The sequence below is a fragment of the Podarcis cretensis genome, assembly GCF_951804945.1.
Source record: "Podarcis cretensis genome assembly, chromosome: 2".
Taxonomy (NCBI): Eukaryota; Metazoa; Chordata; class Lepidosauria; order Squamata; family Lacertidae; genus Podarcis; species Podarcis cretensis.
The window spans coordinates 45,424,367-45,496,455 of NC_137171.1; the positions used below are offsets into that span (position 1 = coordinate 45,424,367).

The 72,089-nt window shown below is 42.9% G+C and overlaps 1 protein-coding gene across 1 annotated transcript; it reads left to right on the forward strand.

Annotated features, from left to right (window-relative positions):
* The first annotated feature begins 7,779 nt into the window (after positions 1-7,779).
* Positions 7,780-39,072, forward strand: GABRA6 (gamma-aminobutyric acid type A receptor subunit alpha6). Its single transcript, XM_079964854.1, has 10 exons — positions 7,780-7,936; positions 8,146-8,285; positions 8,822-8,889; positions 12,805-13,025; positions 13,132-13,214; positions 18,430-18,573; positions 19,326-19,478; positions 20,175-20,434; positions 34,538-34,801; positions 38,982-39,072. Exons 1-10 carry the CDS (start codon positions 7,899-7,901, stop codon positions 39,030-39,032), a joined length of 1,422 nt encoding a protein of 473 aa, XP_079820980.1. The 5' UTR covers positions 7,780-7,898; the 3' UTR covers positions 39,033-39,072.
* The last annotated feature ends 33,017 nt before the right edge of the window (positions 39,073-72,089 follow it).

The following is a 72,089-nucleotide window of genomic DNA, read 5'->3' on the forward strand; positions in this document are numbered from 1 at the left end:
TTGAGGATTAAGTTACAACTTTTAGTTATACATCTCAGATTTTATCTGTTCACTTATTATCACATTTATATCCCACTTTTACTCCAAGGAGCTCAAGGTAGCATGCATGGTTCCTTCTTCCGTCCAATGTTATCGTCCCAACAACCCTGTGAGGTAGATTAGGCTGCGAGACAGTGCCGGGCCCAAGGTCACCCAGTCAGCTTCATGGCTGTAATGGGACTCGAACCCAAGTCCTACTGTAGCACTCTAATCACTACGTCACACTTGTAAGTGTGGAGTAAGGAGTACACACTGGGTTTGTGGGTACAGGTCTACATGTTACGTTATATTTCTTAGTCATCCTGTTCACACAAAAGAATTAAAAGGCAACTAGTGAAATAGCTTGTACTGTTTTTATTTGACAATAGAGGTCAATTGGCCAATCTTGGTTTTAGTTTAAAAGGGTTGGACCAAAAGGGAAGGTGTGATTTCAGGAAGAAAGGGAGTGTGATGGCCTGGGATTCGGACTCAGAGATTGAACCTGAGGAATCCCAGCCTGTGCAGGAGTCCCCACCTCCAGAACCAGCTGAGCCAGGGCTGGGGCCTGAGCCTGAAGGGTCCTCACCTGTTCTGGATCCTCAGGTGCAGGCACCAACTGAGTCTGCTCTGGCTCCTGAGATGATGGAGGACCCATTGCTTGCAGGTGCTCCACTCTCAGCCCCATCAGGGGAAGAGGAGGTTGCTTCTGGGTTTGGTAACCCTCCAGCCTCTCCTGAGCTACAGAGGCTCAGGGCAGAGAGGCGGAGGGAACTAAGTTCCTGCAGGAGAAGTGCTCGCCTCCAGGCCAGGAGAGGCGAGTCACCACTGGACCGGGGCCACCCTATGCCTCAGGGCAGATAAAAGCCAGTCAGCCCCAGTCCCAGGTTGCAGGAGCAATGTTGTTGTTAGCCTGTGCCTGCCTGCACCCTGTCCTGCTCTTCTGCCAGAGTTCCTGACCCCACCCGACTCCTTGCCTTGGACCCAACTACAGCTTTGACAGGCAGACTCCATACCGCACCATCGACCTCAGACTGGACTCGGACCTCGCCTCTTGGTTAGCCCCCAGGACCAGCACAGGGAGGGAAGAAGTGACCAATTATCCTTTGTGTGCAAGAGCCCCCAGAAGTCTGGACTGGTCCTGAATTGAGGGAGGTTTCAAAAGTAAAGGATAAATTTAGGTAGAGGTTATCAGTGGCTGTGTTCTACCTTCATAGCAGGAGGCAGGAGGCAAGAGGGGAGAGTGCTTTTGTGCTCAGGATGATGGGAGCTGTAGACCAATTTCTGGAGAACCACTGCCCCACATTCTCAAGACTTGTCACATTTGCATTTTAATGCTAAAATCCCTCAATAGCATGCTAATTAAACAAGTTAGTCACTTCCTAAAATTCAAATGCACAGTAAATTTGAACATAATTTACTATTATGTGTAAATATATTCATAATTCATGAAACCATTACTTTTAATTCCTGAAATCAAACACCGTCTGGCTACTACTGTATTGATTTATTCAGGAAAGAAATGTATCATAACAACATTCAGTTAACACATCCTGTTCCACGGGGAGGGAGGAATTAAGCTTAATTGTTTAAATAAACTAAATTTTAAATAGGCTACTCTGATCTGAACTGTATTTCTGCAGCATATTCAAATCCATACCAAACAAATAAAAACAAGTACAAACAATTTACACCTTAAAAGCGATATAGTTTTCAATATGTCACAACCAGGAATGGATGAATCTGTCAATTTCAGTTTCTCTCAGTTTCTTACTTTTTTCAATCTGAAGATCAGTTCTCCACATTTTCACATCAGTTTGCATTTCCCCCCTTAAAAGTCCTCATGAAAATCAACATCTTTGGGTGAATTTTAATGCAATTTTGCCTAACGTACATGTTTTGTCAATCAATTTCCTCTAATACAGTGGATTTTTGTATGTTTCCTTCACCAATGCAGGTCTTTCTATGCACATTTTGCCCAAGTTACATTTTTGTATACATTACTTGGTTGGAAACCGCACTGCAGAATTTGAAGAAATGCAAATGTTAAAGGCCAGCTATGTTTCACTTTGCATCTTGTTTCAGGAAGTGTGAAGTAAGCTCATGTTTAAGTGCAAATAGAACTAAATTTCTCCTCCACCCCTCATAAACACCCCAAGTCAATATACATAGGACTGCACCGTAAACTCATTGGCTGGAAAATGCCTGCTAGGCCTAGAATAAAGAAAGTGCATTACAAGTCCAATAGTTATGGCTGGAGGGCAGAATTAGTTATCACGGGAAAAGCAACAATACAGCAGGGCCCATTACTTGGTTGCCATGCTGGAGCTATGATGCCATAATCAGCTATGTGGTCTTTGATAAAGGAAACAAAATGGCACGTGTTCTATTGTTGAACAAATGGGGTACCTACAGGATGCAGGAAGGGACGCGGGTGGCGCTGTGGAACCACAGAGCCTAGGACTTGCCAATCAGAAGGTCGGTGGTTCGAATCCCCGTGACGGGGTGAGCTCCTGTTGCTTGGTCCCTGCTCCTGCCAACCTAACAGTTCAAAAGCACGTCAAAGTGTAAGTAGATAAATAGGTACCACTCCGGCGGGAAGGTAAACGACATTTCCATGCACTGCTCTGGTTTGCCAGAAGCGGCTTAGTCATGCTGCCCACGTGACCCAGAAGCTGTACGCCGGCTCCCTCAGCCAATAAAGTGAGATGAGCGCTGCTACCCCAGAGTCGGTCACGACTGGACCTAATGGTCAGGGGTCCCTTTACCTTTACCTTTACAGGATGCAGGACAACAAGAGGTAGGAGTAGCTTGAGGCATTTTGGCACCTGAGGTGTAAAAGCCCTGCTTCTGCACTCTTAGCGAGGGGGCAAGCTCCACAAGGAGTCTCATCCACCAGTTGCATGGTTCTTTGTGTTTGAGCAGCATCCTTTTTCTGTCCACAGAGTTGACTCCTTGTTTTTTCTCAGGGATATGTCAAAGATGCTCAGATTTATAATAAAACGTATAAAGGTAGACGGTCTGGGAAGCCTTGTCGCCTAAAACTAGTTGTCTCAACCTAACACAATCACAAAAGATACTGGTGAGGGTTTTTCAATAAAGTTGTGACCAAATTAAATTGACAGCCAATACATTCTGATCTGTTAAGTGCCTGGACACGGAGGCCTGTTTCATCCTTGGTGTCTGAGAAAAGTAGACTAGGCTCCCCATTTCACTTGCTTTGATTCAAGATTCAAGTACTTTGTTCCCATACTGTAGAAACCAAATTCTACCAACATTGTAGTTGCCTGAGTGCACATCAAGCTGCAGAGCTGCGTAAACAACAGTTATGGAGCTTGAACTATTAAGTCAAATAATACTGATCAAGGTGCAGTCAATTGTGTGTATTATTGATTTCTTGGGAAGCAAGCTGTGCATGAAGAGGTGTGTTACCTGTTCCCCAGTAAAATATATGTATGCAAGTGCATCAGCTCCACAATTACAAACTATAGTCTGATATCTTAATTCATGTCCACTTCCTGGGCCATCTTGAAATCTTCCAGAATTGTGATAGAACACTGTGAGCTGTGCTGGGCTTTTTACATTTTATAGGGAAAGGCTATTTTATTATCTTTGCATAGAAGGTGCAATGGCAGCACCAAATCACATGTTGTAACATCTAAATAGCTTGATAAGAGTCTAAACTTTCAGTCTAAAACTGTTAGGATGAAAGAGATGTTCTAATTTTTAATAATAATGAAAATGTTTAAGTAACCACACCAAAATAGTGACATTAATTGGATATATGCAGTTTTGAAGACTAACTAGACTGGGTACAAATAAAGTATCAATTATAAGGAAGAAGGATCGGCTGTATTAAAAGAAGGAGGGTCTACAATCTCAAAAGTGGTTGCTCTGGAATCTATGATCACTTTGTGTTGTTACGTAGTTGTACTTGACCATCTGTTAACTGTCAAAAAATTGTTGTGTACCCAGGTGATCCCAGCATTCACCTTGGATTTGGCTTCCTTCGACTGAAGATTACTAGAGACTGGTGGCATTCTGTGATACAAATTTTATCTACACATATATACAGGCTGAGGAGGAGAGAGAATGCTCACTGCATTCCATCAGATTTCCAGGAAGTGTCCCATCACCATGGTGTTGGTGACTCACAGACAACAAGTCAGGTCTCTGTCTCTCTTTCCGTCCCAGTTCCAAGACTGCCTGGATATTGTTCTCTCTTAAAATTGCCAAGACACACTGATGGCATTACCTCCATTCAGGAGGGGAGAAAAACATGCCCCTCTTCTGCTCACCTTCCTGATCTCCAGCTATTTAGTTTCTGTGGATTTGGAGTTGTTGTTTTTTTAGCATGAAGACATGTGAAGAAGAATCCCAGCAAGTCCAAAGTTGAGCTACGAGCATGCTCTTAGTAACAAATGAATCTTCACAGACACAAAAAAACATGGATCGCCATCTGTCAATAGTTCCATCAGCATATTTGCTTATGGACTTGAGGATAGAAACAGATTCAAAGCCTTAGAAAGATAATGAAAAATGAGATTGCTTTGACGTTTTGGAATATTGCTATAAACATACACACAGATCCAATTGTCTGGCTGACAGTGGGCCCAAAAGGCACATGCTCTGCCTTTTTAATTGGCTTTAGCAAGAGCTTGCAATATTGTTGAAAGAGGAATCCTGAAGTTCCATCCCTTCAAGACTAGTAGATTTATATAGTTTGCTCTATCCCTATGGCTCAGGGTGAATAACAGTAGTGTTACATTAAAGAAAGGAAGGGAAACTGTTGTGTCCCTGAAGGAACGACAGTCAAAGCTAACTGTCACACAAAAAACTTTGGACGACAATGACAGCAACGAAGCGGTCAGAGGCTGAATTGTACAAAATAGTATAACAGTGCACTGAACTAAAACCCAGTCAGATCAGAAAGAAATATAATTTTCAACACAGTTTAAACATTTCAAAACAACATATAAGTTGCAACATAACAAACCATTCTTGGGTGCAACTAAACTCTCTGTATGTATCCATCTGTGTTTGTTTTTTTAAAACATTTCCCCACTTCTGTGTGACTGTAAGAGCACATTTTTGTGCTACATGCATTTCAATATTTCGAATCTCTTTTTGTTTGTTTTCTAATCTAGCATCTATATTGATTTGTGGTTGTGGAAAGGTGTTTCCTTTGGTTGGATGCTTCACTGAGGTTCTATTGTGTGGACAGGAGGAGTCCCCCCAACCCCAGGCGACCCCTGAGCGGAATAATGACTCAAGACAATGTGCTATGGGATTAAAATTGGCCACAACTTTATTAAGTTTCAGATGTAGGGAGACCTTGGCTCAGGCACTGGGTGTTTATCCTTCCCAGTCCCCCAGCCAGGGATCTGGGAGACATCAGGGTTATCCAGAATGTGTGGGGATTGGGCTGGCTCTGGAGAACATATGTTCAAGCAGTGAGCCTGCCCCCTGTTTTGCTGCCATCGCAGGGGAGAACAATGACAACCTCTCAGCATGGGTCACTGCTTCATGCCCCCCCCTTTAGGAAGGTAGACTAAAGGATTCCGCCCAAGGCCTGAAACTGCCAAAGTTGTGACATTTTGCTACGGGAAAGGCAAAACCTGCCAATGCAGGAAAATTCCTTTCCAGCCCTTCAACAGCGACCCTGATGTAGCAGCACCCGAGTACCTGTGGAAAATAAGTTAACCTGCAAAAGAAGACTTAACTGAGGGAAGTCAGGGTGGGAGAAGCTCTGGAGCCAATTGACGCTTTGCAGGTAAGATTCACCTTCTGTTGTGTGGGCAGGGTGGTCCCTTCCCTTACCTGGCTGATCCCCTGGCAACGCCTTCCCTGGCGGGATTGGGAAATTGGCTGAGGTAGGTGGAGACCTCCAGGTATCCAGCCTGGGGAGGATGAACCCACCCCAAACTACCAGGAGCCGGGGGGGGGGGCTGTGTACAACCACGCAAAAGGCACCCCCCGTTTGATGTGGGGAGTGGTCATTGTGTAAACAGAATGACTGTGAGAGGCTGTGGAGTCCAGGTCTGTGGAATGTCAGGCACTTGTCCAACTACCTGTTTTTCCAGTCTTAGGCAGCTGGCACATGTGGACATGGAGTCAGTCCCCGGGTTCACTGCTTGGTGTCACAAGTTGTACTGGCCCGCATATACAGGGATATGTATGGGAGAGGCATCCCAAGCTGAAAGCATCACCATCTGTTGTTGATGATGGTGGGTCCTAAAAATAACTAGACATTGTGTGGTGATGGCAGTCTTAAACTCTTCCATCGCCTTCTCATAGGGTACTAGGTCCATGTGTTTTTTTTTAAAAAAACCCCTCATATTGTGCCTTTCATAAGAAGCTCAACGTAGGGTACATGGTTTCCCTCCTTCACAACAGCTTTGAGAAGTAGATGAGCTTGGGAGACAGTGACTGGCCCAACATCATCCAGTGAGCTTTATGGCTGAGTTAGGATTTGAACCTGGAGCTCCTCAGTTCCAGCCCCATAGTTTGATCACTACTCCACACTTGGTTGGATGCACAACCAGGTACATTAGGGTGCTAAAGTATGAAAGACATTGGGATCTTATATGTTCATAGGGAATTAAGTGCTTGGTGTTTTTAAAAAGTATTTATTTATTTAAAGCAATTGTGTTTATTTGGTACCATTCCATGCATAATTTTATAAACTCTATCGTGTCACCTCTTACTTGCTTTTCCTAAAAAATCCTGAACACTGCAACCTTTTCTCAAGCCCCTTGGTCATTTTAGTTGCCCTTTTCTGAACCTTTTCCAACTTGGCAATATCCCAAGTGAGTGTAATATCAACGTCCAAGTAGTAATTAATTTATGACCTTTGTTGCCACCAGTTAACCAACTGATTCTTTCCAGAAATATAATGGACAATAACCTTTTTTTCACAGTCCGGTTTAATTGAAGTGCTTGGATTCCAAATGATTTGCTCCCTTCAGCTTAAAAATCGCCTCACTTCAGTTTCACTGGGTTATGGATTGAGCTGGCAGTGATTCTTACCTTTTAACACACCAAATTGCAAGTCACGACAAAGCAGCATTGGCAACAGAGAACAGGATGACATGATGTTAGGCCCAGGTGGAGGTCAGGCAGAAGAGATGAGATTTTTCTTTCTTCCTTTCAAAAATCGATGCATATGTGTTTGAGAGCATGCCTGCACTATTGAGGGAAATGTTAACAAATTTAGTTGAGGCGTTCAAGGCCTGGTCATAAAGGGCAGAAAAGAGCAAACTGGTCAAATGAATTTTACAGGAACCCCCCCCCCCCCCAAAAAAAAAAAAGGTGGGGCAGGAGGGTTCTAATGATGTGCAGGCTGCATAATAATATCTCTGTGAACCATAAAAATAATAAAAGCTGAGGCCATTTCCAACATAATCTCTATCAGCAAGATGCCAGTGCTTTTCCAGATTTCCTAACAGGTCCCTGCTAATTCCATGCCAAAACTAGCAGTGGATTTCTTCCTTTTAATCTCCCCTAATGCCTTATTCGATTATTGTCACTGCTCTCCGACCGGGCACCGTCCCTTCATACTGTAATTCCACAACTGAAGCACTCAGATGAGCCTGAACGGTGGGGGAATATCAGGGACCGACCACACACACACACACACACACACACACACAGGGCGAAGAGGAGCCCCTGGAAGGCGGGGCTGGCAGGGAGAGGAGGGGGGGGGAACCAGCCCATGTCCATCTGCCCATCCACACTCCTCTAGAGCATTAGGTCTACGGGTATACTACTGGTAGTAAGGAAAACGCCGAGTGGGAGGACAAAACTGAAGAAGGAAGATGGGTCCTACTCAGATTTGCTACAGTTGACCAGGTTGGCATCCAGGTCCTGGGCAGAACGCAGGCATGGCTTGGTGGCTTCCTTGGATTTGCTTCATTGCGTGGTAAGTAAAGCAAACTTGGGCGCAGAAGAAGTTGGGGCCAGCCTTGCTCTTCTACACCTTGGGACAGCAAATGGCCGGGAGGGCTGCTTTGCTGTTGATCCAAAGTGAAGCAACTTTTTTGGAGGGAGCGTAGGGGTGGTGGTGGGAGTTGGTTTGGGGCAAGAAGGGAGCCTGTGGGTGACGGCGGGGCTCTGTGCTTGCCCCTGCAGCCTCCACAAGGTGCTGGCGGACGACCCCGCCGCCGACGAGGGCGACCTCTACTCGGAGAACATCTCCCGAATCCTCGACAAGCTCCTGGACGGCTACGACAACCGGCTGCGACCCGGGTTCGGCGGCAGGGGCAGCCCAGGTCCTTACTTGTTTTGTGCACCTTCCCTCTTTCCCCACGGCGTTTGACCTCTCCCGCTGAGCCGCAGCCTGCGAGCCACAGTTGCCTGCAAGGCGGGCTACGACCCTACACGTCCCTTCAAGGGAGCCCCATCCGACACCGCGGCGTTTGGGTTGTGGGACTTGGATTTCCGAGTATGCGCCGCTGGGGTCGCGCTACAAGCGGGGGGAAAACCCGGCTTGCTCCTTACCTTAGGGCCGTTGTGGGGTGGGGGCGTCTTGGGGGGAGATTTCACTGAGGCAAGACCAACCCCGTCCACCTCCCTCCCAGGATCGCATCGCCAAGACACCCCTTCTAAGAAAGTCCTGTTTGGGCATCTGGGGAAGCCAAACAAACCCTATTTTTTGCTAACTACGTGCAAATAAGTTGTTTCCTCCCTTGGTGGAGGGGGAGGGGGAAGCACCCTAAGAATGAATGCCACCCATCTCACTGAACTCTCTCCTTCCTCCCCTCGACGGTGCGCACGCAAACTTTCGCCCCCTGGAACCGCTTCCCAGGAGCCGTGACGGAAGTCAAGACAGACATCTACGTGACCAGCTTTGGTCCTGTGTCAGATGTGGAAATGGTAAGACACCCCCCACCAGCAACTCACCCCCCCCCTTAGCTGTGAGAGGAGCCTTAGTGTCAAAGGAGATCGCCCCCCCCCCCTTCTCCCTCTCTGCCTCTCAAGCCCTTCGGCTGCAAGGGAGCTTGCTCTGCCCCTGTTTTCTAGGATTCATTACGGTGGCATCTGAGTGGACTGTCATTAGAGCAGATTACTCGCTTTAATCTTCTTGACAATCTCTGCCTTGCAGGGACCCGGCCGTGCATTTCCCGTTGGGGCTGCACAGAGAAACGGTTTTGCACGACTGCGATGGGCCAGGCGAGGCAGTTTTAGCATGCATCTTTTTTTTTTTCGAGGGGAGGAGAGCTGTGTGCGCGTGTGTTCAAGCACACTTGCAAATCAAATATTTAGATCATAATGCAAATGTCTGGGTTCACTCCCCCCACTGCTCTCTGGCCTTCCTGGGTGGAAAGCAGGGTTTGTTGGTTAAGAGGGCATCAGAGCTATAAGAAGATTGCGGCCGCTTGCACCACAATGCGGAGAATTATACACAGCAGAGCTCGGAGCAGGGGAAGTAAACTTCGCCAAATGCACGTCAGGCAGGGAGTGCTCCTTTTGCTCGGTGAAAGAGCAGATGGCAACAGGCACTCATTTATGGAACCTGGGGTGGGCTCATCAGTATGTTGTGTGCTTGCCCTTGATAGATGCTGTAAGCTTCCTCCTAGTATTATTAGGGTCCCTGACATTCTGGAGTCTGGCTATGCACACATGACATTTTATTCTAGAATCAATGGAGACCTTGTGCTTGCTTTTTGCATGTACAGTGGTACCTCAGTTTAAGAACAGCCCTGTTAATGAACGATTCGGATTATGAACTCCACAAAACCGAAAGCAGTGTCCCCGTTTGTGAACTTTACCTCGGTCTAAGAATATGGGACGCAGGTGGCGCTGTGGGTTAAAGCCTCAGCGCCTAGGACTTGCCGATCGAAAGGTCGGCGGTTCGAATCCCTGCGGCGGGGTGCGCTCCCGCTGCTCGGTCCCAGCGCCTGCCAACCTAGCAGTTCGAAAGCACCTCCGGGTGCAAGTAGATAAATAGGGACCGCTTACTGGCGGGAAGGTAAACGGTGTTTCCATGTGCGGCTCTGGCTCGCCAGAGCAGCGATGTCACGCTGGCCACGTGACCCGGAAGTGTCTCCGGACAGCGCTGGCCCCTGGCCTCTTAAGTGAGATGGGCGCACAACTCCAGAGTCTGTCAAGACTGGCCCGTACGGGCAGGGGTACCTTTACCTTTACCTTTTAAGAACGGAATCCGAATGGTGGAAGGGCACCGGTGGCAGGAGGCCTCATTAGGGAAAGCGTGCCTCGGTTTAAGAATGGTGTCGGTTTAAAAACAGTAGTCCACACACAGTCTAGATCTGCTGCATATTTTTTTTTGCCCCTGAGAAGCATTATTTGTTCCAAAAATGGAAGCTCGTTGCAGAGTGATTCTGCATTACCAACAGTGTATCCATTTGAAAACAGATATAGGTGGTTCCTGGCAATGGAACCTCACATACACACCTTCCCAATGGCATTGTGGGTGCGTGTATACCAAGACTGCAATCCCTACTTTCTTCTTCATTCACCCGGGGCATGTGCAGGGAGGAAAATACATGGACAACTTAATCAATGATTTTCAAACATGTATTAAGTAACCACACCCAACCTTGGATGGCAGGATCTAGGATCTAAATTGAAAGCAGCATGTTCAAGACAAGCAAGAACTATTCCAAATTGGGGGGGGGGGAGCGCTACATTTTTGTGCTACCAACTCAGTAGTGTGTATGCATCTAGAATCTTCTTAGAATGTTCTTTATTATGTCTGAACAATCAATGATCCAAAGGCTGCAATCGTGCTTGTGGTTCCCCCTAGCATCATTGAGACTTATTGTTGAGTATACAGTGGTACCTCGGGTTAAGTACTTAATTCGTTCCGGAGGTCCGTTCTTAACCTGAAACTGTTCTTAACCTGAAGCACCACTTTAGCTAATGGGGCCTCCTGTTGCTGCCGCGCCGCCGGAGCACAATTTCTGTTCTCATCCTGAAGCAAAGTTCTTAACCTGAAGCACTATTTCTGGGTTAGTGGAGCCTGTAACCTGAAGCGTATGTAACCTGAAGTGTATGTAACCTGAGGTACCACTGTATAGGCGAAAGGCTGGTTGGTAAAATAAGGTGCTTCCAACCTCAATCCTGGGTTTTGTCTGTCCATTCTACCTACCAAGGATTTTTTAAAGTTCTTACAAAATGCATCGCAATGCGCTGAGAAGAGAAGTGAAATACGAGGTACAATCTCACAAATATGGGTGGCATAAATGATTGTTAAAAAATAAAAACAATATACCGTATAATGCCATAAAAGTTGGTGAGGCTTTTGATGAGCAGGGATATGTTATGGGGGAAAAACAGAAGTGAAGCTTTCTATAACCAGTTTATTTACTTAGAAGTGCAGTCTGATGTTCACAGGGAACATGGAGTGGTGTATTCAGACCTAATGCTAAACTTGGTTAAGCGTCATGCGAACAACCTTTGGGCTTGGCTGCTCCTCTCACCTCTTCTGGTGTGGCTTTGAAGAGGATATCTGGAGCTATCACTTTTGCTTCCAGTTAATGGCAATTAGCATAATTTCCAAATTTCAAACTGTGGTTACTGTTAATTATAGTTTAAAGAAATAAACCAGGATCAGAAACCATGGTTTAAAGTTGGCTTTCAGTAAACCATAGTTAAGACTAAACAGAGTTTGCCCAGGTTTGGACGTTAGACTAAACTGTGGCTGTACCAGAGGAGAATGGAGTTGGTGAGCCCAAGGCTTGTTCACGTTAGGTTAAATCATACTTGAGTGTTGTGTCTGAAATCAGCTAGTGAGTACGTCAGTGCCTGCTGGCAACTTGCTCTGGCATTCCTGAATTTGAATGAGAAGCAGCCAAAAACTAGGATTCTTATTTATGTGAACTGGGGTTTTGAAGGCAAAATCTTTATGATCCAACAGCCCTGGTGTTTCCAAGAGGACAAAAGTTAGGTTATAAGTTGCACTGTTACCAGAATAATAAAACACAGTGTTCTGTCCTGAAGGCTCCAATCTCCCTTCCAAGTTCTTCATTATATTGGATTTCTATAGGTGTCTGGTGTGTTTGGGTTGGGGGTTGGATGGGGAAGCTTGGTGGGCTGGGTTAGACCCCCTTGTTAGAGATTTCCCACTACTCATCTACAGTGAACATGGAACTCTTGATCCTACAGCTGCCTGCAGGGGGAAGGGACCTGGTTCAGGAAGTACTATCAGTGTGAAGAGAGGGGACAGAAGAAGGCAGGAACTGATGTTTGAATAGCACAGCAAGCAGAGGGGCACCATTTGTAGCAAATGCCTTGGGCCAGACAGTGTTGACTGTCTTGCTTATACTTCAAACCTCCTGAATCTCTTCCTCTTCTTATACATTTGTTCAAAAACAAATCTATAAAAATCCACTAAATCTCTTCCCACCCACTCCCTTGGCTCTCACTCCATGAAAGCTTTTACCCAACCACAACCCAGTTAAATCCAAACCTCTGCTAAAAAATAAAAAGAAATGTCATCCTCAATCAATACCACATATCTGTTATAAGGCGTTAGTTTCAGGAATTACATTCTGTTTTATGAATACATATCAAGATATCTGTTTTTGTGATAGCAAACTATCCATTATTCACTGATTAATTTGGGGCAATTTATCATGAAATAGGATATGTTTTCCTTTCATAGGCTGGCTCCTTTTTAAGGAATTACTTAAGGATAATAGGATTAAAGTGATTAAGTAGTGAATGGAGTGTGGTTAACATGTGCATGTAAGCCTTCCCACTAAGTAACCATATATTGTTACTAGAGAGGCTGGGTCCTGATTTTCAGCTCACTTGTTTTCTCAATAGGAATATACCATGGATGTTTTCTTTCGGCAAATGTGGATTGATGATAGGTTGAAATTTGGTGGGCCCACTGAAATTCTGAGATTGAACAATTTAATGGTCAGTAAAATATGGACACCAGACACCTTTTTTAGAAACGGGAAGAAGTCCATTGCTCATAATATGACAACTCCAAACAAACTTTTCAGGATAATGCAGAACGGCACCATCCTCTATACCATGAGGTAAGTAGGCACTCTAATGGCATGTACTTTTGTTCTGACATGTATTTCCACCCCCCCCCCCATCTGCTGGTGATTTAACTCAGCTCAATTCTGCTCTCCTTTGTAGACTTACCATTAATGCTGACTGTCCTATGCGTCTGGTAAACTTCCCTATGGATGGACATGCTTGTCCCCTGAAGTTTGGGAGCTGTAAGTATGCAAATAGTTCCTATCTTTCAGTAGAAGCAAAGTCTTAGGCAACATAATATACTGCCTCTTGATATACTGTTTCTTGAAATAGGGTCTTTAGCACAATCTCTTATAATGCTAGTATGTTTCTTAAAAATGGGCCCTTAATGAAATAATTTGCTGCAGTAGGATCTTCTAGGCTAGGCAACCAGGTCGGCTGCTCAAAGCAATGCTTTCTTACAGAGTTCCTGGACTGTGCTTTGCTACCTCAGCTGAACATGGCCTTGGTAGTAACTTGTAATGATTGGTGCGGTAATAATAATAATAATAATAATAATAATAATAATAATAATAATAATAAATAGTCATAAGTTTTCAGTGTCTGTGGTTGTAAGTCTGGGGTGCATCAGAACTGACACTGATCCCCATGGCCACTTTCCTTATTTATTTCTTTAAGAAGCATTTTATATTTAAGGGGCTGAGAAGAATGAAATGCTTATTCCAATCTTAAATTACAACCAGGAGGGCAATTTTAGTCATTGCTGTAAACCTTTTAGAGAAAATCACTTGGTAAAACTTGGCTATCCTCAAGAATGATACCTGCTTGGGTCGGTAGGCTTTAAGATAAGGACTCTTAGGCGTAGAACCTATGTTGTTGTTCAACTCCCATCAGCCCCAGCCAGCATGGCCAATGGTAAGGGAAAATGGAGTTGTAGTCCAGCAGCATCTGGGGAGTCAAAGATTTCACACCCTGTACTAAATCGGTGCCAAGGGAGAAAATGGGCACACACTCATCCCTTTATTCTTTTCCAGCCAAACTATTTGCCTAGGAGTCTGCTGCACAAGGACGAGTTAACAGTGGAAGAGAAACTTGGCCATTGTGCACTGAACTTACCTACCAAAGCTTGTGTGAAGCCTTGTAATTGGAAGCTGGGGATGAAAGATGCCATGTTTCAGATCTCAAGTTTAGAAAAGCTGTCTCATGGAATTTGATTTAGGATGTGAAAACAAGTTTGCCTTGAGTCTCGCTTCAGAGTGCTTTGCCCAAGTTGATGGAAAAATAAAGGATCTTTCCTGAATTTAATTCTTAGTTTCACATCTCCCTCTTCAGTTCTTTGGCAAGGGAAGTGATATTTGTTGCCTAGTCTAGTAGGAATATGGAAGTTCTCAAGGGCTGGTGTGGAAGGAGGGAGAGTACCTAAAGACATGATGAATGAGGCTTCAAGATGCTCTGTGAAGGATACCATGGCTTCCTTTCTTTCAGCCACAGGTTAAAATGTACGGGCAACATTTTTGGGTTGGAGAGATGCTTCAGTGGTTTCTGCATAAACCTGGATATCATCACTATTGCTTAGTTATCATGCATGATAGGAATAGTTACAATTAATGATTTACTGAGGGAGGTGGATGTGTCTTGTTGGAATTGCAGTATAATACTTCCTGAAGTTTCATCTACTTTGAAAATTAGAACACAGGGATGGCATTAGCCTGCTGCAACAAAAACGACAGTGTCTTTTGGCACTTTATAGACTAATAGATTTATTATGGAGTAAGCTATTGTGGACTAGAACTCATCTTATCAAATGCATAAAATGTTGGTCTCAATTGGCAGACAGCTGTCCATTCATCCACCACCCACCCTATAGAGAAAAATATATAAAACATAGGCTTGGATCAGTGCTTAGTTAGTTGCTAAGTTGGTCCCATTGAAATCAATTTCAATGGGACCTCTGTTCAACCAATTTCATTCGGAACTAACACACTGGGGCCAGGTGGCCATGAAATGCAAGAGGTACAAATGGTGACAGTTCTGTGTAAAGAATAAATATATGGAAGATAAGCACAGTGACCATATACAACAAAAGTGAGGAGCAGGGGGAGTGAGATGGTTGATAGCTGTGCCCTTTTTGAGTCTTTTCTCCATCCACCAAGACCTAGGTTGTTCTTTCAGCCACTCTGGTATGGTTACTTAATGCCAAGTTGGTCTTTAAGAAAATATCTGTCACTCACAATTTGGTCATAGAAGAGGGAGCTAAGCTGATGTGTATTACCAAGACCTGGGTGGACTAGTTGGGTGGAATTGGGTGGAATTGGCCTGGTGCAGTTTTATCTACCTGAGTACTTTGGTAAACAGCAGGGCAAGGAGGATGTCCCTGTGGTCCATAAGGATTCTGTCTCACTCACCAGACCGTTCCACTCCTGTGTAGAATTCAAGGGATTGCATCTAGTGTGGGCCCGGGAGGCAAAATAGGGGTGCTGCTGGTGCCTCGCCCACCCCAACTACCACAGCCGCCAAGGAGCATGCTGCAGTGCATGCCGTTGATTTGGTATTTGCGCCAGAACTTAAAGAGGATAGTCTGGAGCAGGGGGCTTGTAGTTTCTTTTTCTTTACATTCTTACTTTGGTTGTCAAACGCCTTGGTACTCATACATTTTAGCTCCCGAAGGCTGAAAATCTGGAAGTAAGTGTGCCGGTTTTCGAATGTTTTTCAGAACCTGAACATCTGACGTGGCTTCTGCTTGAGTGCAGGAAGCTCCTGCAGCCAATCAGAAGCCGCACCTTGGTTTTCGAACAGTTTCAGGAGTCGAATGGACTCCTGGAACAGATAAAGTTTGAGAACCAAGGTTCCACTGTATCTGTTTTCCACTTAACAACAGTCATGTCTAAATGGTGCACAGGAAAGTTAATCCACTGTCATGGTCAGACCATTCCTTGGTGAGGTTTGGTCTGATGGCATCAGTTTCCACTGCAGGGATTGGGGACACATGAAGATGGTCCACTCCCAGAGACTAATGGAATTTGATGGATTCCTGAATACTCTTAGGGATTTTGTGACAGAGGTGGTGATCTTATTGAGCCCTATTGTTGCTGTGGAACGGTGTGGTGAAGCAGGTAATCAATGTGACCGCTCCTATGCACCCTCTCTAGTGGCACGGAGCCCCATCTTCTCCCTTATTTTCAAGGCGGCTTGGGAAAATGAAGCAATTTGGACAAGGCTGGAATGCAAGTAGAGTAAATCTCAGCAGGAAGATGACACAAAGTTTGCTAGAGCACACGATTTTTCCTACCACATGGTGGTGAAGGTGGCAAAGAAGGATCTCTGTTGCATCCTCAGATAGCCATGTGGCAGAATTGTTCTGAGTGGTATGGGAATTTTTCTTTCTTTCAATTTTGTATTAGCAATTGTAACAAAAGAAATAATAATAATAATAATAATAATATTAAAAAACAAAACAAAACCCCCTGCCAGCTGACGTTGAAATTAAAATACTCCACCATAGGGGAATTTTAAAAGATTGATTCCTGTTAATAGAACCCTTAGAAAGCTGCTGTGACAAGTTTCTGAGGTACCTTGAGAATAAAATTGATTGCCCATAGGCTGAAATGGACACCAACATTGAGACAGGTTCCCAATAAAATGGAGACTTGGCTGGTGGCTGGTTCCCAGGCCCAGAAACTGGGCAAGTTACCTGTTTTGCACAGAGCTGCACTTCCTCTGAAGGAACAGACACATATTCTGGGGGATGCTCTGAGAGCCATCACTGTCATTGGAGGCACAAGTGGTCTCTATGGAGAGAAACACATTTTGCTGGCATTGGCTGGTAAGGCAACTGTGGCTTTTCCTGGATAGTCTGGCCAGAATGATCCATGTGCTGGTAACCTCAGGACTGGATTAATGTAATATGTCAGGCTGCCTTTGAAGTTACTTTGGAACAGCCATGGCTAGGATTGCCACCATGAACATATTGCACCAGTCTTGAAAGAGCTCCATGGATGTTTTTCACATGCTGCTGAGCAAAGTTCAAGCTGCTTGCACTGACTGAAGACAGAGAGTCTTCATTCTATAGACCTGCCTATGAGTTAAGATCTACGAAGGAAACTCGCCAAACCATTTCTAGACTTCCCTCCCTTCCCATAAGTGGTTGGTGCTGATTCTGCTGAGTTTTTGGCATCAGCTGAATGCCTTTTTTGCGTTGCTATTTTACATTGCTGGTTGCGTGCTAATTTGGATATTTTCCTGCCTGTTGTTGTTTAAACGTGTACGTGATTTTAATGTCAATGTGATGGTAATGGGATTGCTCTGGTAATGAAGAGCGGGTAAGAGAAATATTATAAATAAATAAAACCGTGATGGGGGAATAATAATGCTGTTGTGACTGGCTGCTGTGCTAATCTGGTGTGCGTTTAAATTTTATGCTGTGCCAGGAAGGGGAACCTTTTTCAGCCTGAGGACTACGTACTGCATTCTGGGCAAGCTGCCAACGGCAGTGAAGCCAGCGGCAGAAGTGGGCAGAACAATTAATGTAAATTTTACCTTTGTAGAATAGGCTAGTTTCTACACCCACTCACATACCCTCATGCATCCCCCATCCAGGCAAACAAGAGGCATTAACTGAGTTCATGCGCAGATTTCAGCCTGGCAAAAACACTCAGGGTGCAAAACAGGGTCAGTGAGGTGTGTGGCCTGGGCAGAGTGCCAGGAGCCAGACAGAGAGGCTTGGAGAGCTGCATTCAGTGGCAGAGCTTCATGCTCTGGCACCGGGGGCAGAGAGGAGGCGGGGGCATGGCTGGCGCACGTCTCAGGAGTGTGACGCACCACCTGCGGGGGCAGGGTGCCCAGTGCGGGTGGGGGAGCAGCCCTGATGGCACCCTGGGGATCGTGCTGCCAGGGGCGGTGCACTCCCCCCGCACTCCTCTTCCTCCGCCAGTGGCTGCATTGTGCCAGGGCCTGCATTGTACCCTTTGCATTTCCCAGCTTTTAGGACCTCCTGTCCACAAGTGTGAAATTTGCACGGAAACTAAAGAGTCGTGCTGGAGAAGCAGAAAACGTTTGCCTTGTTGGCTTTTCCTTCAGCAAATGAAATATGGGGGTGTCCATTTCCCCCTTAAATCTAGACTGTGAGATAAGCCTGGAGCAAATCCCTGAGTCTCTTTAACCAGGAGAGTTTGAAATACCTCTCCTTGCATTTTCAATACTCAGACCCTCTAGCCCAAACAGGGAGTCTGCAGAAGCCAAAGTACAGTATTCTCTGGCCATTCTGAACTAGAGCATGTGATGGTTCAATAACAGCAACGGGAACAGTGCATAGAACATAGATCACACCACACTGTGTGCTTCAGCAGCAGCGTCTACCAAAGAAGAGATTTGCTGCTTATTTTTGCACTAGGAGTTAAGTATAATTAGCACATGACAACCCCCCTCCTCTCTCTCTTTCTCTCTCCCTGCCTGACTCAGATGCCTATCCTAAAAGTGAGATTATTTACACCTGGAAAAAAGGACCATTGTATTCGGTGGAAATTCCACAAGAATCTTCCAGTCTTCTCCAGTATGATCTTATAGGGCAAACAGTCTCTAGTGAAACGATAAAATCCAATACAGGTAAGATCACATCTGCATGCAGAGTGCCAACATTAGAATATGACCACTGAGATTTTCAACATGGTACTTTTTACACGCTCACAGTGTGACTTGTCTATGTGTCCAATGGCACGCTTGCTCCAACTGCTAGTCCTTTGGAGAGTAAATGATAATGAATCTATTGCTGGGAGTTCTGATTGCTCCTCCCAGTTCCAGGCCACATCTCTTTTCTGCCATGCAGAAGGCGGTTATAGGCTGAGGTGCAAAGGCAAGGAAGTGGGTGTGTTATGGGACAATGAATTCACACTTTGCCTCAAAGCTTCCTAGGCAAAACTAGCTAAAATACCATTTTATTTGCAAGGTTTATATACAGCAGGAACACTTGGGAAATACAAGATGTTGTCTTGGGTGTAAAATTCAGCTTCCTGTGCTCTCTTTCATTACCCCCCCCCAAAAAAAATTGTTTAGTCCACGTGGTTGTGAAGTTATGCCTGGAAATTTGTGGACAATGTCTGTTGAAATCTGAGAAGCCTAGCATTTCAAAGGGACGTGGAAAAGGCCTCCCTAATATAAAGTAAAACCAGAATTCATTGAAAAATATGGGGGAAATGCAAAAGGGTAGAATATGTTTGCAAATGCAGCTTTTCCTGATAACAGAATTACTATTTTTTAATGATGAATACACACAGCCCTCCCTATGTGTTTATTTAAGACATTCCAAGATTCTCTAATACATGGACAAAGATAATGCTGATATACTTGTTTCCTAACAGGTGAATACGTAATAATGACTGTTTATTTCCACTTACAAAGGAAGATGGGCTACTTCATGATTCAGATATATACTCCCTGCATCATGACAGTCATCCTCTCTCAGGTGTCTTTCTGGATTAATAAGGAGTCTGTTCCAGCTAGGACAGTTTTTGGTATGCTGGTATTATCATCTCTGCCCGAAACCACTCTGCATCATTCCATTTATCCACCATTTTTCATTGCTTTGTGTGTTTCTCATAGGCGAGTATTCACTTCAGGTACTCTATTTTCATCTGCAAAGGAAAATAGGCTACTATCTCATTCAGACATACATCCCCTGCATTATGACTGTAATCCTGTCCCAAGTTGTGTTTTGGATCAACAAAGAAGCTGTCCCAGCAAGAACTGTGGCTGGTATTCATGCTTTCTTCTCATGACCTTCATTTGCTGTTGCTTCGTTCGTTCAGGGTATTGTACTGCGATAGAGATTAGCATTGTTTTTAATTAAAGAATGTGACAGAGGAAAACTATGTGTTGAGGATTTACCTCGGGTAAGTGCCACTGAATCTTCTGTGTAGTCATGGATCTAACTGAACTCTTGCTGGGGAGATGGTTTCTAATGAACTTCCATAGGATCTCACTGCAAGCCTGTAGCTCTGCGGCTCTAGGAATTGAGTGCCACTGAACGCTTCTCTGCTCCTGCCAGTGGAAATGAATAGTACTTGCTGTGGCTTCTAGCTCAGGCTGTAAATCTGTTTATTGGGTACATGGCAGTTACACAAAGAGAAGTTGGTGTGTGCAGAGCTTGAAAGCCTGAAAAAGGATACATACAGAGGCCTAACAGCTTCCTTGTCACCCTTATTTTGCAGGGATCACCACTGTCCTCACAATGACTACGTTGAGCATCAGCGCCCGCCACTCTTTGCCCAAGGTGTCTTATGCTACTGCCATGGATTGGTTCATTGCTGTGTGCTTTGCCTTTGTCTTCTCTGCACTTATCGAGTTTGCAGCTGTCAACTACTTTACCAATCTTCAGACTCAGAGAGCAATGAAGAAGGCAGCCAGGGCAGCCGCACTAGCAGCCGCGCTCTCAGCAGCTACCGTACCGGTGGAGGACGAGATAGTCTCGGTAATTGCTCACATTTCTGATAATAAGCATCGTATAGGAAGAGACAGCCAAAGTAGTGAATGCCAAACAATTGAACAATATTAAAGTGATCTTAGTCTGGGAGAGATTGCATAATCAAATCGCATCATCAATGCAGGAGCTGAGTAAGTTGTTTCCCCAAACTTTTAAAAGTGAAAGCGCAGGGATTTTTTTTTTTGTGTGTGTGTATTTATATATATGACTGTATTCCATATCCATTTTATCAGAATATTAATTTTCAGCCTATCCAGTTTGCACGGCAGGAAATATTGCCAGGCATATTTCTCCAGCGCTTTCTGTGTCACTGGCATGGAAAGCAATGCAGTATACCCTTCAAGGGGATGTGCACACGCCATATATTCTTGGATCAGTTTGTAACTGGCATTCTTTAAGTGGGTCATTGCGGTGGGGGGGGGGAGAGAGAAAGGGGGGATTAGACTTTACAGAAACTTGGCATCTTCCCATACGCTTGGCTGTCTTGGATGCAGCCCAGCAAAAGTTATGGAATGGCTGGAATCTCGCAGTGCCCAACTCACATGAGATATTAAAGGGCTTTACTTCATAGAAGGAAAAGCTGCTGCGCTGGTAATTTCAAACATCTTGTGTTTCCATCATGATAGAAATGCAATTTAAGAACTGCTTGGCAGATGCAGCAGTGAGAGAGACCCTTCTGGGCAAATTCCCACTCCTCTCTTTGATTCCTCAATGCCTCATGGTTCAGAGATTCCCTAGATGGCCCCAATATACTTCTTAACTTCCTTTCCTGTCTCCTCACTGGGATTCCTACCTTTTTTTTGCCCACCCCTGCACATTTTCATCTGCAACCCAGCACAGAGAAATTAAGCAGGTGAAGCTTTCCCCATCACTTCTTTCTGTGTCAAGGAAAATTTAGCTCCTGAACCTCTATGCAAAGTCACAGGGACAGAGCCATCTCCGCTGCCCTGTTTCCTCCACACGGATCTGGTACAGGAAGAAGAGTGAGGAAGCCTGCAGTCAACTTCACTGAACAGGGAGCCCGCAGTGTAGGGATGGTGAACTTAGCCTAGAACTGATGGGACCCTGAGTTGAAAAATACCTGGAGGGCCACAGGTTCCCAGCCCTACAGTGGTGGCCTGAGAAATTCTTGCCACACAGATGGAAAGGACAATAGCACAATGGTAAAATATATGCTAGCTAAGCAGAAAGTCCTTTGTCTAATCTCTGGCATCTTTCAATAGGGCTGGGAAAGTCCTACAGACAACAATGCGCTAGATCAGGGATATGGGAACAGCTCATTCATTCATTCATTCATTCATTTCTTATTTATTCCATTTGTTTACCACTCTTCACAACACTGAGTGCAGGTAGTCCTTCCAAATGGCCCATGAAGTCATTTCTTGCAAGCCAAACCCACCTATCATTGAGGTGACACCATCTGATGTTACCTGTAAACAGGGGAGGAGCAAGGTGGGGGTGGTGAGGGCGGACTGGCCCGGGTGTCATCAGAGGAGGCATGCAGGAGGCAGGCGGGCAAACAAACAAGCAGCGGGTGGAGGGAAGAAGAGAAGCAGAAGCTCCCTCAACTCAGGACCCAACCCTGTACCCCCCCCAAAAAAAGCTCAACAACTTTGGCCAACCCTGAACAACTCCTGCAATGACAATGGGTAGATCACAGCTAGACTTTTTATACTGTGAGTAGATCGCAGTATAAAAGGGATGTGGGTGGCGCTGTGGGTTAAACCACAGAGCCTAGGACTTGCTGATCAGAAGGTTGGCGGTTCGAATCCCCGTGCCGGGGTGAGCTCCCATTGCTTGGTCCCTGCTCCTGCCAACCTAGCAGTTCAAAAGCACATCAAAGTGCAAGTAGATAAATAGGTACCGCTCCAGCGGGAAAGTAAATGGCGTTTCCGTGTGCTGCTCTGGTTTACCAGAAGCAGCTTAGTCATGCTGGCCACATGACCCAGAACCTGTACGCCTGCTCCCTTGGCCAATAAAGCGAGATGAGTGCCGCAACCCCAGAATCGGCCATGACTGGACCTAATGGTCAGGGGTCCCTTTACCTTTATCTTTAGATCACAGTCTCTTGGGAGTCCAACTAGACTTCAATGTGGGGTGGGGGTGACAAGAAATTTTCTGCACCTGGTACCAGCTGACCTTGCTATGCCACTGCCTGTCAATCATTCCTGCTGATGCAAGTGCTTTCTGTGTCACGGCACATTTCCATGCCTTACTACAGCATCTTCAGTTGATTGTGGCTTCAGTTGTCACTTGTGTCAGTGGCCTGGCTTAGTATGGCTGCTTTCTGTGTTGATATTAGATAGGGCCTCAGGAAGCTGGAAGATGGCATACCTAACCTGTTACAGGTTCCCCCCTTATTTATTTCCTTGGGTAACTTCCTTTAAAGTGGGTTGCTGTGGTGAAGTAAACATAAGGGCTGTTTTACCACATACTGAACTCCATATCGGTTTATGATGCTATTCTATGCTATGATTGGTATATTTTTCCTGGAAGCATTTCCGGACCTTTAAACAATTTTACGTTGGATGGGCAGATGCTTAATGGATACACTTTTCCACACTGCTACTGTTCCATGCCCTGAAAAACATCTGTTGAATTTTATGCAGGTGCCTAAGGTACAGGAGCTCTACCAGGAAAGGGAGAAATGCTCTTTAATAAACTTGTACCTCCTGTTCCATTAACGCCTGCATGGCAGGCAAGCAACTGAGGAGCTGAAGTTTACCCTGTCATTAAAGGTTCTGTTGCTGAACATTTACTAGTTGTACAGCTGTTCAAAGTACAGGAACCCTGAAAGAAAAAAAAAGTCGTCAATGCTTTGACCACATTATGGAGTTGACAGCATAAATCAATTATATTGAATTGATAATAGCCAGATGCATACAGACAGGATAAGTGAAGAATGGGGGAAACCCTCCACAACTTCAGATATTAAAAAGGGAAAGGGACCCCTGATCATTAAGTCCAATCGTGACTGACTCTGGAGTTGTGGCACTCATCTCGCTTTATTGGCTGAGGGAGCCGGCGTACAGCTTCCGGGTCATGTGGCCAGCATGACTAAGCCGCTTCTGGCGAACCAGAGCAGCGCGTGGAAATGCCATTTACCTTCCCACCGGAGCGGTTCCTATTTATCTACTTGCACTTTGATGTGCTTTCGAACTGCTAGGTTGGCAGGAGCAGGGACTGAGTAACAGGAGCTTATCCCGGTGCAGGGATTCGAACTGCCAACCTTCTGATCAGCAAGTCCTAGGCTCTGTGGTTTAACCTACAGCACCACCCGCATCCCCCTTCAGATATTAGAACACCCCAAAATAAGGTGCTGCTCTTTGGATAACACAGGCTTGGGTGTTTTAAGAGCTACTGCTAGTGGGTTGGAGCGTGACTACAGAAATGAATTCCGTCCAAGAGGAGTCATTATACTTGGAATGGGATAGTGCTGAGGATATATATCCTACTCCCTACCCCAGTTGCTTTCCCTCTTCATTTCTACTCCTGCTGGTAGTCCTGCATGCCAGTTATTCACTGTATAGGCTGCTGAAGTGTAGGAGGTCAGCCATGTGTTTGATGATCAAGCTGTGTAGGTTTTACTAACGCTGATATTATTGTTTAGTCATATCTGCTTGCGGTGGAGAAGGGAGGTGGGTTTAGACTGCACCTTGTGTTCATCTCTTTTATGGACAAAACATTCTTTGTCTTTACGGATGCAGAAAAACAGAAGCAGGGGACATTTCCTCCACCACTCACTGCATCACAATGTTGAGGTGGGAAGAAAAGCTTTACCTGAGTCTCTGCTTGTCAAGGAGGGACACGTGGGTTAAACTACAGAGCCTAGGGCTTGCCGATCAGAAGGTCGCTGGTTCGAATTCCCATGACAGGGTGAGCTCCTGTTGCTCGGTCCCTGCTCCTGCCAACCTAGTAGTTTGAAAGCACGTCAAAGTACAAGTAGATAAATAGGTACTGCTCCAGCGGGAAGGTAAAAGGCATTTCCGTGCGCTGCTCTGGTTCGCCAGAAGCGGCTTAGTCATGCTGGCCACATGACCCGGAAGCTATATGCCAGCTCCCTTGGCCAATAAAGCGAGATGAGCGCCGCAACCCCAGAGTCAGTCACGACTGGACCAAATGGTCAGAGGTCCCTTTACCTTTTGCTGCTTGTTAAATGGCAATTTTTAAAGAACACAAAAAGCAAAGGAAGCCGAACTCTGGTCAGTGTACCACACTCAGGGGCCAGGTTTTTTCACTGATTTCTGCAATCAGCACATTCCAGTGATAAGGCTTTTCCCTGGACTGTGACTTTCCTGCATGTTTGAATGCTTCCCCACCAAAATCTCCCTCACCTGCATTTGGAAAAATGTTAGTAAAAAAGTTAGGCTAAATATTGCTCTTTGGCATGCTGTTTTTCTATGCACATGTTTTGGAGTTGGTTGCAAGGTGGGGAATATAATGCATGCTTGTGTGTTATTTTCACTGTTGTGGATCCTAGCATGTGCTTTTTTGTATATATTACTTGTCTGAAGAACTGCATTGCTAAAGTGCAGATTTTGAAAGATGGTTGTGTTTTGGTTTGTGAACTTTCTAGATTCTCCTTTAAATGCAAACTGAATCAAATCTCTCCCCCATCCCTATGTGTGATATAACAATGTTGGATTTAGGATGGGATCAAGAGGGACAGAAACCCTACTCAGACATTTGTTCCTCTTCATATAGATATGGAAGTGGGGATGAGCACCTTTACTCCACCTGTTCCATTGCATTTCCGTTCACCCTCCATGAGTTGGAGGGTGATGGTCCATAGCAGGGAGCTTGCTCAACTCCTGCAGACTCCCTGATACACAATGCTGATGGCCAACCTCCTACTGTGAATGGCTGGGAATGTGCCAAAGAGGACAGGGCATGAGTGCTCATCCCTGTTCTTCCTCTGTGCGATCAACATTGCATATATAGTCATACCTTGGATCCCAAATGCCTTGCGAGTCGAACATTTTGGCTCCCGAATGCCGCAAACCCAGAAGTGATTGTTCCAGTCTGTCAATGTTCTGTGGAACCAGAACGTCCAATGCAACTTCCACAGCTTCCAATTGGCTGCAGCAGCTTCCTGCAGCCAATCAGAAGCTGGGCCTTGGTTTCCGAACGTCTTGGAAGTCGAATGGATTTCCAGAACGGATTCCGTTCAACTTCCTAGGTACGATTGTAGTAACAACTGACTGGAGAGGATAGGGAGATAGCAGGATGCCATAGTTTCTTGAAGGGGTATTATTGCCATTAAAGGTAATGGTAAAGGGACCCCTGACCATTAGGTCCAGTCGTGACTGTCTCTGGGGTTGCGGCGCTCATCTCGCTTTATTGGCCGAGGGAGCCGGTGTACAGCTTCCGGGTCGTGTGGCCAGCATGACTAAGCCGCTTCTGGCAAACCAGAGCAGCATACGGAAACACCGTTTACCTTCCCGCCGGAGTGGTACCTATTTATCTACTTGTACTTTGACGTGTTTTCGAACTGCTAGGTTGGAGCAGGGACTGAGCAACGGTAGCTCACCCCATCGCAGGGATTTGAACTGCCGACCTTCTTATCGGCAAGCCCTAGGCTCTGTGGTTTAACCCACAGCGCCACCCGCGTCCCTTCATTATTGCCATTAGGAGTGCTCAAACAAAAGGGAGAGCTGGCATTTTGCTTATAAATATGCCTATGTATTTTAAACACACACACACACACTTTAAATTAGTGTGGTTGGAAAGATTGCCTTTTGGTGACAACATAACCCCTCTCCCCAAGTTCAAGATCAGCTCGAGAAGCAGGGATAAAGCCTGGCTGCCATCCTGCTGAAGCTGGTTCCAGCTCTGTTGCCAGCTGACGATAGCTGGCAGTGCCTGTAGTTGACAGGGCCTGTACGCCTAAGGCAGCACCTTAATGTTTGCATTTTTCATTGCAATGCCTTATAGACACTTGTAAGAATAAGCGCACATAATAGGCTTGCCAACGCTCAGAAAATGCTATATAGCTTTTAAAAAATGTCATGACATTTGAGAAGGGCTCAGTAGAAATGACTGAAATATCATTTGATTTGTCGGTATCACATTGCCTATTAGGTACACAGCGTAAGAGCAAAATAAGGTTTACAAAAGCAACATGAACCAATGCCAGACAACAGGAGTGGATGGCCCTTTTAATGACTAGGGCTGGATCCTGTGCACATTTATCTGGGAGTGAGATGTGCTGGACTCTGTTTCTGAATTTGTAGGCACACAAATGGAGTGCAGCTTAACAGTACTAGCATTATTTGAGTGCCACTTTTCAGAACCGAAGCTCTCCATGAAATGGAGAGTTGAATGGAGTATCCTGGATAAGGGGATGGCTGGCTACTAGAACACATAAGCAGGAACATTTCAAACTGGAACATTTTTATGCGGTATTATGTAGTTTTATGTAGAAAAACAATGACCAACATGCATGCAGAAGGGTATTGGAGTCTCCATGTGTGATGGTGGTGATTGGCAAAATATTTGCTTGGGCCCCCAACCAAATCTTCTAAAAGGGTATCAAGTAATATCAACTCCTTTGATGCATAATGCTGTAAGTCAAGTACAGCAAGGTCTATTTATGGGGGTAATTTTAATTTTGTATCCCACTTTTGAAGCTCAGGTAGCTTTCATGGTGGCTCTCCTGTTATCCAAAAGCACCACTGTCAGAACCCCAACAAGAGAACATTTGGGAATTCAGAATATATTCACTTTCTATGGACTAAACATTTTGGCATCAAGAACAGTGAATTACAAAAGGAGAGGTGGAACTATATATATATATATATGTGTGTGTGTGTGTGTGTGTGTGTGTGTGTGTGTATATATATATATATATATATATATATATATATATCCCTGTTTGCGGGGATTTTTTAAAAACAAAAACAAAGAATTAGAATTGCAGCACACAGTTCACAGTAATACTGGTAGCAGACAATATACTACATTTAAATTGCTGGATTTGTCCTATATTTACATTCTGTATTTACATTCTCTGTATATATACACATAACAACTCATTAAAAACAAGTAAAACAAGGAACCCAAACCCAGCAAGTGATGCATCAGGTTGACTAGTGTCTGTGCAAATCTTGATCTGTTGCTTCCATGAGACTGCAGTGACATCGGGAGATAATGCATCTTTAAATGGCGCATGGAAAAGCTTTTTACCTGCCAGGATTGTATATATCTCCTGCTGCTAGTGCTACTGACATTAATAGCATCAAGAGACCAAATTGCAGAAGTTTCTTTCCCAAATATAGAAGCAGATAATGGGTAAGAGGGAGAGAGAAAAATGAATGTAGGCTGTCCTTTAATTAATTTAGACTGGGAGATTTGAATAGAATTCTGGAACAGGCCTGGATAAAAGAAGAAGAAGATCAACATGTGTTTTATAAATTAGCAGTGCTGTGGGATATTAATGTTGCAATAATAACAATAATATCATTTAAGTGATTGTCTCTCATATTATTAGTCAGTCTTTTATTGCCGGCATGGTTTATTGTTGGGATGACTTGATGGAGAGACTTTCCATGGGATAGGACCCACCTATTGAGAGGCTTTCTCTTTTACCAGTTGTAATCTCCAAGTGTGGCTGTCACAATGTGGGAAGTGCTGCTCAGATATTTGGTAAAGGGAGATTCTCTCCTTTTGACCCTCTCTAAGAGCTGGTGCTCAGGGCATTCAATGCACCTGTTTGCCAACAGACTGAGTGCACACAAGGCGGCCACACTTTTTCATGCAACACACAATTAAATTATATCTTCAACATAAATCAAGATATAAACTCAGTTCTTCTAAGATACTGTGATTGCCACTAATAGTATGAGACCTGAGACCATTGTGGAGGAATAATCTATCAATGATTATTAGCTACACGACATTAAAAATAGGATTCCTGTATATCTCTGATTACTAAATACTGGAGACCAAGAAGGATATTACCCACCATCCATTGTTTGTGAACTTCCAGACTGCTTGATTAGATTGTGTTCTTGTAATGATATCAATTTCACAGAACTCATGCTGTTTAATGGTAATATTTGTCACCTGCAGCAATTTCCGTTTAACTGAATATGGGTAATATCAGCTTTAGCTATCCATGTACGTGCAGTTGTAACAATGGCTGAAGCACAAAGACCTGTGGTCCTATTGCCCTGGAGGCTCCATGGCTATCATCGCACATTGTCCAATGTCAGTACCGTCTTGTGACATTATACTGCCTGAGGAGGTGCAGCAAATGGCAGCCTCCAAATCGGCCAAAATGCATAGTTACCCAGGCTAGCCAGTCCCTTATTTTCTGTTTCTATTTATTAAATTTGTTTGTCACTTTTCACAAGCAGGACTGCTCCAAAGCAACTTACAGCATAAAATGCGTTACAGATGTATAAAACAGGAGTAAAACACAATACCTAAATGATATTAAAAGAACAAATCCTATTCACCTGACTAAAAGATGAACACTAAAAAGGCCAGAAAACAACTCACTACCCTCCCAACCAACCACCAAAGGTGGGAGAATGGAGATAGACTTCAAGGCCTGAGAGCTGGAAGCTCCATTTCATATTATGCCATCACACTAGGAATTCCATTTTTAAAACTGTGAAGGGTTAGGGTTAGGGTTAGGGTTAGGGTTAGGGTCATGTGATCAGTCACATGAACCAAAAGAGAGGATTTGCTGTTACAAAGAGAGATTTAGTGAAATATAGGGGGTAAAACCTCAGCGCCTAGGATTTGCCGATCGTTAGATCGGCGGTTTGAATCCCCGCGGCGGGGTGCGCTCCCGCTGCTCAGTCCCAGCGCCTGCCAACCTAGCAGTTCAAAAGCACCCCCGGGTGCAAGTAGATAAATAGGGACCGCTTACTAACGGGAAGGTAAATGGCGTTCTGTGTGCTGCGCTGGCTCGCCAGATGCAGCTTGTCACACTGGCCACGTGACCCGGAAGTGCCTTTGGACAGCGCTGGCCCCCAGCCTCTAGAGTGAGATGGGCGCACAACCCTAGAGTCGGACACGACTGGCCCGTACGGGCAGGGGTACCTTTAGGAAGCTTCTTAGTATCATAGAATTGGAAGGGACAATGAGGGTCATCTAGTCCAACCCCCTGCAACGCAGGAATCTTTTACCCAACATGGGGCTTGAACCCACAACCCTAAGATTAAGAGTCTCATGCTCTACTGACTGAGTTATCTTGGACAGTAGGAGTAGCTGAGTGTGAACCGGTAGCCTGTAGACACTGGAGATAAATTGCAGATATATTTTGATCCCAAACTGAGGTCTGGCATCACAATTGGAACAGGAAGCAGTTCTTGCCGTAAGCTAGTTAAATGGATTAGGAGGTGGGAATTGTATTTTTTGTACATTATTCTTTTAAGAAGAACTGCAAGAATGGGAACTCTATTGGCAATCTATGGCAATTATGCCAAAAGGCTCTTCTAGTGATATATCTGCTTGTTAAATGTGAAGCATGCATATTGAGCAAAGGTAATAATCTGATTTTTCCCCACAATAGCATTACAACATCAAACACCTATATCCTGAATCCAATACATTGCAGAGGAAATAAGAGAGGTCCATTTCCTGACTGCCAATTTGATGTTATTGTAATTGATTTCTTTTAACTTTACTGGAGATGCCACTAAGGTACATAATTTGCAGATATATGGAAAGTAGAAATAATAACTATATTGATGTCTTGGTGTAAACTTTTTATGGCATCTAGGAACATAGAGAAGTATTCATTTTATGTGACTGCCTGACTACAAGTTGCACTGATAGCAGGAATCAAATATCCATAGCACAAAGCGGACACAATTTGGTGATATTTTAATATGAATACCCCTTGAAAGTATTCCACAGAAATATAGAATGGTAGGTATAAATTGCCTCTTTAAGGTACAGGGTGAATAAATAATACCCTCAAAATAAGTTAGTACAAGTGTTAGCAGAATGCAATGCAATAAAGTATAGTAGCTGCATTTTAAGACCTCAAGCCCCCATCTTCACTCAGACATATCTAAGAAATGTGCTCAAATTTATTGCCCTCTTGGAGAAAGTATTAGCATACTAAAAAGAAATATAAAATCTCATAGAAATTCAAGTTGAGAACACTTAACAGCTAAAACCAACACTAACACCCCAGCTTAACTGCCATGGATGAAAGTAAGGGTCACTATTTATATAATATATGAATTGACCCAGTGTCCATGAGATTCCCTTTCATCCATTAGAAATAATTCCCACTAAGAAACCATCTGTAGTTGCTGTTATGGCACGGGCAGTCTTTGCAATAGAAGTGGATATCCATTCTGAATTTTTGTTGGAACGTGAAAGACTGGGTTTGGTCCAAAGCTTTCCTGCTTATCCTGACATTGTTGACCCTCCTCCCTTCCCCCCTCCATCATAAACAGAACTGGAAGAAGGCCCCAGAATTCTGGGCCTACCTGTGTGTGACATGTGCTGCGATTAGCATGCAGTGTAACCCTGTTCAGAAGGGACAAGGATTCTAATAAGGCAGGCGGCAGCGCTTTCATTCCTTTTGTAAAGCAAAGGCACCTCAAGCCAAATCTGAAAGTGACTGTGACTGAAAGCAGTGGCTCAAAGACTCCATTTATAGAGCAGGATTATTATGATGATTAGTGCAAGTGGACATGGATAACCCTCTTTCTGCTTCTGTGACACATCTGTGGATGATCTCCCCTTTAAATCTGTCTTCGGCTTGCTGTGTAGGAGGGAAAATAGAAAATCAGACATCTGTGTTCCTGATAGGCAGAGCCCCATCGTATATATGTACATGTAGACTTTAGAACCTTCTGCAAAGCATTTTCTCTGCCAGTTATTTGGGTTAATGTGAGTGGCGAAGGAATGACGATTCAAGAAATGGACATTTTAGAATGGGGAGGTGGGGGGGGGAGCAGGAGTGACTGAGCTTGTTTGGTCTACAGAAAAGTAGGCCACTAGAAGATCTTCTCTTTCTGAAAATCAAATACGATGGGAGAACACCCAATTATCCCCATCACTGGGGATCCTGTGCATATATCCAAATGTTGTATTTCCATTCCATTTCTGAAAGAGGCCTCTATTAGGAGGTGCTGCCAGTTGCTATTGAAATGGGAACTCTCTCCAATCCCCCCCCCTTTAGCTTAGCTTTTTGGGAGTTTGTCTCAGGATTGCTGGGATATGAAAATATCATGTGTTCTCTGTACCTCCTTTTATTATGGCAGTCTGTAGCGCATGAGTAAATATATGTGCAGTGAGAAAGAGGATTGTAGCAGAAGCTCTATCTCTACTTTCAAAAGTGTGAAGGCTTCATGTATGGATAGAGAGGGAGAGACAGACTCTCATGTTCTATATACAGTGGTACCTTGGGTTACAGACGCTTCAGGTTACAGACTCTGCTAACCCAGAAATAGTACCTCGGGTTAAGAACTTTGCCTCAGGATGAGAACAGAAATCGCGCGGCGGCAGCGGGAGGCCCCATTAGCTAAAGTGGTACCTCAGGTTAAGAACAGTTTCAGGTTAAGAACGGACCTCCAGAACGAATTAAGTTCTTAACCTGAGGTACCACTGTACCTCTTTATGTGAATATTCTAACCAAAGATGCAATAATACAGTGGATATTTTAGAACAGGGTTGCCTCCTGGATGGCTAATTTGTAACTGTGGAGCCAGTGCTTAAGCACAGCACTTAAGCCGGCCTTCTCTAACCTGGCAAGTGCTTTGGTGTGCTATCAGCCCCTGCTAGTAAGTTCCACAGGCAGGGATGAATGGAGTTGGAGTGGACTAGGTAAAGGGACACTATCTTAAGTTGTCAGTGGCATTTGCTGTGTAGCACGGAATGAATCTTTTGCTTTTGCAATGGAAACGTTTGGTGCTATCACTGTATCACACTATCAGATCACTGGCAGGGAACCACAGTGGAGATGAGCTTCATAAGCTTTGCAATATTCTCCCAGGGCCAATTCAGGTAAACAGATCACTTGGTAATAATCCCATCATGTGCCAGCTTTCTCTATCAATGACCATGACCTGCGTATAACAAAGAGGTCTTCCCTGTAGAGATGTGGGCCGTTACTAAGGAAAGCAAGAGACCTGTCTAAGAACAGACCCATTTTTTTTGCTACTGAGACAGCTGCATTAGGTCTTTTGTTTTCCTTTTTCAGTCTCAATTTAAAAATCTGCATACATTTAAATAATTGAAAAGTGTGCTTACACTTAATGCAATTAACATGTTACGTTAATTCTTTTTCCCTGTGGGAAAGTTTGCATCTCTGTTTGGTAATGAGTTTGCCACCATGAGTCTGCACCACAGCCAGCGAAGGCCTAGGAAGATTATTCTGGTTCTGAGATATGTTTGTTAGTGAAGTGGGAGGTTTTGCAGAGGAAAAGCCTATGTGCCTCAATTCCACCCTCAGCCTGTCTCCTCCACTGTTCCCCACAGTGCTGATTGCTGCATGGTGGGAGAGGGCTTTTCTTATGAAAAGTTCAATATATATATATTTTGTTAACTTTGCTGCATTAAGTGTGCATTCTGTAGTTGATTTCCTTTGTAATGCTTTATTTTTAAATTGGTAAGATAATATTTTTGTTTCTTGTTAATTATATTGCTTGGAATATTAACTTTATATTTGGCTTTCTCCAGTAATGTTTTATTCTGGATTGTTTTATTTCATGTTTTAATGTAGTTTGTAAACCCCTTTGAACTTTTTCCTTAAAAATATAAAGCAGAATAGAAATGATGATAATGATGATGATGATGATAATAATATATTAATGGAAATAACTATACACTCATATCCAGATTGTATTGACCATTGAAGCATACAACTATCCTTTCTACATCAGTAAAACATAGAACAAAGCAAATCTTGATGTAATCCTTAAACTGCTGACAGCTGTTTTTTTAATAGTGTTTTGTAAAGCCCGTGTGCACATCATAAATACAGAGAAAGGGAGAGGGGGATGTCCCAAGAGAGGACCAAAGGAACTGAAATCTGTGGCAAACTGTGCAGTTTGCAAATTTTGAAAAGGTAACAGTGGGACAAAGGCGAACCCGGGCTGCATTGGCTTCACTTCAGAAATAAGATCATATAATCCAGAATCTTGAGAGAAATTTAGACTGGCAAAATTTCCAAAACATTTCTAGTTTATGAAGAACACTTGGCAATGCAGAGCAAAACCAGGTGAAAGCACTTAGCCCAGAACCAGTGTTGGGGCTCCCATTGCTTTGAACCGAAAGCTTCACTCTCCTGCTTGCATCCGTGACTGTATCCCCTCAGTAGTGAGCGTTGAGGCTCCGTTTGGTTTCTTCCACTCTTAAATGTGTTTGTCCTCAAGCCTCCCTTGCAGACACTCACGCACAATTATGTATCCTTGCTGGGTGACACACAACATGAAATGACTCTTAAATATATTAGCCCCAAACTGCTGTTGTAAATGCTGCAGGCCATAGCGAGATGTGGAAAACAAAGCAAAGACTCAAGCCATATAATGATTTGCATTTGGTAGAGGTGGAAATTGAGAGAGCAAAGTATTCTTCAAGTCCAGAAAGGAGAGGTTGCTAGCAAATTATAGGAGAGGGGCACAGCATATTGGGATCATTTTGGTTCAGTTTTTAGGGGAATGCAATATTTGATGTTTGAATTTGTCCTTGGAAAATTACAGTTTATTAGAGGAAAGTGCAGTTCGCTACAGAAATAAAACAGTTGTTGGCTTTCTTCCAATCTTCCTTTTTTAAAACATACACACAACAAAATATGTTGTCGCTGGATTCTTCTATAAGGATGTTTTCTCATTTCATGTCAGAGCATCCCACCAAATATAACCTGCCAACAAAGAATGGAGATCAGAGGGATAAGATGCAGATACATAGATTTCGAGGGTGACAACAATGACTTCCAGTGTTTCTGTGCTTGTTTGTTTCATGTTGATTTTAGAGCAGGCAGTGGCAGCTAGGGGGTGGGAGAATTAAACGGAAGAGGGGAAAACAAGAATTTAATATTCTTAAATATTAAGTATGGTGAATAAAACCACAGAGCCGAGTTTCTTGTAAACTGTGTCGTAACCATATTTCTCCTTGCAGCACTCCGACTCCAACTGCAACTTGAAGAAGCGAGTCAACTCTATGACATCTCAAACAGATCAATCCCTTGAAACAAGCATGTTGTCCAATAGTGCATCTCAAAGTCAGCAGACATCTGTTACTACGCCACCGCCACCACCGCCACCACCACTAATTGGAGGCACGAGTAAAATAGATCAGTACTCCAGGATCCTCTTTCCAGTGGCATTTGCAGGATTCAACCTGGTATACTGGGTGGTTTACCTTTCAAAGGACACTATGGAAGTGAGTAGCAGTATTCTCCAGTAATATGAAACCCGAATCTGTATTGAGCTGAATTTAACACTAAAGGAGAAGTTTTTGAACGAATAGATATACCATGGGCCCACCACATACAAGTACTGTAAGAGTTTGGTTCCAGGGGCCCACGCACAAAGGCCAAATTGCACAAAGTCAGGAACCCCTGGAACTGCCTCCACAAAGTGGACGGTTGCTTACTGTGATCTGAGAAGGTCATGGGAGGCCCCTGAGAGCTTCTCAGAGCTCTCCCTCAACCTTCCCAGACCCCAGTAAGTGAGGAGGTGCCTTCGTTACCAGCCTCTGGGACACTTCCAGAGCCCTCACACCTCCTTCCCAAAGCCTGGTAAGCAAGGGAAACCTGCTGGGTGGATGGAATTAAATAAATGGGAAGTGGAGAACTTTATCTTGTGGGCTTACTGTAGTTGGTATCTTAAAGTCATGGTCAAGGCCATGACCAAAAGGGATTTACTTTTCATTTTGATGGAGGAAAAAATCAATTCATGAAAAGGGGGGGGTGCAAGCATGGATTTTCTTTTTCTATTAAAGTGACTAGGCAAGCTGGCTCCTGCAGGAGTTCCTTCTGCACAGCGGTGTATACACAGAGAGAGAGAGAGAGACAGAGAAAGGCAGGCAGGCAGACAGACAGACAGAGAGCGCTAGAGAATATAGCTTGACTCCTAAGATAAGAAAGTTTCACATTCCTTCTCTCCTGCAACACCCCCTGTCAGCCTCTCTATAGGGTCTGGGGCCTCTCCTGAACAAAGGGGCATGGGTGGGTTGGGGTTGTAGGCCAGGGATGGGATACAGAACTTTCCTTCTGTAAACTTCCTCAAGTTAACTTTTCTTTAGGATCCAAGCCAATATGTTTATTTTGTATTTGTTTGTTAAATTTGTATCTTGCCTTTCCACCAAACAGTACTTAAAAGTGGCTAATGGTGGCAATACAAATGCAGTGGTTGTTCAGAAGTTAAAGCCAGATGAACACCTGGTGGTTTGTTTTGGGAGTCACCAGCTAATCTGACCAGAAGACAGGGTAAATTGGGGTAATCAATGTAGAGCCCTTCAGATGTTGTTGGGTCTCCAAACTTCCATCCAGGCAAGATGGCCAGTGGTCAATATTGATGGGGGCTGTAGCACCGCAACATCTACAGTGCATCATATTGGCTGCCCCTAGGATGGATAGAACAGTCTGCTGCCTTGAACCCTCATATGATTACCATCACCTATAAACTTGCTGATGTCACTTGACTCTTCATATGTGATAATAAAAGCATTAGGAAGCATCCAGTTATATTTGAAAACAGCCTACAAGCTCCACACCCCTGTTCTCAAGGAATAAATAATAATGATACCTGGCAATGTAATATTATAATATATTTGGTTGATATGGGGTGGGCATTTTAAAACTGAAAATCTACTTATAGTGAAATTATCTATGAAGCTATATCATGTTTCCCCACAAACAGGAATAGCGACTCCTGGGGAAATAAGTTGCTTCCTAACTGTATGGTGGTAGCCTAGATCTTCAGGCACAGTAAAAGAATTCCATTTGAGGAGTAATTGGTTGGTTGTGTGGTTTAAAAATCCCACATAGTGTTTCTTCAAGTGTAATTTATCTGGGGCAAAGTGACAAATTCAAAACACAATCTCCAAGGTAAAATTATAAGCGCAGGTATTTAGACGACAGCACTTTGTGAAAGTCAGGTTTTGCTGCCATGGGGAAATATGGGTTTACCACTGAAATGCTAACAGATGTTTAATTGCAGAAGCATGCCTGGTGATGTTTATAATTTGCAAAATCAAAGTATTAATATCATTGTTTTAAGAGGACAGATGTCCCCTTCTACGCAAGATCAATTTGCAATTAATTTAGATGGAATGTTGCAGTACACAGCTTCTCTATCATACGCACATGACTTTGGACGAAAGCCATATATTTCGTAGTTTATCTAATGCAAACACACACTTCTGGTAATCACAGTGGGATTTACCACTCTGCAAACTAGCACAGACAGTCACAAGCCAAGTACAGAGATTGATGGAGTAAGGATTTTCCTTTCCATTCCATTAAAGAAGCTGCCTGTGTGAATGTAGAATTAGGGACAAAAGAACATTAATTTTTGGAAATGCCACAAATAGATTCTCTCACTCCAAGAAGATTTGCTACAAAAAAACGTGGACCTAAAATAAAAAAGTTTATAAACATTTTTTTAAATAGACAAATGAATATTTTAGTCTTCCAGGTCTTTAGCTGAGCTTTTAGGATGCCAGGGAATTTCACTATCAGAATGTTTATCAACAGCACAGTTTCTGAGAGAAAAGCATAAGATTAATTTTTTGCTGAAGATAAACTTCACACTGTAACTATATGCTTTGTTGGGCGGGAGAGAGAGGAGCCCAGGGAGGCAGAGCTGTGATCTGGGGGCTGAGTGGAAAGAGGAATTCAAGAGCAGACAGAAGGGTCAGAAAAGGAAAAAGGAAAGATAGGATGGGTAAAAGAGTAAACAGGCTAGATAAAGGATGGTTTGAGAGAACAGGAAGTTATGAGTACAAGGAAAAGTGGGGGGAGAGGGAAAGCCTTACACCGAGGAGGAAGAATATATTATTTAATGTGATTAAAAGAAAAGGATATTAAGCTTGGGGGGGGGGGAGGTCATGGACCCTGTTGACCAGGAAATCCAATGACACAGGAATAGTAGGAAGCTGGATTTTACACTCTTATTTGAAACAACCAGCCACAGAGCATTGTTAAGTATAAAGTATAAGTATAAAGGTAAAGGTAAAGGTACCCCTGCCCATACGGGCCAGTCTTGACAGACTCTAGGGTTGTGCGCTCATCTCACTCTAGAGGCCGGGCCAGCGCTGTCCGCAGACACTTCCGGGTCACGTGGCCAGCGTGACAAGCTGCATCTGGCGAGCCAGCACAGCACACGGAAACGCCGTTTACCTTCCCGTTGGTAAGCGGTCCCTATTTATCTACTTGCACCCGGGGGTGCTTTCGAACTGCTAGGTTGGCAGGCGCTGGGACCGAACGATGGGAGCGTACCCCACCGTGGGGATTCGAACCGCCGACCATGCGATCGGCAAGTCCTAGGCGCTGAGGTTTTACCCACAGCGCCACCCGCGTCCCAAGTATAAGTATACCTACAGTATATTGTCTAATTTGCAATGATAATGAAATATCCGCTGGGAGGAACGCAGAGAGAGGAAATGTAATGGTGCATCTGCAGCAGCACAACTGGACACCTTCATCTGCCCCAGCTGCAACAAAACATGTCTCCCTACAGCCACAGCAGGCTCTGCAACCTCCCAACAGCTTGACTTCACCCCCAAAGGCGCGCTCCTCCATTGTCTTCTGAGGAAGATGGATGCCAGCACAATGACAATGGAACATATACATTGGTACCTCTGGTTGCGAACTTAATTCGTTCCGGAGGTCCGTTCTTAACCTGAAACTGTTCTTAACCTGAGGTACCACTTTAGCTAATGGGGCCTCCCACCACCGCCCCGCTGCTGCCGCATGATTTCTGTTCTCATCCTGAGGTAAAGTTCTTAACCCGAGGTACTACATCTGGGTTAGCGGAGTCTGTAACCCGAAGTGTTTGTAACCTGAGGTGTTTGTAACCCGAGGTACCACTGTACTTGTTTGCTCTTTGTTTCAAAAAGATGAAAAATAAAATAAAATGTTGTGTGTTATAAACAAGGTGGAGAACTGGATCTGACTGATGGGCTGGATTCTTGTCTCCCCCACCCCTAATGGGCCATGTTTGACAGGTTGGGGGGGTTTGCTCACCTGACATCACAGTGACGTCAGGTGACCCATTTTCCCCATGTGCTTTGAAAACAAGGCATGTGGACAATGGCACAGTTCTTAAAACTTTTAAGCATGAACTTCAGAATTATTCACATGTAAGCCTTTATCAAGCTACATTTCAGTCACTAGGCAGGTGGGAGGGGAATGTGTAGAAAAGAAATAGCTAGAGAGTCATTGCCATGCACACTTCGTATTGGGCCTTATTGAGTCACGTCAGCTACGATTCTTCCATACAATAAGTTGCTGATTTAGGTCTTCTGAGACAAATGAAAATCAATAGCACCTGTGTTGCTGATTGACTGCCCTGTAGGGAGTATTTTACTGAATTTTCCTTTGACTCTTTTCTTTCAGTTTTTTGAACCTACTGCAATGCATCTTCGAAATGACCATCAAACCAACTGATGGCTGCAAACTCAGGTGTGACAAAGGACCAAAAGACTCACCGGGCTAAGTGACTGGTTCTAAAGACAATTGTGGGGCTCTGGTCACTGAATGTAAAATGCTTCAGTGTTTGAAGACATCACTATGAACTCTTGGCACACAGATGGCACAATCCATGTAAAGTATGTACCCCATGGAGGGTGATCACTGGAACAAGTCCTATTGATTCCCTTTGTGTTTTAGCTTGTTTGCTAAATAGCTCAGGGCTGAAGCTTGGGTTTAATTATTTACTTATGCTCAAATTGTTGCTCCCTACAAGGTGCTGTTCTAGGCCATGTATCAAATTGCATAGCATGGTGGTGGAATAATACTGGCACAAACATCAGGGTGAGAGGCTGCCACTTAACCAAAAAATTCAGACAAGCACACTTGTAATTAAGCTGACCTATAACCTGATTCAGGGACGCGGGTGGCGCTGTGGGTTAAACCACAGAGCCTAGGGCTTGCCGATCAGAAGGGTGGCAGTTCGAATCCCCGCAACGAGGTGAGCTCCTGTTGCTCGATCCCTGCTCCTGCCAACCTAGCAGTTCAAAAGCACGTCAAGTGCAAGTAGATAAATAGTTACTGCTCTGGTGGGAATGTAAATGGCATTTCTGTGCGCTGCTCTGGTTCGCTAGAAGCGGCTTAGTCATGCTGGCCACATGACCCGGAAGCTGTACGCCGGCTCCCTTGGCCAATAAAGCGAGATGAGCGTTGCAACCACAGAGTTGGTCACGACTGGACCTAATGGTCAGGGGTCCTTTATAACCTGATTCTATGAGCACTTACTCATGAGTAAGTCCTGCAGAATTTAGTGAGGCTTACTCCCTGGTAAATGTACATAGGACTGCAGCCTTTGTCCCACCAAGTTAAATGGGAAAACATGAGCTAATGCTGTATTTAAATATTCCAGGGACAGTAGCATTTTGTAACAAAGCAAACCAGACTCAGAATAACACCTTAACATCCTTTATGTACCCTGCTTAAGTCAAGGTCTTTTAGATTTTTTTAAGGTGATGTATAACTTTTGATAAATGAATAAATGAAATTCATAAAAGAGCAGGATCGGCAAGCTTCCTTTCATGCACAACTTGGGGCCAGATGCAACTAAGCTGATGCGCTGGTGGAAGCCAATGCACAAAGACTTTCCTTCTTGCAACCCCTGCACTCTCCAAGTTTTAGAATGCAGGTGGGATAAAAAAATATTAACCACCGGGAACATTTTCCTGGGAGAATATGGGCAGGATAAGGATGAAATACTCTTTCTGCTCTCTTCCATAAAAACGTGCCATCAAACCTCACATTAATGTTTTGAAGCTGGGGGGCTGGGTTTTTCTGGTGCTTATGCTGGTCTTTCAGTTCATTCTGTAGCAGAGCAAGATAGGCTGTAAAGTGAGGTTCTGGGTAGGAGAGATCAGGGGGAGGAATCCATATCTGAACGATTTGAAAAGACTTTTTTAAAGCGTTGACCTTAACAAAGAGGCAACACTGCCAATGGGGTTCTGCTTCAGGCAGGCAAATGTGCTGGGCTGAAAGGGGTGGGTTGCTTCTCTCTTTTCAGATTTTACTCCTCTTCAACTCCAGTTTAAGCAGGAAGCTTTCTAGAACACAATCCGGAACTGAAGCATGCACATTGTTTTGGGTTCTTCCAGCTCACTTGAACCTTTCCCCCCTTACGCAACACCCACATCTTTGGGGGCAATGTTGCATTGAAGTGCACATGCGCTCCTGCACATTAGTAAAACACTACATAAAAAAGGGATCTTGATACACCAACATATGCCGTCACATAAAGGTTGGTTTTTTTTTTACATAATGTGCATTTGACAAAACAACACAGAAAAAGATTCTTGATGCAATCATGAATATGTCTGCCTCAAGATGGATAAAGCACAGCATTTGCAGATCAGTAACACACAAGGAGATCCCTTGTAATATTTAGTCCTGCCATCTGTAATGTCTAGAGCCATCTAGTCTGGAGAAATAAACACATTGAAGTTCCCATGCTTCACCTCAAGTGAGCTGTAGATTAAGATGCATACTATTGCTAATGGAAAAGTTATAATTCTACTGAGATTAATGAAATTGTTGATAAACACCAGGTGAGAATTTGGCTTAGAACTAGCAAAAGATTAATATATATATTTTAAAGATGAATGCTGCACATTTCATTCTGCTATGCATTTTCACCCTACTGTATGCATCCCCCCCCCGATTATTTTTTTTAAGAAGAAAGATCTACAATTATGATTATGTAAATTGCTTGAAAGAAGCTGAACCATTCATTGTTGGCATTCTCTGTTCAGTTGCATCTGTATTTCTCGTGTGTCTTTATATAACATACAAAGTATTGCCAACAAGTTTAGTGGCTCCCTTTTATTTTATCTGGAGGTATTCCAGTCTGTTGTAACATTTTTATAACACACATTTTTGGGACATGCTTCTGAGATTTTATGATCCTGAATGTAATGGGAGAAAACTTTGCTAACCAAATTGTTTCAGCTCGTTTTCCTTCCAGTAAATGCTAGTTTGGGAGTCCGTAGTGTGACAAATGGCACAATGTACTCTATGTACTCTATATTCTGTTCAAAGCACTGTGTGGCTAAAGGCTCTTTAGTACAGTACAGGAAATGACGGAAGAGAAACTGCAAGTGTTTCTCACCTCTTCCTTTTACAGTTCTGCTGCTACATGCAAAGGGAGGGAGGGCTCTCATATCCCAACCCCCAAGGGAATGCACATGCTGCACTATTGTACATTACAGTAGAAGAATTTTAAAAGGAATCATCTCTTATTTTATTTTACTATTGTTGGTAAAAAGTCACTTTGGAAAATGAATCTAATTTAACAACTGTAATGTATATATATTATATGTACATCTGTAAATATTCAATCACAGTTTTAAAATAGTGTGATATAGCTTGTTACAATAAAATATAACTAAGGATATATTACATTTGGGGGGAGGTGAATGAGAATGAATGTATTTGCTTCTGTATTTTGTCATAATAATTAAAAATAGAAGAAAATAAAGCTCTGACAGCAGTACAAAAGACTAAATAAAAACCGTGAGCATTTTTAATGTACCCAATTATAGATAACACATGAATTCCCTACTTTTATGTACAAAACCTGCAGGACAACCCTATAGTTTTACCAATGGAAAGCATAACTGAAACATTATACATGGAACACTTTATGGTACCAGTCATAATAATAATTTATTATATATTATAATAATATATGTGTAGGCTTCATTTGCGAAATGGGAGAATCTCCAAAATAGAGGGTCTCTGATGCATCTTAAATAGCCTACACAACTTGTACACAAAAAGGTTTGGTTTGCAACAGAACTTCCAATGTCTGAGAAGTTACGGGCAGGATAGTGGATGCAATCTCCTTACAAGCACTCAGTTCCCCAGGCATTTCAGCCATCTGTGAAGGGCTACATAGTTAATTCTGTTTGTTAGGTCAATGATGTGGATGCTGTGGCCTTCCAGACATTGCTGAATTACAGGTCCCATCATTCCTGACCACTGACCATGCTGACTGGGGCTGATGGGAGTCCAACAGCTTCCAGAAAACCACATGTTCCCCACTCCTGGATTAGAAGATGCATAGTCCATATGAAAAGTACTCAAATAGCATGGTTGCATTTTTCCTGAGTCCTGCTGCAAAACTCATACACGAATCAAGTTTTCTCCAGTGAACTTACGCAGAAGATGTTACTGGCAGTTTGTATCTGATGCAATCGATCCAGAATCTGTCTTGGGTATCATCATCATATGATGTTAAACAGAGGCTGAAAGAGAAATCCAATCTCTGCATAATTCTGAAATGAGAGAGAAATGGGAGTGTGGGAGTGAAGCTAATTACACAATGCTGTCATCATTGAATAATATGATATGAAACATGTTGGCATCTTCAGCAAGAGAAGACAATCAATTCATTTCTCCACTAGACAGCGATATATTTAGATTAATGGCTTGTCATAAGTATGATACCTTTAGATCTGACCACATGCTCAGCCTCTTCAAGTGACCTTGATTCTATGGACTCCACCATTGACTGCATAGTGATGTCAGACTAAGGGCTACAAGGAACTCCACGCTGAGTGAAAATGATGAAAATTGCAATCTGAGAGGAAGCACCATTGAATTCTATGCACATGTATAAGACTGCACTGTAAGGCTCTGTCTAGAATAGGCCTGCACAACTTGTGCCTCTCAAAGCTGTTAGCTGAGCACAGCTAATAATAATAATAATAATAATAATAATAATAATAATAATAATATTGTTCATATGCCGCACATCCGACTGGGTTCCCCCAGCCACTCTGGGTGGCTCCCAACAGATTATTAAAGACACAATAAAATATCAAACAGTAAAAACTTCTCTGAACAAGTTAATGATGTTCCTGCCCACCAAGACACCCAAATGACCTTCACAAGCAGCCATCAATAATGGCCCAACAGTGACTAGATAAACCTGCTCTGGTTTCTCACCTAGAGAACTGTCAAACTGCTGGCCTCCTCATTAAGAAAAAAACATTGGGGCCCTCAAAGTGCCTCAGTCCCTCAGAGCTGGTGCCTATGGGCACCAAGGACTTTCTTCTTTTCACTGAGCATTTTATTTCTGCTGGGTTTTGTTAAATTATTATTCTGCCATATTTTTATGCCGGAAGAGCCAATATCGTTTTAAGTGTATTTCGTATTGTTTTATGCCTTGAAAGGATTTGTGCCCTGAAAGGTGGTATGTAAGTGATTCTAATAATAAAACACAATAGAGAGGGAACTTTAAGAATAAAAATAAAAATGTGAGGCTCTGTTTCACTTGCATCCTGGCGTGTGAGCAAGGCCTAAGCTGACCATGGTCAAGGAAAATGCCTTTACAAAAGAATGGCTTGACTTCAAAAGACAGATTGGATGCAGCGAGAGGTTGTTATTTTTGTTTTAAAGACAGCCATGCCAATTCTGTCTTAAACTGTGAAAATTGTCTATAAAAATGGACTATTTTACAACCACATGAATCTGTTCAGTTCTGCTGAGAGGCAAAGTGTAGCAAAACAAAGGTGCTATATTTTAATTGGATTGGTTTCAGTTAATGCATGTGTGCAAGTTTGTGCTAGCAAAACTTGCAACACCCAGCAGAGGCGGGTCTTATAGTAGATGTCATCTTGCCTACTTATTTTTTTGCTATCATTCTAAACAATAATGTTCATAAAAGAATAGTTATTTTCATTGTTATAAAGGGAATGCATTGTATATTAATCTGCCAAGCTTGCTGCAACAATTGATACTGAAATTCAGAATCAAGACTGTGTGATACTGGTGAGGCAGATGTCATAGGGCTTTCTACTTGATTTTCAGGTATCAGAACTGATGATTCTTGATCGTTAAAGGGTTAGGTTGTGACAGGCAGAGATCCCTTTCACATTATTTATCTTCAGACTACGGTTGGGTCAAACTCTGATTTTGGTTTCTCATTTATCCAACCTTAAGGTTTTTTTCCAAATTTCTGTATCAGTTTGAGAATTTGCTAAAAGCAATTTTGTGCATTTTCCACCCTAGTATACCACGTTTTATGCAATTTTGTCAAATGTACACATTTTTGCAAGCAAATGTATCTAATGTCATCCATTTTTGTTCTCATTTTCGCTAATATATGCATTTTAGGCACACTTTACGTATGTTTTTGTACCCATTTTATGTTATTAGAGAGCTTGCAAAATTCAGAGAAGTGTGAGTTATGAAGGATGAATGTGTTTCAGATGGCATATTGTTTCAGGTACAATTCACCGTTTAGGTACATTTGCCTTTAAATGTGAATGGAAACAAATTTCTTCCCCATCCCTACTCCACATAAACCCTTTAAAAACACTATTAGTAGCCTAGCAACATAAGATGGTCACTCTATAGCTGTAGGAAACATGTAAAAGAATATAAAGTTTGGGAAAATGCACATTGGGGGTTACTGAGCATGAGATAGATTGCATAGAATTAAGGCGAAATCATGAGGCGTATAGAAGACTGTTCCCCTTTTACCACTTCCCTTTCAATGACTGTCCATTTGAAAACAAAATACCACAATAACAAGAAAAGCAGCACAGTAGCAATAAATGATATTGTCCAGGCCAAACTACAGCAATTTCTTATGGTTAATTTAAGAAAACTTGAAGGAAAATGGGATGGATCCAGGAATCTAACGTTGCCCAGTCTGCTCTGCTACATCCAGGTTTCTCTGCAACCCATTTTGCTATAGAAAAAGAAGAAGAGTTTGGACTTGATATCCCACCTTTCACTCCCCTGAAGGAGTCTCAAAGCAGCTAACAATCTCATTTCCCCTCCTCCCCCACAACAAACACTCTGTGAGGTGAGTGAGGCTGAGAGACTTCAGAGAAGTGTGACTAGCCCATGGTCACCCAGTGGCTGCATTTGGAGGAGCGGGGAAGCGAACCTGGTTCACCAGATTATGAGTCCACTGCTCTTAGCCACTACACCACGCTGGCTCTCAATGGAGCACTGACTGCAATCCAAGACGGTCATTACATCACTTCCCTCTAATCATTGTGTCCATATCAGTCTCCCCTTGATATGTCTCCATCTAAAATGCACAGACAATATTTTTTACTATATTATATTTAAGTGATGGACATTAAAACACCTGTTTCCTAAACCCAACAATTATGTAAATTAAAATTCCCAACTAGTTGGCTGTACTAACCAAAACAAAGCCAAAGCACTTTACAGCTCCTTCTGCTGATAGGTCTCAAGACCTGTCAAAACAATTCTATTTCCTCTTGCTAAGGCTATTCATCCTGAGGGTTAGGGTCAGCAGTGGCCAATTTATCAAGTATCACCTGGGTAAGACAGATATGTAAGAAATGTCCCATCATTTGAGGCATCTTTCATTTATGTAGTTTTTGACAGTTGCTTTGAGTCACTTTTGTAAGGAAAGTGACTAATGTAAAGGATATCAACAACAACAATTTGAGCAGCATGAAGGAATTGAGCATTTCTGTTTGGAATTACCACATCGAGATTGGGCAACCCATAGAAACTTGCTTAGTTCTACCCAGGAATTGTGGGGGGAAAGGGCAGGGTGAACTTGAAAGAACACAGTAGCCCATCAACTATCTGCAGCTGAGCATATGTTGAAGCAGTCACATGGCTGCTTTATCAAAAGCCAGTTCCCACCTAGTTCCATACAATGCACACTGTGCCATACCACATCAATTGGATCAGGAGAATTGGTCTTTTGTTGCTGGATCATTTCTACAAGCGGAGCATTAGTGCATGAAAGCACAATCTGTTTTTATTATTACCAGTGCGCCCTGTGGTTTCTCTTTCATGCTACCTTTTCCTTGCATAATCGTATTTACTTCCCATATACATCCCAGCAGTCATCTTTGAGTCAAAGCAGTGCACCAAATTTTCTGTTTAGCAGGAGGACTTCTTGTTTTGTTTACACACTCCTCTCCTTGCAGACCCCCACACATCCTATTGTCAACAGCTGTAATATACAACCGCTACACTTGACTGACCTCAGTTGTAGCAAAATCTCTGCAGGCTGCATGCGAATAACACAAGGAACAGATGTAACTTCTGGAATTGCTCCTACCTCAACTAGTTTTCCAACTAGTGTTAGTGGCGCCCGCCCCGTGGCATGCCCTCCCATCAGATGTCAAGGAAATAAACAACTACATAACTTTTAGAAGACATCCAAAGGCAGCCCTGCTTAGGGAAGTTTTTATTTTATTTTGTTTGGTTTGGTTTTATTGTGCTTTTAATATTCTGTTGGGAGCCACCCAGAGTGGCTGGGGAAACCCATCCAGGGTGGGGTATAAATAATAAATAATTCTTCCTCCTCCTCCTCCTCCTCCTCCTCCTCCTCCTCCTCCTCCTCTTCTTCTTCTTCTTCTTCTTCTTCTTCTTCTTCTTCTTCTTCTTCTTCTTCTTCTTCGTCATTTAGGCTTTGCTTATTACCAGGTGCAGAGGGTGAGGAAGCTCTTGCTTATAACAACACCTTCTTGCTTGCTTAAATGGACAGGCCTCTATCTTGTGCTTATTGGGCTTGACCTCCTAGCAGCTTTTTAACACAGGGGGCTATCCTCTTTCTTTACAAACCCATCTGCCTCTAGGTTTTGGGATTCTGCTCTCAGAGGTTTCTATTCTCTCTCTACCAGGTTGTCATGGAGACTAGGCATTCTAGCAGAGTAATTACTCCACTTCTGCTCAGGCACCTGAGTGTGTCTTTTAATCGAGATCATGACAACGAGGGTAATCGGATGGGGGCTTAGCTAATAAGGGTTTAATGCCAATGCTAAATCCCAAGTTAGAAAAGCAGTGCCCAACAACACTGCAACATGAATAACAGCAACAACAGCAGCAATAATAAACATTAATAATGATAAACCCACAAGCCAAAACAAGTGTTGCATTTATGTACGTTGCACATCTGGTGTGTGGAGTATGGCAAGTTTTGACCGTTCTGTTCAGTATGAACTTTTAGGTCACACATTGTGACATGCTAGTCTGGGCTGTGTTAAGTTGTTCATTGGTGTCCTGAAATCATGTTTGGGTGGTATTACTTAGTGGAAGGGGAATGGTAAGGCAATGTGGTGCAATGCTTAGGTCACTGTAGCCAACATGGCACACCCCAAATATTGTGGACTACAACTTCCAGCATCCCTGATCATTGGCCATACTGGTAGGGGCTGATGCGAGCTGTAGTCCAAAACTTCTGGCTATCCCTACAGTAGTTGAGACAATTGGCCTAGGGGCTACAGAAAGCCAGGCTACAATCCATATTTATCTATGCTGCCTTTGGCCAGTCACCATCTCTCAGCCCAGTGCCCATCAAAGGCTTGTGAGGATTAAATGTGTGGGAGAAAGCTTGAGCTTCTTAGAGGTAAACCAGAATATAAATGAAGTAGCTGTAGATTTTACATCAGGAATGCAGCATCCGTGGTCTTCTGGGTGCTGCTGGTCTCCATTTCCCACCAACCCCAGCTAACATGGCCAGCCAATGATGACGGTTTTAGTTAAGGTGACCAGAATGTTTTCTGTAGATTATCTCTCTCTTTGCTTTTGGGTTCTGTACTTTGCCAGTAGGCTGTATCCAGAACTTGCAGGACACATACCTATTAATTTTCTTGATCAAGCCCCTGCCCCTGCCCCTGCCCAGGTACAATAAATTTATTTTTCACATTTTGGTAGTCTTATCTTATATTTGCATCTTGTACAACACCAAAGAGGTTTTAGATATGGGTAAATTCCATATCAGTGGAGAAAATGAATGGAATAACTATTGGGGGGGGGGGATATAAACCAGATCTTTCGGTTTGTCTGTAACAGGTGGACAACTTTTAACATACCTGGGAATAACAATAAGGCAAAGCAGTCTTCCAGTATCTAAAATGGGGTTACATTCCTCCCACCAGATGTCAAAGGGAACACCAACTACCAGACTTTTAGAAGACATCTGAAGGCAGCCCTGTTTAGGGAAGCTTTTAATGTTTGATGGACTACTGTATTTTAATATTTTGTTGGAAGCCGCCCAGAGAGGCTGGGGAAGCCCAGCCAGGTGGGCGGGGTATTAATAATAATAATAATAATAATAATAATAATAATAATTTGTTGTTGTTACATCTTTAAAAGGCTACATTTTGATTCAGGTTAAGTACAGATGTTAACAGTACAAGATTATGTTGGTTTTACAGAACACAAGCCTTCCACAATCTTTTTTTTGGGGGTGTGTGTGTGATGCTTAATCTGTTTCCATTCCTGTCTTTAAATTGTATCAGACTCCATTTGTCTGCCTACTCCCTGCTTGGCTAACATTTCTTTGGGCAGTTACTGCATCCCGTGGCTCTAGGTGTCATTAGGATGCTGAAAATACTCAACTCTTGCCTGACTACTCCTGCCCTGGCCTCTGTTATTTAGTCCTGCAATGCGAACTGCCTTTCAGATTTATCAGCATGGATTTCTTCCTGCAGGCTTAAACTCAACATGTAAAAAAACCTTGCTCTTTCTACTTTACTACTCAAACTGATTCAGCAACCCAAACCTGCTGATACTTCTTCCTTCAGAGCATTGCTGAAACCTCTGCCTTTCTAGGTTTCCCCACAGCTAAGAACTTGGCCCTTCCTTTAGCTCTTTCCTGCCTCTCTTACCACAACTGCCTTTTCAATTGCCTCCCTTTCTGCCATCTTGAGCCATGCATTTCTTTCCCCAAATTTATTACTTCTGCTAGCTCTTAAAACCAAATGCTTGTACTCCTATTTTCTTTCAATAGTTTCTTACTCCTTGTCTCAGTTTTCTTCATCTTTCTGTCCTTATTTGCAGAACCCTTCATGGTCACATCCCTGTGCACCTCTGATACTTTCCTGTTATGGCTGCAGTTGTAAACTTTGCTTAGAGTCCCTTTCCTTTCCACGTGCGCTCCCGTCATTCGGTCCCAGCGCCTGCCAACCTAGCAGTTCGAAAGCAATTAGATAAATAGGGACCACTTACCAGCGGGAAGGTAAACGGCATTCCGTGTGCTGCGCTGGCTCGCCAGATGCAGCTTGTCACGCTGGCCACGTGACCCGGAAGTGTCAGTGGACAGCGCTGCTCCCGGCCTATAGAGTGAGATGAGCGCACAACCCTAGAGTCTGTCAAGACTGGCCCGTACGGGCAGGGGTACCTTTACCTTTTACCTGCTCCTTATCATTTACAAATGTTTAAATTATCCTTCTCTTTATTGCTGCCCCTTACTTTTGAAATGTCTGCAGTGTCTCCTCTGTTTCTGCTTTCAGCATTCAGTTTTAAACCCCTTCTGATTAATTTTTTGGAGAGATCTTTTCACTCCCAATAAGTCAAGAGCATTCCTCGCAATTACAATTTTAAATGTGGCTTTTCTTGCAGTTATGTAAATGCACATTACTCCTGGCTCATCCTTTCCCCCAACCTGCCATTTGCCTTTCAGATACAATTCTGGTTTAAAACCTTATGTTTGTATAGGGCCAGGCACACTGCTGGCATAGGATCAAAGAATCATAGAATGGCAGAGTTGGAAGAAACCCCGAGAATAATCTTGCCTTGGTCCAACCCTCTGTAATGCAGGAATCTCCACTAAAGCACCCATGACAAATGGCCATCCAATCTCTGCTTCAAAAGTTTGACTTCCAGCATATATTGGGGTAGTTGAAGTCTCCCATTACTACTATATCTCTCCTTTTTAAATGTTTGGTAATCTGCTCTATAGGGATGCAGGTGGTGCTGTGGGTTAAACCACAGAGCCTAGGGCTTGCCGATCAGAAGGTCAGCGGTTCAAATCCCTGCGATGGGGTGAGCTCCTGTTGCTTGGTCCCTGCTCCTGCCCACCTAGTAGTCCAAAAGCAGGTCAAGTGCAAGTAGATAAATAGGTACCTCCGGCGGGAAGGTAAACAGCATTTCCGTGCGCTGCTCTGGTTCGCCAGAAGCGGCTTAGTCATGCTGGCCACATGACCCGGAAGCTGTACGCCGGTTCCCTCGGCCAATAAAGCGAGATGAGCGCCACAACCCCAGAGTCGGTCACGACTGGACCTAATGGTCAGGGGTCCCTTTACCTTTTAATCTGCTGTAGGAAGGCATTATCCAAGTCTTCAACCTAGTTTGCTGACACTCACAGTAAATTTGATATTAGAGGGAGTTATACACCTGGGATATCTCACAAATATATAACATAATTTTGTTTGTGAACTCTTTCAAAGGGTGATCTGTTATAAACCTGCCCATATCAATGTAACCTGTTGTGAAAATCTCCCTTTCATAGTCTCACCCCCCCCACCTCCGCTGCCAATATCCTATTGGTGATTGTGAACAATAGATCTGTGTATAATGGAGAATGATGAGTGGTTTTTAAACATAGAATGGGATCAACACCCACTTACTTCACTGAGGGTAGGAAACCATCTTTCTCCGAGCACAGCATGTAAGAGAAGCTGAAGAAGAAAGCCATTTGGGAATTTGGCTGGGATGTTGGTTTAAGATTTTAGGTTACTGGTGTGGCTTTTGTGGTTAGGGGTTCTTCCAGATGTGGATGATTTAGCAGCACCTGTTTTGCTTCAAGCTGTAAGTGGAATATCAACACTGCTTTAAGACACCCTATAGCCAACTGGGTCAGTCCTTCCCTTACCTCAGCTATAATTCTCATGATGATTGTCCATATTTTAATTAAAGGGAGCATAGGGGAAACAGATATAAGGGCAACGTTACTTGGAAAGATGGACTTAATTCCTAGAAATGAGAGCCATAGAGAAATAAATAGCAAGAGCAATCTGAGACGACGACGATGACACCAAAGCAACAACAACAATTTTTTAATTTATATCTCACCAATCTTGTTGGGTTTCCCCAGCCACTCCGGGTGGCTTACAATATATATATAAACACAACAAAACATCAAACATTAAAAAAATTATCCTATACAAGACTTCCGGGTTAGCGCTGCCGATTAATGGCGGATTCCCTCCGAGCTCCGGAGGGAATCGGCTCCGCAGGATCGGGTCTTGTCCGCGCCGGCGACGCGGGGACCCTTAAAAATCACAGGCGCTGATGCCTGTGAACGTGGTGACTCGGCGGGCACCATTTGCGCCCCCCCAAACCGCGAAGGAGCCTTTTTAAAGGCTCAGGAACGGGGACAGGGGACGGCGCGGTGCTGTGAGTCGATTGCTCCTTCTGCGGAGCGAAGCCGCATGCCATTGTCGGAGAAGCGCTGACTTTTTCCTTGGAACATTTGGACTTAAAAACAAGAACCCGTGAGTAAATATGGAATTTGGAACTCAAACAAATTTTTCTTGAATTGGGAACGAGCGGGGAAGGGTCAAAAAGGAAGTCGCCCCCCCCTTTGAGTAGATATTCTAACGCAAAGAGCTTGCAACTTAAGGTCGAGAGAACTCTTTTTTTTCTATAAAAAAAAAAAAACCTTCACGGCTTGATGCTATAAATTTTACTGGAGGATAAACTTAACGTTAGGAGCTAAAGTTTCACCCCCCCAGAACCCGGGGGCGTCCCGCGAGAGAACCTGTTGAGGAACCATTGAAGATTTTGACAGCTGTCAAAATAGCTGTCAAAAGGAAAGGATAAAGGGAACTTTGTCTTTGTTGCATCTGCTGGCTATATTTGTTGCAATTTCTGGAAAATAAGGGAGAGCAGCTACAAATTAACTTACTGACTGGTTTTTAAACTGAGAGACACTACAAAAATGGCTGAAAGAAGCAAAAATCAGACTAAACTCAACAAAATACTGGCTCTCCTGGGAAAGTTACAAGATCAGACAGATGTTTTGACTACAAACGCGAACACTCTGGCCCTGGCAGTAAACAACATTGTTGAAGCTGACAGGGAGTGGAGGCAGGAAGTTTATACATATCAACAACAAGAGGAATTTGAGAGCCATGAGACTATGGATTTTGAGGAAAAGGAAGGTGGACTGGTAATTTTGCAGATGTCAAGGGAGAATTACAGTTTGGGGCCTGGCATGCAGACAACAAAGGAGAATAAAAATTTGAGGTGGAAAGTTTGGACTGAGTTGGAAATTGCAAATTCGAGAGTGGAGCACCTCATTAGTATTAATTTTAAATATGGAGGGCCAACTGAAAAAATCATGGATCTTGTTGGGTCAGAGCCCCTTCGAGCCTTGGGGCTTAACCTAAAGGACTATCCAAGAGGCCGGCAGAGAGGAACTGAGGATGACTTGAGAGCCTCGGACGTGAGATCTCCAGGTTAAACAGTATTGATTGATGAACATTTATTGGGGACCAAACCGGGAAAGGGGGGTTGGAGTTTGGTAATCCAAAGGGTACAGAATTATTAATTACTTTGTTTTAATTTGTTTTGATATTTGTATGGAAGTTGGGAAAGCCATGGAAGGGAAATATTGACTTTAAGAAATATGTTAAAGAATAAGAAATGATGTATAAGATGTTTAAGAATAGATAAGTTAAAATTGGTGTCTAAAATGGTTAAAATGAAATGAAAATGAGGAATGCAATAATAATTTAATGGAAGAATGAGGAAAGGTAATAATTACAGTATGTTAAAATCATTAAGTTTAAGGTTGAGAATTAAGTAATAAGGATTTGCAGGATTAATAACTTGAACTGGAATACAAGAAGGGGAGGGGAGAGGAGGTCTAAGAAAGAAGTTATATGAAAATAAGCAATTGAAATTTCATTTGTTTTTAATTGTTTTCTTTTTCTAAATTTTTGTATTTTTTGTTATTTTTTTCCCTTTTTTGTGTGTGTGTCTATGTGTATTATTGAAATGCTAATAAATATTTATAAAAAAATAAATAAATAATAAAATTATCCTATACAAACAACAAACCAACCAACCAATAAATCAATAGAAACCAACAACAACAACAACAACAAAGTTTACAGATATACTCAAATTAAAATAACCACCAACCCAAACTAAACATTTAACCAGCACCAACCTGACAAAAACGAAACAGAGTTACCAAAATTAGAACCATTTAAAACATTTTAGCCAGTTGCCCCAACCCAAGAGTTGTTCCAGCAATGTCCCTCCCGCCTCCCAGGAGGCTCTTTTAGCTGTTCAAGGTGAGTCTGGGTCCCGCCTCCTAGGCCAGGTGGAAATGGGCCTTGCAGCAGGGAGTGGCCTTCCTTCCAGCATCATGGCAGCAGCAAGAGCAATCTATACAGGCTAGAAAAGCAGTGTGATAAGCCATCTACATCTAAGGAGATTACACCGCTATTCCACTGAGTTACAAATAGCTGGGTTTTCTGACCTCTGGGAAAAAGAAAGAAAGCACTTTAGGGAAAGCAAGAGACAGGAATATTTTGGGTCATGATGTCATACTGGTGCCATGTAAAACGTGGACAGTACCAGCAAAAGACATTCTGTTACCTGAGGCAGGCACTTCTGCTTTTCTCTTTCTTTCTTTCTTTCTTTCTTTCTTTCTTTCTTTCTTTCTTTCTGCTTACTAGCTAATTGCCTTACTGGGTGTGCCTTGGCCTCTATTCCCTCATTCCCTCTCACTCTGAGGAAGGTCAAAGTCATTCTGGGCAAGGTCAGATTTCCTGTGGTACTGCGCTTGCCAATGTGGCAAGAAATTATTTCAAACATCATTTATAATAGCAAGTGGTTCATACACAATCTGGGTGGTGTGGGGAAAGCAACATGGTCTGTTGAGGAAAGTGAGCATGGGCTGGGGGGGGGGTTGGCACTTAAAAAAATGACTCCTTCCCATGTCCACCACCTGCGGCAGCTGCCTCATTTTGCCAAAAGATAGAGCTGGCCCTGAATATGAGTGAACAGAGCATAGCTATTCTATGATTAATGTTCAGTGTGGAAGCACTCCTCTAATATATGCCACAGCTCTATATTCTGATATAAAGAGATTCTATAACAGAAGTTTTCATTCCTCTCTTCCCCAAAGTAAAATGGCCTCATAAAGGCTGTTTTGAGCTTTCCACCTCTTGGGAAGGAAGGGGAGGGAGACAAAATGCCTGCTATTACAAAAAATGCAGCAGCTTTCACATAAAAATAAGGCCTACATGCTGGCCAAAAAACACATACAAAAAAACTCTTTAGGGAAACAGAACCTGAACACCGAAGCAGGGCCATCTTAAAGAAAACTACACATGATTAATTATTAATTTCCTTCTATTTTGTGTGCAGAAAGAAATATAAGAAACTGGTCTCGCTGCACTCCTTAGTAGCTCCATTCAGAGCAATTCTGCTTCTCAAAGAAATTGAGACCAGCTGGTAAATAGGATTCATTCCACATCAATAAAAATCACAGAAGCAAAAATAAAGTTTCACATTCTAATTCTAGCACTGCAGTTCTAGTACTAAGTCTCATGATCTCCTCACCCTGCGTTTATTTTTAAACTTGTGATTTGTTCACTCCCCCTGCATTTATTTTGCTACATTTCTTCTCTCCAGAAAAGACTTGCCACTTCCATAATGAACACCTTCCTAAAATCCTGCGTTGTTAGAAGCATGTGTAAATATGTGTGACTGTGACACATTGTCTAACTTAATAATTCTGCTAACAGCTCCAAGTTTTCTTTCGTCACATGCACTTGTGTGTTCACCAACCTCACCACATTTCCTCCATTTTAAACAAGATGGAGGGGGTGATGGGCTTGAAGACAGCGATCTTCCTCTCATTGGTGACTGTGACTCCGTTCCAGCTGTAATACTTGACATCAAGGCTGTAAAAGTCAGAGATCGAATAAAGAGCAGCAGGACCACAGTAAATGATTGCTTGTTGAATCTGGCATGTTCCCTATGATAGGAGCCAAAGGGCAGCAGTTGGGGGTCTTCGAAAAGACTGTTCATCAATTCCTAGTGCTTTAACTCAAGATAAATTGTCTGTTATTCAGACAACTTTACAGTCCTGTTTTGGATATGATCTCCAAACCAATTAAGCCAGAATATCCAGTTTCATACACTTAAACTGATTCTCTACAGACAGGTTGTCTGTTGGCTTAGATCCAGATACTTCTGCCAAACTGAGTATTGGCACCCTCAAAGACAAAAAAATGCCACCTCCATGCCAGCGTTTAAATATGAAAAAGAATAAGATTAAAGGATTCTGACAGATCCCTTAGATTCCTTGTTTCAGACTCTCTCTAGGCATCCTGGACCAGGTCCATGGGGGATAAGTACATAAGGGTTCATAATGGTTTCCTTCTGTGATGAGATGGTTCTGCTGAAAGAGGATATAACAGTGGCAGGAATATGCTCTGTTGTGCGCAAACTTCTCGAACGTGGTTTATGTATACAGAAGAGTGGTAAACAAATAACGTGACTGACTGACTCAGTATCAAAGAAGGCAAAGGAGAGATTAGTTTGGTGTATTCTCCAGTCAGTTCTGCCAATTGTACAGGAGAGAGAGTCAGAGATTGAATAAAGAACAGCAGGACCCTGCTGAATGATTGCATCCAACATTGCACCCAATGATTGCATCCGGCAATGTGGTCATTAGTGAAGGGTAATATCAACTAGCCCTAAATCAGGCTTGTTGAGAATTGTACCCAATGACTTTTCATTCATTGACGTGTACTAAACACAAACAAAGATGGAAAGTTCTATGTCCTACATAGAACCATGTAGCTGTCAGAACAGATTCAAAACTTAGTTTAGCTGGTCACATGTGGTAATGATTACACTTGCTTTGTGTATACAGATCATTTTCCCACTTCTTAAGACTGTGATATACCAAGACTGATCTCTTGCAGAATTTATCTTGCTTCCCTTAATTTGCAAAGAAACTGATTATAGGTTGGGAATTTATGCTCTTTATCTGAATTTGCCACACACAACTTTTTTTAAAAAAACAACAACATACATACATACATTGAAGGTTAATTTAGAGATTTAATAATATATGGAAACTATCTTTTGAAAAGATTTGGGAAGAAAGTGATTGATGGGTAGGGGAGAAATGTGATTCAGTTTGCATTTGAAGATGAACTTACTTGACTTACACTTTCTGAAGCAACAGGTGAACCAAAACGTAGCCATTCATTGAAATTTGCACTGATCCAGATTTCGCAATGCAGTTCTCAAGCCAGTTGATGTGTACAAAAATGCACATACTTGGGTAAAGTGTGCATAAGAATGCATATATTAGCAAAAATAACAAGTGAAAATATGTTTTCTAAGGCAACATTGCTTTGAAAAAAATGTGTATTTTAGGCAAAATTGCATGCAAACACCTGTGTATTAGGGGGAAATGATGAATTTTCATGATGACTTTTAAAAAATTTGCAAACTGATGCAGAAATGTGGAGAACTGAATTTAAGTTCTGTAAAATGAGAAATCAAAACTGAATGATTTGCCCACCTTTAGTGATAGGGTGGGGCTAGTTAGGGGAAGAGGGGTATAAAAATGCGGGCAATTAAAATGTGTATAAGATAAGAGAGCAGATGCAGAAAAAGTTACTGTTGAGTATGAACAGAAATAAGTTAAAAGGACAACTGAAAAGTAAGAACTCATGGACTGGAACTGAAACAAAAGAGGTTTTAAAAAGGCAGAGAAATAATATTAAAATTCTCACTGTGATGTAGTTCAATACAGACACCCTGAAACTCAACCTTATATGGCTGCTGTCCCAGCACAGCTCTTCCTAGGATAAGACCAGTCAAACAAATAATTTTATGTCAGAACAGAGTGAAACTTCTAGTGCTGGAAGTCATGCTGGGTACAACCTTGTTAAAGAAAAATTATATTGGAATGTTTTTTCCCCCAGCAGAAGATATAAAAACTGAAATTGATTGCAGAAGCAGTTTCCAATAATCAGAAAAAATAAACCAGCCCTGAAATGATATACACATCAAATGCAACATACACTTGATGCATATAGTCAGTTACAATAGAGAATGGATGGATGGAAATTTGTAGTCCATAAAAATAAAATGCATATTTTTCAACATAAAAAGTATTGACTAGCCTTCTGCTCCAGAATTATATTTACTGTTCCTCATTCAATCAGCTGGCTGCTGCTTCTAGTCTCTTTTAACTGGCTTTAGCAATGCATAGGGCAAATCTATGTAAAAATAAAAATATATCAGTACCTCTCAGCTTTTTATTTTAGCCCTTAAGAGTACTATTATTATTAGATCTAATTTTTGTAATCAAGTGCCTTAAAGGTGACTTACACAGTAAAAATAAAATAACCAAGTCATTAAAATCAAATAAAACAGCAATAAACACAAACTAAAACAATCATCTGACAATATAGCTAAAAGGAAGAAGTCCTACCCACCTGACATAAAGCACAAGCACAGCAAAGGCTTCTGACACTCTAACTACTCTCCCAATTAGAAATAATAAGCCTGGGTATATGTGATGCGCAAATTGCCTTAGCTCAACTCAGAACTGGGTCAGCAATTTTCAGCATCATCGAAGAATGCTAACCCACTGAGTTGAGGAGCCATCCGCCCGCCAACATCACTTTCTATGGTCTCTCTGCACAGATAATAGCAGAACCTGCACAAACCAGCACTTCCATTCTCCAATTTGTACATGGTCTAGAAGGATGCTATAGCTGATGATGCGGGTGGTGCTGTGGTCTAAACCACTGAGCCTTTGGGGCTTGCCAATCAGAAGGTTGGCGGTTCGAATCCCTGTGATGGAGTGAGCTCCCGTTGCTCTGTTCCAGCTCCTGCCAACCTAGCAGTTTGAAAGCATTCCAGCGCAAGTAGATAAATAGGTACCGCTATGGTCAGAAGGTAAACGTTGCTTCCGCGCGCTCTGGTTTCTGTCACGGTGTTCCGTTGTGCCAGAAGTGGTTTCATCATGCTGGCCACATGACCCAGAAAGCTGTCTGTGAACAAATGCCAGCTCCCTCGGCCTGAAAGCGAAATGAGCACTGCAACCCCATAGTCATCTTTGATTGGACTTAACCATCCAGGGGTCCTTTACCTTTACCTTTTTACCTTTGTAGCTCATGACTTTGAATGCAGAGGAGCTGTCCAGGAGAATCAACACCATCATACTCCTCGCTCTCTGTTTCCTGCTGAAAGTTTATGGCGTTACCACAAGTGCAATGAGACTTTGTCCCCTCTTATCCTCCATGTGCCCCATCTCCAAAACTGCTCCTGAGGGTTGTAAGGAAACCCAGAACAGATTTAGTGGGCTCACGGGGAGAGGAAAGGGGGAGAACATTTTGTTGTGCAAGAGAAATCCTTGTGCTGATGGAACCTTAGAGTTAGCGCTACACTGAATTGTTGTTGTTGTTTAGTCGTTTAGTCGTGTCCGACTCTTCGTGACCCCATGGACCAGAGAACACCAGGCACTCCTGTCCTCCACTGCCCCCCGCAGCTTGGTCAGACTCATGCTGGTAACCTCGAAAACACTATCCAACCATCTCGTCCTCTGTCGCCCCCTTCTCCTTGTGCCCTCCATCTTTCCCAACATCAGGGTCTTCTCCAGGGAGTCTTCTCTTCTCATGAGGTGGCCAAAGTACTGGAGCCTCAGCTTCACAATCTGTCCTTCCAGTGAGCACTCAGGGCTGATTTCCTTCAGAATGGAGAGGTTTGATCTTCTTGCAGTCCATGGGACTCTCAAGAGTCTCCTCCAGCACCATAATTCAAAAGCATCAATTCTTCAGCGATCAGCCTTCTTTATGGTCCAGCTCTCACTTCCATACATCACTACTGGGAAAACCATAGCTTTAACTATACGGACCTTTGTTGGCAAGGTGATGTCTCTACTTCTCAAGATGCTGTCTAGGCCTGTCATTGCCCTTCTCCCAAGAAGCAGGCGTCTTTTAATTTCGTGGCTGCTGTCACCATCTGCAGTGATCATGGAGCCCAAGAAAGTAAAATCTCTCACTGCCTCCATTTCTTCCCCTTCTATTTGCCAGGAGGTGATGGGACCAGTAGCCATGATCTTCGTGTTTTTGATGTTGAGCTTCAGACCATATTTTGCACTCTCCTCTTTCACCCTCAATAAAAGGTTCTTTAATTCCTCCTCACTTTCTGCCATCAAGGTTGTGTCATCTGCATATCTGAGGTTGTTGATATTTCTTCCGGCAATCTTAATTCCGGCTAGGGATTCATCCAGCCCAGCCTTTCGCATGATGAATTCTGCATATAAGTTAAATAAGCAGGGAGACAAAATGCAGCCTTGTCGTACTCCTTTCCCAATTTGGAACCAGTCAGTTGTTCCATATCCAGTTCTAACTGTAGCTTCTTGTCCCACATAGAGATTTCTCAGGAGACAGATGAGGTGATCAGGCACTCCCATTTCTTTAAGAACTTGCCATAGTTTGCCATGGTCGACACATCCCAGATGGGCGGGGTATAAATAATAAAATTATTGTTGTTGATGTTGTTGTTGTTGTTATGTGTCTAGACTGGCAGTTGAATATTAATTTAGTACTGGCAATGGGAAACCTCTGTTGTACCTGAGGCGACTGGAATGTTATAGGGGTGCAAAACACGCCATGTGGCACAACCAGGTCTGTTCTTCAACAGCTGCGTATGGTCAGGGAGCTTAGGGGGAACAGCCACCTCTGCCCCACAGCATCTGCTGCCTCATTCTACCTAATGGTAGGACCAGGCTTGCTAGCCATATAAAAGAGCTGCTGGTTCTGGCCTGACTCTTCAGGCTGAGCGAACTGTCAGTCAGACAAAGATTGACTTCTCAGACTGGCTTCATCCTGGCTGGACTCCAAACCCTGAAAAATGTATTTTAGATGTATGACATAGTAGACGGATGACATAATGAAGGGCAACTAAGGGCAGTGTTAAAAGTCAGTTTTAAACTTAAAAATACAAATTACTTCAGAGTTCCCAGATTAGTCACTGTGTTGTGTCTACGCACAGCACAACTCTCACATTAACAAGGCAAAGTGGTAAAAACCTTATTCTAACAACTCATATTTTAAAATGCTTAAGCAAAGCTGTGATTAAAAAAATCCCTCACAAATCTCCCCAAACAAACTAAGGTACTTCTCATGGTGATTTCTTCTGTGGTACTTTCTTCCCACATATTTTTAAATATTACACTGAAAATGATTACGGTAGTTTAGTAGTTGGTGATTTGCATAGTTTTTGTTAGTCTGTTGTGTCAGTGCATACCATTAAGTACTCTTAATGCATTGATTTAGAACTCATTAGAGCCATTGCAAATGATTAGGTCAATAGAAGAGTCCACATAATTAGTGAAATAATGATGGCATAATGACACCGACTGGGGTTCGGTTCTCACTGAGGTGTCAATTCTGCGCCTGGGAGGTCAGGGAGTTCACATGACTGAACGCTCCTCTGCCCACAAAAATCCCTCCACACAGGACATTAGATATTAGGAAGGGTACAAACCTAGCCGCCACCCTAATACACTAGTGTCTGCAAGCAGAATTGTTTTTTTTTAATGGATCAGTATTTGATGGCATGCACCCCTTGCTTGAGGGATGAAGTGGTATAGTCCAAAGACAGATTTGTTTTGTTTTTGTTTGACTAAGGGCTAAACAAACAATCTATTATATTGTATGTAATGTGATTGCAGGACATTCATTTTTACATATTTAGTCATGTTTACCAGTGTGGAAGTGGCACAATACAGCATCAGTAGAAATTATCTAAGACTCAAAACTCACCCCCCCCCTGCAAAAAAATTATACTTTTAACAAATAATGGGACTGTCTGAGGGGATACATCAGACAAAATGTGCTTCAAAATTTTTTGAACAAGCTCCATCCCCAAATTGATCTACAGTACATCTAGTTTCCCAGGTCTTTCCAAATCTGCATCTGCAATTGGTTTAAAAATGTTTTAAGGGTATTTCAAATTTTTTTTTAAATTGTTTTATTGCTTGCCGTTTGCCACCCTTGGCTGCTTCAGGAGGAAGGACAGGAGAAGAATAGAAAAATAATAAAATAAAATAAAATATAGTTCTGAAAAAACTAATTTTACCTCAAAGGATGAAACAAACCACTTCCAAGATTACTTAGTAGATAGCAAGGCTTGGTAAGGATAATTTTATCCAAAAGTTTAACATTTTCTATATGCAACCATTTATATTGTTGTTATAGTCCGTTTAGATCTATATACCTATGAAGAGACCTGTGTGTGTGTGTGTGTGTGTGTGTGTGTGTGTGTAAGGGGGAAACACATGCAATTATTGTATAATTTGTTTGGGGCTATCTCCAAAAGAATAAAAACCCTAGAGGCCCACAACTAAGCCCTATAGAGAAGGCGTGGAACACATTTCTAGTATACATCTGCAATTGTGCTGCTACCAAACACCCACCCCTCATTCTATAGAAACATAAAACACATAATGCTATTTTCTGGCACTTTCTCCTTTGTAAACTCTACATGTTGTGTCCAGTTGTTTGTGAGGTCTTCTCTGAAAAACAACAACTTTGGTCTCTTGATCATTTTGGTGCAGTCTTAGTTTTTAGAACCGTTCCCAAATGTCTGAAGAAGGCGTTGTAGATGGCACAGTATTGTTGAGCTACATCAAGAAAGAATATTTTCATCGTCAATTGGGGTGGATATCTTGCGGTAAACTCCCACCCTTACTTAAGAATAAAGAAAATATAACTTTAGGGGGATAGATTTCTAGGCATGTCTGTATCTGCCACATACTTTTGCATGACAGGGGCGGGGCGGTTGGGCATATTTTGAGGGAAAATAGCTTCATGGGCCAAATGGGGAAATCTGGTGGGCCAAATTTGGTCTGGCAGGGGGAGAATCCATGATGTAGACACATGTAAGATATTAGGTCAAAACCCCCATTGCAGACTAATTCAAGCAGTTTAGGTGAAAAAGCATGTCACAATAGGTCCCCATTAAAAGTCAGGATCTACAGCAAGTCCTCATTAAATGTAGATGTCCAGACATGGCCAGTGTTTGCATATATTTCTGGGTAGCTGAAAAACTGCCGGGGGGGGGGGCATGGCTTAATTCTGTAGCTACTGTTTCCCAATATGATGGGCGTGCAAATATGGAACTGTGATAACTCATGAAATAGTGCATGTGGAAAACAGTTTTTTGAGCCACAGAGAGGAAGTTACCTGCCACCACTGTGCTGAGAATAATTACTACAACCTTGTAAACAACGAGCAAGAAACTAGTCTCTGCAGCCGTCTAAAGGCATGTAACTGGAAGCGGATGCCGGCACTTCACTGCCACCATGCAAGGCAGTATTGCAAGAAAGCGAATTGATCAGGAATGCTGGGCACATGCCAAGAAAACCTTGCAACCATCTGACACTTCATCATGCAAGGCCAGTCACAGAGAGTCAATTTGGCAAGATGTGGACTGCCAGAAGGAGGCAGAGGACAAATGCCTTGAAATAGAGGGCTACATGCATCATTATCAGCCTAACATCAAAACTCCTTTGCAATAAGCTGGGTTCTTCCTAATAATTCCATCCCCATTGGGCCACAGCAGGCATGTCCAAAGTCCATTTTGGGGGCCTAATCCGGCCCTCCGGTCAGTTTACTCTCTCTGTGTTCTCTCTCTGCATTCTAAAAAAAAGGTCAATAATTTGGGATAAAATTATATAAAAAGCTCAACAACTTTGGTCCTCAAATCTGGCCCTCTTTGAAAAAAGTTTGGGCACCCCTGGGCTACAGTATTCTTTGCTTTGGAAAATGTTGAGAACCTGCCCATTCAGTTGTGTCAGCCTTTCATGCCAATTTTCTGCAATGCAGGTGTTCTTTGTATCCTTGCTGACATCCATACGAACAACTCCAGAAACTCCAAGGACCTGTTTCCATTGATGAGAATGCTTCATTTTGCAGAAGTTACTGCTGTGTAGGAAAGTACTGAAGTAGGAGTGGAGTTCATGATGTTTTATTGAGACAGAATGGTTTAAACCATACATTCTGCCATAAATGGAACACACTATGTTCAGTAATGTCCTGGAACATGAACAGTGAGGGATGAGAAGAGGGGAGCTGGAATGCTGATGTCATCTACCAGATTTCCAGGGTAAATGATGGACTTGCCTTGCTCTGACAAATGAATAAAGGAAGTTAGAGAATGAAGGAAATAGTCAAAGCAGAGTTTAAATACTTCTATCCTACTTCAAAGTCCAACTTATTTCTGGTCTTGTCAATTTGAGTGAAGATTCCCCCCCCCCCCAATACCTAGACTTTTTAAATACCTAGCCCTCTGTTTATTAAATTTGTTGTTAACTTTGAGGATGCAATGAATTCTGTTTTGTTGTATTTATACAGTTGTTTCTTTTTTATCACGGTTTTATGTCTTACTTTGAGTTTCATTTCTTTCTTTTTTGACTTGTAATCCATCCAACGAACTTAATATTATGGAGTGGCACATGAAATTAAAAAAATTCAAGATTGATTGCATATCTCATTCAAATGTAAAGGTTGCTCATCAGGCAGCTGAATATATTTTGCTTAAACTCAATATTTTGTGCAGATTGAGCCTACACAGCAGGTCAATGGAGCTTACTCTCAGGTAACTGTCCGTGTGGAGTTACCCCACACGGTTGATGAGGGATATGAATCTAGGTCTCCCCTGTCCAATTTCAACACACTAACCAGTAGCGATGGGATTTTTTTTTATTCAGTTCACAATATACAAATCAAAACACAGCCATGCTTTGAAATGTGCACTTCTCCAGCAGTTCTCTAGCTACACAATGTGTACAAAAATGCATATATACAAAGGTAAAGTGAGCATAAGAAATGCATATATTAGTGAAAATAGCATGCAAAAAATGCATTACATAAAGGAAAACTGCTGTGCAAAAATGTGTATATAAAGCAAAATCTGCACTAAAAGGTTGCTGAATTTTCATGAGGACTTTTTTTTGAAGGGCGGAATTCACAAACAGATATGGAAATGCGGACATGGGAAAAATGAGAAACGGAGAGAAACCAAATCAACCGCTTTGCCCATCCCTACAAACCAGCACTCCACCCTTTGCCACAGCTGTGTTCAATGACTGTTTGCTTATCATAATAAATTCAGCATTATACTATTGGGCATTTTTTGTGAGGGAAGTGAGGAGTGTTTACACACACAGAAAGATGCATCAATACACCTGCCATTTTCTCTTCTCCAGAGACCAAGCTTGGGTGGCTATCATGATGAGTTCCTGCACTTCAAAAGTTACTGCTACACCACTGGCTATGTCCAGTCAATCAAAGGTATGCACGGCTTGATGCTGAAGTGACTGAAGAAATGATCTGAAAGGCATTCTGAGGGGAACCAATCTAATGAGTTCCACAATATAATTCCAGGGATCACAGTGTGCAGGGATGCACTGCAATCTGTGGCTATCATGTATTATTTCAACTACTGCTATAGAAAAGTGGGAGGCTGAGAGTAAACTTGGAAGAAATCCTTTGATTACTGCAGTCATGTCTCTGAAATGAGTGTTTCTCTGTATATTATGGATTTTATGGGGGAAAAATGATCACGGAGGGTATTTGGAACTGCATATAGAAACATTTCAGGCACTGGTTTTTCTTCCGAGAATTTGTATAAATTGCATTGGTCCTGGTTCCTGACATGCCTGGTAGCACCAGGCAGCAGAATCAGACTCTTCAGCATCTCCTCACTGTCACTCCTCTTCTTTCCCAGCTGCCTGCTTCTTCTTCTTCCTCCAGCCACGTCTCCTGCTCTTTCTCTCCTCTCCTTTGCAGCACTGTGGGGGGCGGGGCATTGCATCCCTCTATGGAGAGCAGGCTCCCATTGGATGTAAGGCCAGGAGATTTTGCTGCCTGAAGGGAAGGACAATATGATGTCCCACCACCACCACCTTTCCATGTATAGGAGTTCAATAGACTAGCTCTTGAATCTAGCTTCAGGATGTTGGTAATGGGACAACATATACCACTACACCTGAGGGAACCAGGCAAGCTTAGAGGGTGCAGGGCAGGCTATGGGGCACAACAGTTCTGCCCTCCAGTACCTGCCATTTCGTACCCGCCAGCACCTCCTGCCTGAGTGGCTACCTCATTCTACCAGAGAGAGCAAATCATGCACCCATTTCAAGGGTGGGAGGGACACAGCTAAGGGACAGGATGCCACAGAAACACCCAGCCCCAGAGCTGGCCCTGGTTTCTGACACTTGGAGACAATTGAGAAACTTGAAGTTGAAGGCCCATATCTGCAGCACAAGTTCATCCACAGGCACTATGTTGTTGTACAGACAAGGAAGGAAAAGTTTAATGCCGCATCAGCCGAAATGCAGTGAGAGCAGACAATCGTAGATCTTAGAGCACCTCAAAAGGTATCATTGCTGAAATGGGAAAGAGTAATTATGTGTCAGAACAGCAGCTTGTGTACCATTAAGCTCTGGCACTCCCTCACGAACATCTTGAGAGAGAGCTAACAAATGCAAAGGTGATGGATCACATGGAAATATCTCATCATGTACTTTGCGGGTGGAAAGCAGAGTGGTTTAACACCGGTGTCACCTCTCCTTTGGCTCATCCAGCGGAAAGAAAATCCTTGCTAGGTGAGGGATCAAATGCAGTGTTTTGCTATGAAATCCTGAAAATTTTAAGAAAGAATATTTCATATTATTTAAAACATGCGGTCTATCTCAATCACATAGTGACAGCAAACATTCTGTGTAAGGCACAGAAAAGCTATTGAAATCACATGTGAAGGAAGAGAGGGTTTTCTGTGACATTTTGGCTCATCATCTGCTGTCATTGAATTATTTTTCTATGGACAATTCTGTAATAAAATGTTTGGTTTTGTGGGCAGAGATGCTGTGCTAAGGAATGCAAAGTTTTAGGACATTTGTGGGGGTTTTTTTGCTGTGTTATTATTATTTATTATTTATTAAATTTATTTCCTGCACTTCCTGACAAAGGAGCCCAGGACAGCAAACACACATAAATTAAGACAATTCAAACACAATCCCAATACAGATCAGGAGAAATCTTTACCTAAAAGGATAGTTGGAAGAGGGGGGTCTTCAGTAGGCTGCCTCCTCCAGCTGCAAAAAGAGAGTTGTCTTTTTAGTGCATTATTATTATTATTATTATTATTATTATTATTATTTTGACCTGGTGATTCTCACTGCCTCTTTCAAAGTTATGCAAGATTTTTAGCTGTGCAGTATAAGCAAAGAGCTCAGTTAGGTGGGAAAGTCCCACTTTAATTAACAGCAAAATACTATTGGCAGTGTTTTGGGGCTTCGCTCATTTTACCAAAAAGTAAGTTGTCAGTTGTGCTTGTTAACATGGACTGATAATTATAAGTCTCATACATAAACATATTTTTCTTGACAAATTTTCACCTAGCAGCCTCATTAGAATAATGAAAGGTACTATGAGCAAATAAGTGCAAATCCTGGAAAAAACCTTCTGTCTGCTCATTGCTTTTCTGACATCACAGCAGTTCTCATAGAGCCTGCAGAGATATTAGTCCAACTGGCTTAACTATGTGTAAATAGCTTCTCATGTGAGTGGCTAACCTGTTTAACTACAGTGGTACCTCGGGTTAACTACTTAATTTGTTCCGGAGGTCCGTTCTTAACCGGAACCTGTTCTCAACCTGAAGCACCACTTTAGCTAATGGGGCCTCCTGCTGCCACTGCACCACTGGAGCCCGATTTCTGTTCTTATCCTGAAGCAAAGTTCTTAACCTGAAGCACTATTTCTGGGTTAGCGGAGTGTGTAACCTGAAGCGTATGTAACCCGAGGTACCACTGTATTTGTAAAAATGGGAGGAGGAGCCTCTTGGAAGATCACAGCTCCTTTTCCATGATTACACATGTGCAGGTAAGGCAGCTGAGCTAACAACTACCTCAATTTGTTGCTGAAGAGTTTTTGAGTCATGCAAATGGAGAAGAAATTGCAACCAAACCTTATGCGGTCCAGCTAAGTCAGGCATTCCCAACCTGCTGCCCTCCAGATGTTTTGGCCTACAACTCCCATGATTCTTAGCTAACAGGACCAGTGGTCAGGGATGATGGGATTTGTAGTCCAAAACATCTGGAGGGCAGCAGGTTGGGGATGCCTGATCTAAATCATACTCAGAGTAGATCCAGCAAAATCAACAGACTTGAGTTGCTCATAACTCATTTAAGTGCATATATTATGATGATGTAGTCAGATACAACCTGGTATATCTGGCGATAAAGACAAGTTTAGGGTGCAATGCTTCAGAGGTGGATTTGGGACAGTGTGTGCAGTGTGGTCGCACCAGGAGCACAGCTGAGGAGGGCACCTTCTCAAAGCCCAGTAAATGCTTGTCTGGCTTTGGGAAGGAAGCTAGAAGAAGAAGAAGAAGAAGAAGAAGAAGAAGAAGAAGAAGAAGAAGAAGAAGAAGAGTTTGGATTTGATATCCCGCTTTATCACTACCCTAAGGAGTCTCAAAGCAGCTAACATTCTCCTTTCCCTTCCTTCCCCACAACAAACACTCTGTGAGGTGAGTGGGGCTGAGAGACTTCAGAGAAGTGTGACTAGCTCAAGGTCACCCAGCAGCTGCATGTGGAGGAGCAGAGATGCAAACCTGGTTCACCAGATTACGAGTCCACCGCTCTTAACCACTACACCTCACTGGTTCTTGAAGGATCTGATAGGGTCCTAGAGTCCTCCTTGCTCCTTCCCAAAGCCAGGCAAGCACTTCCCTGGCTTTGGGATGGAGTTGGAGAGCCCTAGGACCCTGCCAGAGACTCATGCCTCCTTCCCAAAGCTCCTGGCACTGCAAGGGCTGGGCGGGGGCTCAAATGGCCTTGCACAGGGTGGCATTTTACCAAGGTTTGCGCTCTCCCCACATTTACGCAGAGAGACTGACTTCAGAGTAAGCATGCATAGTATTATTCAACTAAAATTGTTATTAGCCACTGATATTCCTATCCTCTGTGAAATTCCTTAATCCTTAAAAAACAACTAGTGGTCATCACACTTTGTTGGTTATGGGTAGTGCAGGGCTCTAGGCTGGTTGATGGGGTGATTAGAACATTCATTAGGAAGTGGGAAGTGGGAACAAGGTGGAGTGCTATTGTTTAGAAGGTCAGAAGGTAACTATTTGGAAGAGTGATGGGCTGGGAACAGTTTGGTACATTAGGCAGGAAGTACATAACTGTGGAGACTAAGAAAGCTTTGGGAAGGGATATTGGCTGGAATTAGATTAGGATACACTTTGGGATGGATAATTACAGTGTTTCAGGAAAGAGGGGTAATATTTCTGGGGTGCGCGCACGTTGTACAATAAAGTTATCTGCTCCCATCCCTCATATTAACCTACACATGATTCCAGAGATGTTTCATGTGCAGAAAGACTTTTCATTCATAATCTAACAACTTCTGCATTCTTCAGCAGCTATGAAGGTTGAAACAAATGATACTTATGGCTGTGTTCAGCATTTTAGCTTGAATTTATTTGAAAGTAATAGGGTTAAAACTATTTGGAAAATGATAAGGAAAGTTAAGATGTTGCCATCAAAGGATTGGAATGCTTAAAATTATACCTTTAAGTTTTCGATGTTTACATTTTCCTAACCCTGTGTCTTAAATGTATTCTTAGTAGTGTCACTCCATTAAGTGTTATATGCTAATGATATAATTGAGCTCTCTAATTAATACTAATGACAGGTGCTGATGACACAAGTGCACACTACAGTCAAGATGGGCTCTCCTCAGGGTTATCAGAAGGTCTTGCTTCAAACATTTCCCAAATTCTCAATCTTCCTTCCAAACTTTATCTCTCAGACACATTTCTTGACATTTTGCATCTGCTCAAGTTTACTTTTGGAAGCTGTTTTAACCCTGCCTACTAAGAAAGTTCCATTTTCAGATTTTAAAAAAAGTTTTTTTTAATGAAACAAGTTTCAACAAGAGGAGCTCAAGACTATGGTATCTCTAGAGGCCATAATGCTCTAGTGAAAATGGGGTGGGCACAAGGACTTCTAAATTCTTCTCTGGCTTGGATTTCAATCTGAGCAGCAAGCCAGAGAGGAACTCATTCCTCCCACTTGCCTACTTTTGAGCTACCTTCCACTTGTAGAGATGCGGCTGGTCCGTTAGAAGTGGAAAGAGGAAAGGAGAGACACTTCTCTCCATCTTGACTGTAACTGGAGCACAGCTATAGCAGTGTGATAGCAGTCCTGAAAAATATCATTTCCCCTACAGCCAGGAATGCCAGCTTGGCCCTACAACTGTGGGTCCCGGGGCCGTGGGTGCCTTGCAGTGTGCATGGCCCTGGTGCCAAAATTTGTGGGTGCCTGGCCCATTCATGAGGAAATTTGTGGGTGCTCGGGTACCCAGGGCCCCAGGGAGCCGGTACTACTACTACTACTACTACTACTACTACTACTAATAATAATAATTTATTATTTACACCCCGCCAATCTGGCTGGGTTTCCCCAGCCACTCTGGGCGGCTTCCAACTGAATATTAAAAACAGTACAGCATCAGACATTAAAAACTTCCCTAAAGAGGGCTACCTATGCCTAGAGCTATGTAATAACAGAGTACTTCAGATGTAGGAGAACAGGAAAGTGACTTCCCTCAATATTTCCTCTCACCTGTTGCTTAAGGCCAATACTAGCATGGCAGCAGCAAGGTAAACCTGTGAAAGGAGGGGGTCAAGAGGTAGATGGGTTAATGGAAGGGGAAGGAAGTTTCGATAATGATTGATGGGGTAAAGAGGGTGTTTGGAGATTTACAAGGGCCTGTTGCATTGAGAAATCTCATCATATTCCTGAGGATGTTATTCGGGATATGATGATATTTGACTTACACATTCATCAGTTTATTTGTATGCCGCCTTTCCATGGTTAAAACCATGCTCAAGGCAGCTTACAACATAAAAAGCCCACATAATCGCAAACATAAAAAGTAGTCATAAGTAAATAAAACATCAAAATGTGCAGAACCAACTTGATCAATTTCCACATACAGTGGTACCTCTGGTTAAGTACTTAATCTGTTCCGGAGGTCCGTACTTAACCTGAAACTGTTCTTAACCTGAAGCACCACTTTAGCTAATGGGGCCTCCTGCTGCTGCTGTGCCACCGGAGCACGATTCCTGTTCTCATCCTGAAGCAAAGTTCTTAACCTGAAGCACTATTTCTGGGTTAGCGGAGTCTGTAACCTGAAGTGTATGTAACCTGAGGTACCACTGTAATTCATAAGATCTAAAATACAAATACAAAATTAATATCAATAAGAACAATCCCCTAAGCAATACCCCAAACCAAGAATCTATTCAGCAGCCTCAGCTTTTGTAGCTGGGGTCAGTGAGGGCTCCACCCTTCTAGGCCAGGTGAAAGGCAGGGAGCAGGTCTTCCAGGACTCACACACCCCTCCATATTTGTGGAAGTGAGTGTGTGTGAATAGCTTGGATTGCCAAGTCTAATTATGACTTGAACTAGGAGTGGGGCTCCTAATAGCTCTAGTTTCAACTTCAAATTACTTAGACTTAAAATAAAGCCCGAGGCTGCAAATTATTGGCTTACATAGGCAACAAGGTTCACAACACAATCAATCACTTCCCACCTTCCTCAGCAATGTTTGATATATTCAGTAAACTTTTTCTTCTAGGCTGTGCTTCTGCACAGTGGCTAGGAGAGGGTAGCTGAATATGTTGTTGGATTCCAACTCCTTTCAGCACAAACAATAGTCAATGTTGTGAGTTGTCGTCCAACATCTGGAGGGAACCATGTTTCCTTCCCCTGAGCTACTGAATAAGCAGCTTTACTTGAATTCCTTCCCTTTATCAGAAACTTCCTTGGTACAGGGATGTACTTAGTCGGTATATTTAATGCTGCACAAACCTTCAGAAATAGGTTCAGTTTATTCTGTCTTCTTTTTCTATCTGCAGAAGCATCTGTTGTTTTAGTGGGAGCCACGGTTCCTTTGATAAAGGCACTGTATATGGAGATATTTCTCCCTGAAAAGCAACAAGCTTCAAAGCGCTCTGCCCAGCTGTTCCCCCCGCTCGTCTGCTTCAGTGAGCTTGCCACTAGGGACCCATGTTTTGCAGATATCCTAGTCGTTTTTGTCCAATACACCTTACAAAAAAATGAACAGCTTTCTGAGCTGCAGACCTATTATCCAGCTCCAATCTTGCCAAGATCATTTCCATTAACTCCTTCTATTGCATCCAGCTCTCTGCAGTTATTACAATTTAGAAGCATACAGAGAATACGTTTCTTGCATTAGCTTCCATGGAGGTCATCCCTCATGACAACACACACAGTTTTGTGTGTTATTAGTTGAGGACCTACGTGTTGACAAATGAATGAATGAATGAATTAACAGGAGTGTTGGTTTTTTTTAAATACGTTGAGTGATCAAGGGATTTGCAATACAGCAAGCCAACCAGGCAGGTATAGGGGAACATTCACTTCAAATTAAATGTGACCCCTGCCCCCATCTTCTGTTTTACACAGCCCAGAATAACTTTCCCCACAACCTAAATATCAGTATTTGCTACGTGCTGGTAAAGTTGCAAGGAGGAAATAAACCAATGACCCACCTAATTCAGCACAGCTGATAGTTAAGGTTTTATTTTTGGTATTTTATTAATCAGGCACACATTTGATATGTAACCAGTAGCCTATAAGTGAAAGTGAATGATAGC

Bases quoted from the DNA above. Each gene is read 5' to 3' on its own strand.
- GABRA6 (XM_079964854.1), top strand. From the start codon at position 7,899: ATGGCTTGGTGGCTTCCTTGGATTTGCTTCATTGCGTG. The intron at 8,286-8,821 runs GTCCTTACTTGT...ACCGCTTCCCAG, and splicing joins CGGCGGCAGGGGCAGCCCAG to GAGCCGTGACGGAAGTCAAG. The intron at 34,802-38,981 runs GTGAGTAGCAGT...CTTTTCTTTCAG, and splicing joins TTTCAAAGGACACTATGGAA to TTTTTTGAACCTACTGCAAT.